General features: G+C 40.8%; 1 protein-coding gene across 1 annotated transcript; it reads left to right on the forward strand.

The window, feature by feature from the left end:
* The first annotated feature begins 36916 nt into the window (after nt 1–36916).
* syf2 (SYF2 pre-mRNA-splicing factor) lies at nt 36917–58726 on the forward strand. Its single transcript, XM_078567108.1, has 7 exons — nt 36917–36982; nt 38378–38476; nt 41395–41520; nt 49858–49975; nt 51664–51754; nt 55075–55173; nt 57924–58726. Exons 1-7 carry the CDS (start codon nt 36965–36967, stop codon nt 58087–58089), a joined length of 717 nt encoding a protein of 238 aa, XP_078423234.1. The 5' UTR covers nt 36917–36964; the 3' UTR covers nt 58090–58726.
* Nucleotides 58727–72089: the final 13363 nt, after the last annotated feature.

Raw genomic sequence — 72089 nt, forward strand, 5'->3', positions numbered from 1 at the left:
ACTCTGGTTCAGTCAGTAGGCCTCTTGCCTTTGTGCCAAAGGTTGTGGGTTCAAGTCCCAATCCAGAGATTTGAGCACAAACAGCTAGGCTGATACTCCAGTGTTGTATTGAGGGAGCGCTGCATGGTTGGAGATGCCATTTTATGAGGGGATTAATTTTAATATAGCCCTCAAGCTAGCAGGGTTGGAAGTGCTGTTGGTTTAAAAAGGAAAAGAAAGACTTGCAATAGCACCTTTCACAGCCCCTTGCTGCACCAAAGTGCTTTACAGCCAACATAATACTTTTGAAGTGTAGTCACTGTTGTAATGTAAGGAATGCAGCAGTCTATTTGCATGCAATAAGCTCCCACGAACAGCAATGTGGCCAGATAATCTGATTTATTTTAGCGATGTTGATTGAGCCATAAATATCGGCCAGGACACCAGTGCGAATTCCCCTCGCCTTCTTTGAAATAATGCTACAGGATCCTTTACATTGACCTGAAAGGGGTCCTTGGTTTAATGTCTCATTGGAAGAGCTAGTGGAGGGTTCAGAATCTGGCGAGAAAAGGTTTGGTTGGAGATCTGCATCCAGAACTCATGGCTTGAGACAGAGTGCACAAATTTAACTTGTCTAGGTTTTTTTAAGACAATTTTCCACTTCTGCCCAACCACTTTTAACAGTCTTTCTCCCAACATCTCTCTCTCAGTTTATGTAGACAGTGACTTAATGTTGAGTAAAGGGAGGAAACATTGTGAAAACAGCCGGAGTGAAAATTTTTACCTCATGGAGGAAGGAATGGGAGCAGGCCCAGAAATCCAACTACAGCGAAAAACATAACTAACTTCAGCTCCCAACACAACCTGTTGGGGAGTAAAATTCTGCCAAATTCCAAAGCTCCCTGAATGTTTATGTGAGAATAAGAAAGGCACCTGAAAACATGCAGCAAACAGTCCAAGGCCAGTGCTAGCAGCAGCAAGGGAGGTGATAAGCCAATGATCTTCACTATTTTTCAAGAAAGGACCACTTTAACAAAAAAACCTGCAATATGAGAGCCACATCAACTACTAAATTATCATTGTTTACTACTCCTTCATGATGTAACGTTACAAAGCGACCCATGTAACTAAAACAAAATCACATATTATACTTAAAAAAAAATACACATGTACAACTAAAAATAATACAGCATTCATAAAACAATACCCAGGAAAATATAAGGAATCAAGAATGCACCTATGCAAGTAAACTTTTTATAAACTGAATAATACAAAACTTTCTTTAAAATCTGGAAGAGCGAAAGTGTGCCTGTTGCCCCTTGACTTTCTTCATGCATTATTTGTAGCCTGTCATTGTGCTCCTAGTAAAGCACCCAAATGTTCATCGGTCAGTTTGTTTCTCTGTATTTCTTTTCCACAATATTTATTGTTGAAGAGGTAGATTTGCAGCTATATGCGCTGACAAAAATGTGAGCACTTCTTGCACACAATCTTTCAGAGATGGGTATTGTGTATCAGGGACCATGTTCCAGAAATGATAAACATCTGTCTTAAGTTCAGGCTTCATGATGTAATCTGTCTGAAGTTCCACAATTTCACTCTCCAATTTAGCACAGTCTGACCAAAAGTCTCTGATAACTAGTGACCAAGATGAAACTGCTACGTGGAAGGGGCCCTCAGCGAAATTTAAAAACTCCTTGTGCTCCAACACAGCTTTAAAACTAGACTCAAATTCCACCCTCAATTCTTCCAAATCATGTACAAATGAGTTGTACTTGAAATGTTTCAAAAGCTCTGGATTTTCTGAGGTGACTGTGTTTTGGAAAGTGAACAAAGTGCGTGTTGGGAATGAATAATGTTGTAATCTTGTTTTGAAAGGTTATTGTGTGCAACATGTTACGGGGAAGTTTCTGTTTCCCTTGCGGCTGGAGGTTTGGCGCATTCGAGTGGCACGTGAGGTCGGTCAAAAATGCCAACTTTATTATCCACCCTGGATTTTCCCAAGTCTTTCTCCTCCTTACCCTTGCTTTCAGGGGATTCACGAATCTGAGGGAGATGACCCAAAAATCTTTCAAGGACCCTGCCTTGAGATAACCATCTCACTTCATCGTGCATTACTGGGTCGCCATACTCTGGCTGGTACTCTTCCAGTAATGCTTGACACTGCCTGTGATTCAGTGCTCATGAACCAATGAAATTGACCACCTTTACAACCAATTGCATGACGTTTTGCATTTCACCATTTTTTTTAGTTTACCCACGAGAGCTTCTTGATGTATAATGCAGTGAAACACTGCGAATTTGGGTATTTCCTCGTGCTTCCTCATCAGGCCGATTAATCCATTCTCCTTGCCTTGCATGTTTGGTGCGCTGTCTGTACGCACACATGTAAGCTTTGTCCAATCCAGGTTATTCTCCGCAAAAAAAAAATCAAAGAGGGCGGTCAAAATGTTTTCCCCTTTTGTCTGACTTTTCAAAGGTATTAAGCACAACAGTTCTTCACAAAATAATTCTTCTTTGGGGAAACGAACCCAGGCGCATAATCGTGAGACGTCACATATATCTGTGCTTTCATCCACCACTATGCTAAAACAAGATGCTGCCAAAAGACCTGTAGTTAAATGTTGTTGGAATTCTTTTCCCATTTCCTTCACCCTTCTCATTATTGTTGTGTCAGATGGTTGCAGTCCTTTTATTTGCTTTAGGATTGCACTTTTGCTGTTAAAATTGACATACAGAATTTCCGCAGAAGCCAGAATGATCCTTAATGATCTCTGCATCAATAAATGTCTTGCTAAAATCCATACGATTTCGACAGATGCCTCTGTCAAGCACTCTGCAACAGAACTCGATCCCTGTATTATTTTTTGCTGGCCTTTGAATGAAGCAGCAAGTTGCTCAATTTCACTTTTTCTTAGGTTACTTCCAGGTGGGTAATTTTCACCAAAGCTTGCCTGCGCTGTTGTGTAAGGGCGTTCTAAATTGCTGCACTTAAAAGCAGAGCACGTCTGCTGACAAATTAAACAAACCGCTTCATACGTGTTTCAGTAAGCACAAAGAAAAATTCATCAGCCCAATTTTCTTGAAACCTTCTGTTTTTATCTTCCAAAGGCACGTACCGTTCTCTCTTTTTGAGCTTGTGGCTCGCTTCTGGCCTTATCATGCCCGCTGCTTCCTCCAGCCTCCTCATTTTCTGTAGCTGTTGTAGATCTGCTTTTGTTCATTTCATTGATATCGACAGTTACGTTCTTATTATCTGCTTTTGCCTCTGTTTCACTTTCCAATTTTTCTTTTCAGCAGAATTAAGAATCGATCCATTCTTTCCAGTAACTCACTTAAAAACTCACAAAAAAATACACAAACACCAACGGTTGAACACTCTGCTAGTTCTATGGTGGTTGCTATGGTAATATAACTGTTACTATACAACGCACATACTTAGATATACTTATTGGCGCACATCGCACCATGTGGTCAACTGATTTTTGATAGGCTCAGTGCATTTTGTTTTAATGTAAATAAAATAAATAGGAATGCAATGCTGGGCTGGGCTCCAGCTCACCATGACCCTCTGAGGATAAAGCAGTTACTGAAAATGGATAGATGGAGTCGGGAAGCCACACTTAGTGTTGATGGGAGCAGCCACTGGCTCACAGGCCTTACAATGAAGAACACTGTGATAAACGGTCACAATCTTATTGTCACGATCTTCAACAGCAGGCCAATGATTGAAAAGCTGATAGCAACAGGATCAAAAAGTGTCAGCAACCCACAACACAAACAGCAAAGTGATTCGATTCAAATCCACAATAAGAATTTCCCAATCTGTTAATGAGATGCCATCTTTGTCCACTTTCCGAAAGGAACGGTTCTCCAGTGCATGTTTTTGGTACCAGAACATGAATATATAGGGTAAGAAAAAAAAAGTGCATGATTAGTTCAGGCCCTCAGCTGGGGCCAGGCCTCTTACTTCCCAATTCCCTGCTCCTTCAAGGATCTCCAAGGTTGACTCCACCAAACAGATAAGAGGATGGGAGGTGGCAAGGGTCTGTCCTCTGTGGCTTCTCTCCATCTTACTGTCCATTGTTTTCCCTGCAAACAGATTAGAAAAGATAAGAACTTAACAGGAAGAAGTAAAGATATAACATGTGTTAGTGCACACTCAATAATGGGCGTGATAATATACATCATTACACAGACATCCAGACACAGTAGGTGAGAAGGTTTGTCATGGGAAAAGCATTAATGATGCAAGAGAAGGGGCAATTATTGCTGCATAATGAACCTTCACAGAATACAAAGTACTGCAAGACTGTGTGTCTGACAGGTAATTCTAGGTACCACACGTGTTTAGTGAATAACATTAATATAAGGTTATGAGTATATCTCCTACATTGATGGATTTGGTGAGCTTATTAAAACATCTTAAGTCTCTAGCCAAGGGTGCTGACAGTGCCATGGACATTCACATTTGTAACAACCTCCAGCCACAAACTGTGAGCAGAGCCGCTAACCAGCCAACCAAAAAAGAACCTCTTCTTTCTCTATATTTTATTGAAATAAGACCTCTACTGTTCTTACAGAAAATCAGGGCTTCTTGTCATTGGAATAACTGGTTGAAGACATCACTGTAAATTCCAATACTTCAGTGATTCTCTATCGCTATCAGAAAATCTTTTGTCTGTAGCATCATGATACTCCTTTGCCCCACCCACTACTAATGGGTCATCTCCCAAAACAAGCATTGCTGATGCAGCAAGTTACTCCTAGAAATAGTAGTAGGTCAATGCACTAGAGGTCAGGGACTTGCTAATGGGACACTGTTAAACCTATGCGTAAGGAAGGCTCCAATCTAAAAATGGGGCTTGTATCTTTCGCTAGCTGTCTAAGTGTAGCATCCTGTTCCCAAAGCAGGTTATTTGAAATAATAGTGTTCCTTTTAGTTTACAGCGAAAATCAAGAGATGGCGTATCAATCCTCTCAAACAAGTTCCACTCAAATCTAATCAGCTGGATTGGGAAACATGTTTCCAAGCAAAAAAGCTACCAAAATTTAAGTTTGAAAGAAACTGTTGCATTTTTTCCAAAAAAAAAATGTTATTTTGCACCAATCCACTAGCTTGATCAAGCTATTTTGTTGTACATTAGGGTAAATTCATCAACCCAGTTTCAAAGAAACATAGGCCACAGAATCAGTACTGACGTAGTCCAGTTTTTATCTGCAGTGCCTTCCAGCACAGTTCCCTGCTTCCAGGATTATATCAGTGGATTTACCTGATAGTTCCTGACACAGTACTGAGTAAATCCCTTGGCGTTGGAACCAGGGGCCATACTATCTGTGAGATCTTTTAAGGCACAGTTGTATTGTAATGTAGTAACAACTGAATATAGGTACATTTAACTTGCTCCATTGCTTCATCACGAGGTTTATGAATAGTATAAAAGAATAGCTTTAATTAGTGTATCCCAATCCATTAAATAATCTATTCCACCTTTGAATATAAATTCAAACAAAAATGGTTTATTATCATAAGCATAACATTTTTACAAATGAATAAACATTTAAAGTAAACATTTAAAAGAAATTTATCATCTGAACTTATTTTATCCTGGGATCAGTATTTTGTATATCGCCTTATATGTGGTGCAGAAATTTCACATACTGAGAGATCTTGAGGGATTTGGTACATTTGAAATACATAAAACCGTGCACGAATGTTTCACTGCAGTGGATTTCTACCTCAAACCTGAGATGGGGATGCCCTCTGCAGGATATAAATGAAACTGACAACCTATTTAAACCAGGTAGCCAAAGCAAAAATCTGTACAGGAAATAATTACAATGCAATCTATTGGAAGCACTTGGCCTCATTTGTCTGAAAAGTGACTTTTACAACTTGTTTTCACTTTCTTATCAAGATGAAGTTAATGTTGGAGAATGGAGCACTTTTTATTCCTGTTATCTGGTGTAAGTGAGTTAGTGATTAAAACTCCCTCTACTTAGTCCACCAATCCCAAAGAGAACCCCAACTGCACCAGGGTGCCTCCTGTTCCATTCCTCACATTAACTATCCTTAGATCTGCCAGTTGATACCAGTGTTATGCTTTAGGTCCATGTCCACAAGGAACTGGATTAAAACTGCCAAAACACTGGACCCTCCCAAAGGGGAAACTCTTTCGAGTTACCAACAGTCACAGATTGCAACTTCTTTCGAGTACAATCACAGTTCTTGTTTTTCCAGGAGTGGGACATGAACCCACAACCCTCTGACTTAACCACATTCAGCTGGTCTGGAATTGAATCCAGGTGCCTAATCCACCCGGTTCTCAGGTCACTTGCTTTTAACTGGTTTGAGATTATCACAGGTAAACAGCAATAATTAAAATATAAGCATAATCAGTATAAAATTGGAGTTTATCGTTGCTAAGTAAAGGACTTAAAAAGTGTTGTTGTATACAGTCTATTTTCTCCCCTGACTTGTTGCACAATGACAACTGATCATTTGCGTTAACTCGTTTGCTTTGTTCCACTCTTCATCCTTTGCAACACGCCACATATCCAACTTCCAGGTTTCTACTAATGGTACTCTGGAGCCAGTGATTAGGCATTCAAGTTGTTAGCTCAGTTAGCTGGATGGCTAGTTTGTGATGTGAAATGATACCAAAAACACAGGTTCAATTCTGGTACTGGCTGAGGTCATCCATGAATGTTCCCCCTTGCCTAAGGTATGATGACCTTCAGGTTATATTCACCACCAGTTGTCTCTCACTATTGAGAAAGCAGCCTATGGTCACCTAGGACTATGGCAATGTTCATTCTAGCCTCAAGCTTATTGATTTTACCTCTCTTTCTGTGGACAAGTGAATGCTCTATGGTAAATGGCCCCACTCTTTTTCGCAACCATGATCAGGAGCTAGCCTATCAATTTTGTTCATTCACATCTGCACTCAGTCATTTAAAACATGTATATTTAATATATTAGAGAGACTGATGAGAGACTTAAGGACACAATGGATATCGATAAGAATATCAGAAATATTTTTCTTCAGTTAGCCAATTTGAAAACTGAGAATTTGTCCCAGACTTTGAAATTATATTTAAGTTATATTTAAATATCTCTTCAAATAAGAACCCAAAGTAACAGGCAATTGCTATTTTTCACTTTAGAAGTATTTTTGATGTAACTGCAGATGACAATTGAATACTATTAATTCAGCTACCTTGCCCTAAAATGCACACTAATCAAAATTTCCACAAATTGATCTTCTGAAAAGAAAGTTAATGGGACAATTTGACAGAAAAGGATATTGAAGCTTATATGGCTTCAGCACTGCAGATCTGTGAAATTCCTCTTTTCAAAGATCAGATGTCACAAATAACCCAAAAGCAAAAAAAATCATTTGGCCCACTCTAACTTATCCACCCAGAAGAGCCATCCATTCTCCCCTTCATAACCTTCATAACAATTTTTTAAGATGATTCCAAGATTTTTGCCCCACTACTTTGCTTGGAAGTCCATTCTATCTATACAGTCACTTGGTATTACAGAACTTGAATATTGCTGAAAAGAGAGACATGTTGCCAAGCTTTTCATCTTGCACTCGTCAGGACAAATGCAAGAATGCCAAATTTCAAACAATCACAACAATTTATACTACAGGAAAAAATGTTGCTGATTGGTAAGGTGACTTTGATTGGCCGAGGTGTTGTCATGGATAAAGCAACATGGAATTATAGGCCCCCAAGCTCTCAGGTAATTTTTAAAAAGCTGCAAGATTTGAACATATTCCTTTTGTTTAAAGGGAATGGGACCCTACAAATGAATGTATGTTGCTTATGAAATTTGATATTTTTGCATTTGTCCTGATGAGTGCAGGACAAAAAGCTTCAGAAACATGTCTCTCTTTTCAGCAATGTCCATTCTATGTGTTGATCATTCTTTATGTAAAGAACTAATTCTCTCTTTTATAATTTGAACTGGTGGTCCCTTGTCCTATTGTCACAGTTTAGTTTGAAGTAGTGTCTCAGATTTGTGTTTTCTATGCTACTCACTATCTTGGTTGCCTCTATAAGGTCATCACTCAGTTATCTTCTTTCAAGTCTAAAAATCCCAAACTGTTCCAGTCTTTCCTCGTCATGATATGGTCTTGTGGTTCCTCTCTGAATCCCATGAGCTTGAAAGTGTTTCAATTATTTCCAAGCAATATTAGAAGTGCAGTGTGATCAAAGTAGTTTGAGCATGTCTTCCCTGAATTTTATTCTCTTTTTTGGTTATATAATTTAGCATTATATTTGAGCTGTTGATGCTGCTCCATAGTAATTGGTCATGTTGAATGTTGAGTCTATTAGGCCCCTAAAATTCTTTCACCTTCACCTTGTACTATTTGTTTACCTCTCTACTGGCAGCACTTTATTCTTGGTCATATTAAGTTGTTGCCTACTCACCTATCTAATAATGGTTGCTCCAATCAGCTTCCTCAAATTTAGATTTAGATTCCTCAGAGGCGGTGGCATAGTGGTTTTGTCACTGGACTAGTATTCCAGCAACCCAGGGTAATGCTTTGGGGACCTGGGTTCAAATCCCACCATGGTGAAATTTGAATTCAATTTTAAAGTCTGGTGATGACTGTGAAACCATTGCTGATTGTTGCAAAAACCCCATCTGGTTCACTAATATCCCTTTGGGGAAGGAAATCTGTTGCCCTTACCTGGTCTGGCCTACATGTGGCTCCAGGCTCACAGCAATGTGGTTGACCCTTAAATGCCCTCTGAACAAGGGCAATTAGGGATGGGCAATATATGCTGACCTAGCCAGTGACGCCCACATCCTATGAACGAATAAAAAAAACAGCCCTCCTAAGTTAGTATTCTGTCCAGTTTATATTCAGCTTTACAATCCAAGTCGTCAATTTAAGTTAGAAATGGTATTTGTCCCAACACCAATCTGAGGGGAACCCCACACCAACAACTTCAACATCTCTTGCTTAACAAGTGCCCGCTGTTTCCTACCCTTCATCTAGCTTCTTACCCATTCACAGGTTTTATCCTTAATTTCTATAGCTTTCACCTTTATTCGAAGACGTTCATGCAGAACATTATCAAATGCTTTTTGGAAGTCAAGGAATGGAAGCCATTTTACAAACCTTAATCCATTTGAGAAGTCAAAAAGATCAAGTAAGTCGGTCAGGCAGGATCTTCTCTTTCTGAATTTGTTGCATTTATGTAATGTCATTCATGTCTTTAGGACACACCATAGCACTTGATAGACAATTGATTTAGTGATGTTGGTTGAGGGATAAATATTTGCCAGGGCACCAGAGGATATTCTCCTGCTCTTCAAATTAGTGCCATGGGAACTTTTATATCCTTTTGAGAGGGCAGATAGGGTCTCAATTTTAATGTCTTATCTGAAAAATGGCACTTCCAATGCTGTAGAATCCTCTCATAACTATACTTAAATATCCACCTAGATTATGTGCTCAAGCCCTGAAGTGGGGCTTGAACCCATGACCTCTGGACTCAGAGGGAAGAATATTACCACTGAGTCAAGGTTGACATGCAATAAGCAATAGAAAGCATGGAACATCATGGGTATTAACTTTGTGGGAGACACTAAAATTATTTGCAAATATGAAATGATATTTACATCTAAATAGTGTATTTTATATTCGGCTGTCTGAACTTCATATTTTTTATTTCTTTGAAGTTCAATTACGGTGTATACAGTTAAGTATACTGCTTTGATAAGAATTTTATAACAAAATTGAAGAGGAAATTTGGCAATTTAGATGCAGACAAGTTTAGAAAATGATGGAAATCTACAGCAGATCCAACTGTATCTGAAAAGAGAAAGGTCATATTATGATTTGGGTCAGTTCAATCATCAGAACTGATGGTGAAGCATTCTCACATTCTCATCCAACAACAATACTCTTCCAGTCAGATACCAACTGACCTATTGTGTATTTACAGCAATTTAATTATTATTTCAGTAACTAAATATAAATGTTAACAAACTAGCGAATGTATGAGCAAGAACTAACTTCTGCATTAGGTGCTAGAAGTTGAATTCTGGAGTTGTAGTACCCAAGTAAAAATAAGCAATGAACTGCTAACGCCCAATATTATGACCATTACAAATCCCTAGTGGCTGATTACCTAGTGGGTGTGATCGAGAAGTGATTTATCACAGTGCAATTCTATCCAATGATGAATTGTGTATTCTAACTGTATTTGTATTATCCATTAAAGCACAAGGAGTAGTATTGTTATGCTAACCACAAGGGCCCTGTCTATCAACCAGGCTAATGACTGAATACCAATATATGCTCAGGTAAATATTTAGTGGGATGGCAAATTTATACAAAGTCTTCACATCAATAATGACTTTTTTAACTTATTGGGAGAGGGAAGTGACATGAATAATAATTCAGCCTTGGTAGCTTTAAATGGATATGTTTTGGGGAGACAAAAGTCATGATCCGTAATTGAACTTCAAAGAAATAAAAAATATGAAGTTCAGACAGCCGAATGTAAAAGACACTATTTAAATGTAAATATCATTTCATATTTGCAAATAATTTTAGTGTCTCCCACAAAGTTAATACCCATGATGTTCCATAATAATACCATTCAGTTGCATTACCCTTTCATGACACAAATGCATGGAGAGAGTTGAGAACAAAGTTACTGTCACTCTTTACTGCAAATAGCTTAGAACTTTTCCATTACCACAGATCTGAATAATGGTCTGCACATTATTTTTGTCCAAAAATATACTTTATTCATAAAATATATAAAAGTACATTACAACATATTTTGACTTGAAAATTACAAGAAGTGCTATAAAAATTCAACTTGTCTCCATACTGTCTCCACTCTGAGATGCCTCAATACAACTGTAATATTCTTGATTTTTACAATATACATTCCATGTCAGGCATACAGCCTGAGTGCAAAACATTTCGAATTGAAGATTACAGAAGGTGCAACAGAAGTCAATTGTCTCCATACAGAATATGTTCCGCCCTGAGGTGCCTCAATACAATTTCAATACTCGATATTAACAATATACATTCCTTGTCAGGCATACAGCAAGTTTCTTGCCCCTCGGTGCACTTAGACACAGTGACCTTTCCCTATTGCACCTCTGTGGCAGCTGCCCAAGCTTTAGTGTATTCCTTGGCACATAGCCCTGGACCTTGGAATGTGCCAGTCAGCAACACTTGGTCAAGGACAACTCTTCTCACTGGAAGACCAGCAGGATAGGCCTGTACATTATACCACAGATGTTGCCCATAACACATGGAATGATTTCCTATAGTTCTGTTATAATATCATCAGGAACTACTTGTATAGCTCCTTTCACATAACACAATGTCCCAAGGATCTTCTGAAGAGGAGCAGTGGATGCTAAGCAGCCAGGAACTAAGACAGAACTTGGATATATATAACACCTCATCACAACCAAGCCTCGTGCTGTCTCACCTGATGCCCACACACCTACAAACCTCCCACAGGGGCTTTTAGATAATGATCAGGGATAGCAGCCGGCCTTTGATTAGCCAACAACTCTCGGAATGCAGAAATTCCATCCTGGGCCCTTAAACCCACAGAAGACCTGCCGCTACCCAGCTAAGTACCTAATTTGGCAGGCCTTCCCGAAGGAGGTGAGGTGGAGCTCTCACCTGCTCTCCAGCTGACAGAGAAGACCCCTGTTGCCTCCATTAAATACTGCCCTTCATTTCTCAAGGTTGTTGACAGTGCTGCAATTGTGGAAATAGTTTTCATGTTGCACCCTCCCTCAACATTCTGAAAAATACCTTCGATATATGTTAACTTACGCCTATATCTAACTGTTACAATATACATAAATTAAGTTAGTTGCATCTAAATTTAATATATATCCATTTTCAAAGCTTAAATTGTCTACTCTGAAACAGAAACCTGCACCAGCCCTTTCAATATTTTATAGATACAAGGTTTTTCTCCCTTTCTTTTTTGTTTAGCTTCTCCAGATCACATATCTTCTGGCATCCAGCTGTTCGCTGCTTCTCCACACAATGTACTGATATTGGTAACTCACAGTGGGGATGGATTGTAGACACAAAACCATATCTTACCATTGTCGGAACTCCAGCACCATACACAACTAAATGGTTACTTATGTCAGCTAATTCTATTTACAATACTGTGAAAAGGGGAAACATTTAATATTGCGTGCAATTCTGGTCGCCACATTACCAGAAGGATATGGAGGCGTTGGAGAGGGTCGGAGGAGGTTTACCAGGATGCTGCCTGGTCTGGAGGTTATTAGCTATGAGGAGAGGTTGGAGAAACTCGGATTGTCCTCACTAGAGCAACGGAGATTGAGGGGCGACTTGATAGAAGTTTACAAAATTATGAGTGGCATGGACAGAGTAGATAGTCAGAAGCTTTTTCCCAGGGTGGAAGAGTCAATTACTAGGGGACATAGATTTAAGGTGAGAGGAGAAGACTATAGAGATGTGCGGGGCAAGTTTTTTACGCAGAGGGTAATGAGTGTCTGAAATTCGCTGCCAGAGGAGGTGGTAGAAGCAGGTACAATAGTGGTGTTTAAGAGGCAGCTTGACAAATACATGAATGGGAATAGAGGGATACGGACTCCGGAAGTGCAAAATGTTTTAGTTGATGGGCATTATGATCGGCGCAGGCTTGGAGGGCCGAAGGACCTGTTCCTGTGCTGTACTTTTCTTTGTTCTTTGTTCTTAAGTGTATTTCTTAGCATTGTGGTCCATGCACCCACCTTTGCAAGTAATTATCTGTTAAACTAATTGGGGGTGAAATTGGAAAGCACCAGTGAACTGGGCACAAAGAACAATCCCTGGGCCAGAACGGGTAATTGTAATCAACCCCTCCGATAATATTAACAATGCATTCTTTGACAATATTGCTGGTTTCACCTGCATTGAAGACAACCTCACCACTGGCCTTGTTCTTCTCCATTCTCCAGATCAGCTCACTTCGCCAATTTAAATTGGGCTTTGAATCTCATTGATTAGACCAACAAGCTGAGGGTGCCTGCTGCACATCCCCAGATGGCTCAGCAATGAAACCAATGTGAATTTCAGGCCATTGCATCACCAGAAGGAGCCTTTAGGTAGGGCTGGATGAGGGGTAGTGAGGCAATCAGAGGGAGAGAGGAAGCAATCAGGTGGGAGGGAGAGATCTGGAACCAGAAGCGGTCTTTATGAGTGCATTGAAGCAGGCAGAACAGACTGGCTTCTCCCAGGTCCTGAGTAAGCATTTTATTTAATACATACTATTTTGGTGGCAGCCTCTAGAGGTCCCTTTAAGGTTCCAATTGAATATGGAAAGGGGAAAACATTTGGTTCAGGCACAGGCCCGTGACACCTTTACTGGGGGGAACATGGCTGGTGAGCAACACACTTCTGGTGCAGAATGTGCACACACCTGCAATATTGGATGCTTAAGCAGCTATTTTATGCCTGCAAAATGGACATGGTTATTGTTATTGTCTTTTGGTTCTCACTGGTTAGAAATAATCACACTTCAGTCTCAAAATGCTGGAGCTTTATCGAGTGTATCTCTTGTAACACTCCATGTGGCTGGTGGACTGAAACATTGGCACACGACTGCAGTGCAGCAGTGGATTTGACTCCCTGGAATATATATTCACATAACAATTAGTACCTAGCTAAAGTCATAAAGAGTCATAAAGTCATTTACGGCACAGAAGGAGGCCATTCAGCCCATCAAGTCCGTGCCGGCTCCCCATGGAGAAATCTAGTAAGTCCCACTGCCCCACTTGATCCCGTAGCCCTGCAAGTTTATTTGCTTCAAGTGCCCATCCAATTTTCTTTTGAAATCATTCATTGTTTCCGCTTCCACCACCCTTGTCGGCAGCAAGTTCCAGTTCATCACCACTCGTTGTGTAAAGAAGTGTTTCCTCACATTTCCCCTGCATCTCTTGCCCAATATCTTAAATCTACGTTTCCTATGATCCTTCTATCATCAGCTAATGGGAACATTTTTTCCTTGTCTACCTTATCTAAGCCTGTCATAATCTTGTACAGCTCTGTCAAATTTCCCCTCAACCACCTTTGCTCCAAGGAGAAAAGTCCTGTTCATTCCAACCTAACCTCGTAACTAATAACCTCTCATCCCTGGAACCATTCTAGTAAATCTCCTCTCAACAAATGTCATTGTCATTGTCTGGGATCATGATCCTTGAACTGGCCTGTGTTGCAATTATAAAAAGATACTCTCTCAAATTAGATCATCTACAGCGTATTCTAAAATACATCTCACAACTGTGTAAATATTAAAGGAATAATAATTTCCAGATGAGGAGCCCATTATACAATCCATTTTGTAAATTCAGTTAAAGTAATATCAAAACTTAATCTTTGAGAAAACAATTTTAAAACTGTACAGCGGAAGTGTATCTAAAAAAAAATGCAGACTCATCGCATTTAGTATGATAATCTGAGGTATTTTGTCAACACAAGGTGCCTATGGAGATTTAACAAAATATGTTTTTCTTAAATTCTACCAGTATAATCCTTTGGGACAGAAAAGATATTCAAGAACATGGTTGAACCCCAATACACTGTTTAACTCAATGAAATAACAAACAAGGTAGAATGTGGTTACTGTGGATTTTCACACACTGCCAGGAATGTTAGCATAAGCCTAACCAGGAATTTAGAAACACTACAATGCGGTCAAAGCCTAAAAGCAAATACCATGTCTTTAACTTCTAAAACACTTGGGTACAAGGTGTAGTCCAGCTGAGACAACACGTAGTACGCTTTGAATCACAGGTACTCCCAACTAGAACGTAAGAAATAAGAGCAGGAATAGGACATTCAGCCCTTCAAACCTGCCCCACCATTCAATAAGATCATGGCTGATCTTCTACCTCAACTCCTCCTTCCTGCACTATCCCTATATCCCTTTATTCCCTTAGTGTGCAAAATTATTTCAATTTCTGTCTTGAATATATTCAACGAGTAATTCCAGAGTTATAAGCAAAGAATTACAAGGCCTGAACAATCAAAACTAGGCAACCCCAACTACAATCATTATCCACTAGCTTCTGTTTTGTAAACTTCATTTTTCTTTGCAGTGATCTATTTAGTTTTGTTTGGTAGTTAGGTAATTTTATAGTTAGTAGAGAAGATACTCACAGAAAGCAGAAAGATAGAATCTGGAATTTTGCTTACCTTTCGTTAGCTGTTAATGAAATAAGAAGGGCATTAGATTAGCACTTTTCAAAAATCAGTATATTTTTAGCATGTCAATTGTTTCTTTTCCCCATCTCTCCTGAAGATCTAATATTTTTATGGACCCTACCCAGGTATGACTATCAATACTGAGTGTTGGTGCGACTTTTCAATATGGGAGTGGAAGGGTACACCACAACCAAGCTTGGTGCTGTCTCACCTAATGCCCACACACCTACAAACCTCCTACAGGGGCTTTTAGATAATGACCAGGAAAATGGGCCAGACTGATTTTCTGCCAGGGCATTTGGCCTTAAAGAACATCCCCAACCAGCATCCTGGCAATGGTCATCTAAATCGGCATAAACCAGGAATCAAACCTGTGACTTTCCTCAGTTATCCCACAACCTTGTTAAGGTAACATGAGAGCATCAATATGCTTCTTTCATCTTTTGGACTCCGACAGGGCAAGCATCCCTCCTTCCTACCTCTTATCAACAAATATTACGAGGTCCTAATTACGGGCAAAGTAATACTGATAGTGGAATAATGCTAGTGGTACTGTGCATGTATTAATAACAAAAGGATGACAACCAATTAAAAATTCCTAGAATTTTAACCATGGCTCTCATGCTGTTTCCTAGCTTGTGCAATACACTTTGATTGTACAGATCTTGGTTAGGGTGTACCAAATAAACATATGCACCAAAGTAGACTCTGGTACCATCACAACTTTTGCTTTAATTTTTTGAACAGTTTCCTCCAAGCATGTAGAAACATCATGGAAATGCATCTAGCTAGTAGTGGTTTGGGTAGTCTCATTCTTAAAGGTTGGAAGAATGAAAATGTGGAAAATAACACTGGTACAAGAATATTGTCCTTCTGTTGTTGAGCATCTGAGTACCAAGAGACGACCAATCTGCACTTGAGTTAGCACCAAAGTTATCAATGCTGTTTGTGCCTTACCACCTCTTTAGCAATGATAGAGGAATAAAACAGAATAGCAAACAGGACATAAGATACTGACACGTTTTCAATTAATCAATTTCTCTTTGTGTGTTTTAATCGCTCAAGGACAAGGAGAAATGAATGGGTATAAAAATTAATTTGGAATGTGCCAAAACATTCCATTGAAAGGCCCACACAGATGGACTTTGCTATTTTAAAAAACAGGTCTGCATGTTTCAAATGACACTTGGAATTTCTGCAGCTCAAAAACAGGTAGAAGAGAGAGGAGAGTTTGTTCCTAAAGACTCTTAGCTTTTAACAAAGTGTGTTTATTTTGGAACCCCATGAATAACTCCGCACTTGGAGTGGAAATTACAGGAATAGTAATTAAGAGCACGGAACGGATTTATAAACCTCACTGTTTAGACGATAGTTCCAGATGTGAAGCAGCTGTACTGCAGCTAATATTATTTTATTCCATATTCAGAAGAATGGCCATGCCATGATCAAATCATTCACTGTTTTTATCCTTTCCTTGAGTCATTTTTTTGCCCCTTCAGTGTTTCAAAATTCAAATGGCCTGTTTCAGCTCAAAAAGCTAGGGAGACAGACACAATCTGTATCACAAAGGTACCTATGTGCTAAGGACAGCAAAGGAAAGTTGAATTTTGATCACTCCCACATCAGTGCCTTCAACTGAACTGTTGAGGAAGTCACATTCATATATCATTTTAGAAGGACATGCAAACCGTGATTTTGGAGCTGCCTGCTTCAACTGGGAGGAAAGGTGCATAAAAGCAAAATACTGCGGATGCTGGAAATCTAGAACAAAAACAAAAATATCTGGAAAAACTCAGCAGGTCTGACAGCATCTGCGGAGAGGGATAAGCTGACGTTTCGACTCGAAACGTCAACTGTATCCCTCTCTGCAGATGCTGTCAGACCTGCTGAGTTTTTCCAGGAAAGGTGCATAGATGTTCTTCAAGATTCCAAGTAAAAAATAGGACAATAAAACTGATCTCTGCGTTGTCGGCTTTATGTGGTAGGGAATATAAGTTAACCATCGTTCTACACAGCTTCTTTCGGTTGGAATGGTGTTGGGGTTGGGTGGGCAGGGGAAAGGTGGAGGACATCATCAGCTTTCTCCACACTGAATCTTTCAGCTGCCAGGGAGAATGGATAAACTATGGTCCCTTCACAATATCCTTCAGTCAGGACAAAAGTTAAGAAACATACTTTCCACAACCTTCTACAGCATGACAAATGTCCTATTGACTAATTATTTTCTTATAAAGGGTACAGAATTCTAAAGAAAAAAGTGCCATTTTTAAAACAGCTGCTAAATGTCAGTGATAGCACTTTCCCCTTAGAGTTAGATGGTTGTTGGTTCAAACCTCAGTTCAGGATTTAAGCATATAATCTAGACTGATATTTCAGTGCAGTATTGAAGGATTGGTACTCCGTTGTCAGAGCTCCTATCATTTGGATGAGGAGTTAAGCTGAGGCCTTTTGTGCCTGCTGAGGATGGTACAAAAGATCCCATGGCACTATTAAAAGAAGAGTAGGAAGTTCTTCTAACATTCACTCATTAATCAACACCACAGTTCAACAGAACATTTATCATTTCCTTGCCATGCACAAATTTACTGTCTAGTTGTCTAAGTAAAAGCAGTGACTGCATAGCAGAAGTAATTCATTGGTTATGATGTGCTTTGAGATGATAATTACTTGACATGGCAGCAATTGCAAATCCACCCAGAGGTTTTTTTTATATGTTGACCTGATTCATGAAAAAGATACAATATGAATGGCCTACATATTGGTCCCATACAAATTTGTTACAATTTACTGTATTTATAGGATGAATAGTCTCCCTTAACTGCAGTTCTTTTGTCTCCTCTGCACTAAATGAAGTCAGAATAGATATTTTCCTGTTTGTAATTATCAACAGTATCAAATTTTTTTAACTCGTTCATGGGATGTGGGTGTCGCTGGCTGGGCCAGCATTTATTGCCTATCCCTAATTGCCCTTGTTCAGAGGACATTTGAGAATCAACCACATTGCTGTGGGTCTGGAGTCACATGTAGGCGGCCAGGCCAGGTAAGGATGGCAGATTTCCTTCCCTAAAGGGCATTAGTTTTTAATGACAACCAGCAATGGTTTCATTGCATTCATGGTCATCATCAGGCTTTTAATTCCAGATTTTTATTGAATTCAAATTCCACCATCTGCCGTGGCGGCATTTGAACCCAGGTCCCCCTGGGTCTCTGGATTACCAGTCCAGTGACAATACCATTATGCCACCACCTCCCCCTAAAGAGGGCGGGTTGTGCGGGGGCACCGAGCGGGTCCGTGCCCACCCCAGCACAACCCCCGACAGCGGGAAAATTCTCCCCTATGTTTCATTTCCATCTGAAAGGGCAGAGGATCCACACCATAGCCTCTGTAAACACCATTCTGTAACTAGTCATAAAGAGTTTTGCAAAAATGGCCCAAAGTGATTAATAGCTTTCCCTTTTGGTGTCCACAAGTGTTATTTCTTGAAATGCTCTCAAGAAACTCATCATGTGGCAAAGAGTTTGTATTTGATGCCCTCATTTAGTATTTTAAAGGAGTTTTAACTGTTAAAAGTAAACAGATTAACAACTGCATTAAAATAAAGAGCAAAATAATTTGATAGGAAGGCATGACATAACATTGCTCAGTACTATCTTCAAACTATATAATTTCAAACAGCTTGAATTGATAATCAGCAAAGAGATAGGGAGTGGTTCAACTTTCTCTGTAACTTGGACAACCTACAAATTTATCAAGAGGATCTAGTTAGATGTAAACAGTAAAACATTTTTAACTGAGTTCCAATTATTTTTTAAACCCATTTTATAGCCCACACAACAAGCTATTCAATATTTGAAACAGGTTCTTATTAAGATTTGCATCGCGGAATCAGGTTTCCCACTAAGTTTTCTGTTTGACAAAAATCAGTGATGTTATAAAAATATTGAAGAGTAGCTGGATTTGTAAACAGAGACCTCAGGAGGTTACCTGAGCTTCCAAAGAGGTCATTAGCCTGAATAATCTTTAAAGTAAATGAGTATTTGCAGGCTGCACTGCTGATCAGATTCTGAAATGGGGGATCTCACTGATGCAAGCTAATGGTTCTCAGTTCCCACTGGCTGATATTACTACCTATAGGAAAATACTGGAAAACACATGTTTTTGTAATTGATATCTTTATCCTTTTGCTTTTCAAGAAATTACTGACAGTGACATTAACTATTTCAATGCTATTATTTTCAAAAATATTTCTCATTCACTCAACACATTTTGTTCAACCCAACCCTTCCGTTCCCATTTACATGAAGTCCTGCTGCTTGCTAAGTTAAAATTATCAATGCAAGAGTATACTTACATGCAGTTAATATTGTGTCAATAAAAGTTTAATCATCAAACTTTACAATATCTTGAAATTATCCAGTCTCTGATACATGAAGCACCAAACCCTGATAAATAAAGCCCACGAGACCACAAATGATCTGATGATATACTAACTTTTGAGTCCATGAAAACATAGTAGTATTCTTTTCAAAACTGTTCCTGACTAGCTTTCAGTAATTGTCAAGAAATGTTCAATCTTGAATATTGGGCAGCTGATAAATTACCCTATTCCATTGCACAATTCATTGATATAGTTCATAAAATATCAAAACTACTCATAAAAGAGCAATGTATTACATATATTATTAACCTGAAGCAAAAACAATTAGGAACACACAAGGGGTCAATTAATATCTGTGATGGTAATAGACTGACTACATTCTGGGTTCATACTGGTGATTATAGTAAAAGTTCGTTAAGGTCCAGATTGTCCCTTGGATGCAAGAGTGAAAATTAGTATGTGCTTAAAGGGCTACTCTGTCTAGAATGAGCTTTGAGGGTCCTGGTAATATTATGTCCCCTTCCATCTCAAATGTAAAGTTCAAAACTTCTTAAGCACAGATAAAATTAACAAACAGGTGTGCAAATAGGTAATAAAAGAAAAAATAAACTGGAATGAAAACACGCTCAAGACGCCATGAAGACAATCCGCCCAGTAAGGATAATCTTAATATTTAGATTCCAAAAATGATCTGAACAAAACATCAGTGCCAATTAATCTACGCAATCATAAACTGACATAAGCCAGGAAAAGAAAACAATGGGTTGAACAATATGCAACGAAAATGAGCCTGTAACACACCCATGCCGACGTATTATTAGGCGCGATGATGTTAGGTCGCGTTCCCGGCATTATCAAGCCAGACCACAATAATACGGTAGGCAGGCAGGCCTAGAAATCAGGAGCCTGCCTGCCTTATTCAAATTGATTTAAAATGTTTTGTCAAGCTTGTTAAAGTGGCAATTGACTGAAATAATAGGTGCTGGAGCAATAAAATGTTCAAGAGTGTGAATCACGCCAGGTGGGGATCTCAATTTTTGCACTGAATGATTGTAAGGGCGGGTTAAGCTCAGCAGTTCAGACTGCTGTTATTTGCTATTTCAAGGCTTCAATGAGGCTGCAGAAATGTGCAATTAGTGCCACATCCACACTGCAGCTTGTTTGGTTGTAGGGACATGGCGAATAATGGTCTCCACGGGATACACATCCTCCAATGAGGTGGGGAGGAGGAGGAGGAGGAGGAAATTGAGGGGGAGAGGGAGAAGGCCAAATGGTCAGGGGCAGGGTGCACTGGAGGTGTATGTGAGTGGCAGACCTCTGCCGGAGCAAATAGCTGCTGAAGGCAGGATGCTGCAACCACAGAGGCGGAGAGCAAGGACTTATGCAGCCAATTGAGTTATAAAGGCAGAGAATGAGTTACCTTCAAATGTCTGAGGCACAGTGCCAGAGGAGACTCAGGCTCTACAGAGCCAGAGTGACCTCTTTCTGTGAGAAGCTGGCAGGGGAGATAGCTTCCAACTGCATGGGTGGTCACCCAATGCCAGTAGCTGTCAAGGTGACTATTGCGCTGAATTTCTTTGCCACTGGATCCTTTCAGACATCAGTGGCAGTATGCGGCCTGCTGCTCACCACTGGATTAAAGTCTTCACAGATGCAATGTTCTAAAGAGCAGATCAGTGCATTGCATTTTCCATGGACCACCACAGTTAACTTGAATGAGCCAGGGGGTTTGCGCAGTCACAGGTTTCCCCAGGGTTCAGAGAGCAATAAGTTGCATTTAGATCACCATAAAGGCTCCAGCAGGTCAGCCCTGTACATTCATTAACAGGAAGAGCTATCAATCTTTAAACGTCCAGTTGGAATGTGACCATAACTGAAGAATTATGTAGGTCTGCGCTAGGTACCCGGACAGCAACCATGACTCCTACATTTTCCAGAACTCCCAGGTGCCAGTCATGTTTAATGAACCTAATGTTCTAAATGGTTGGCTTCTGAGTGACAAGGGCCTTTGAAGAGATGGCTCATTACGCCTGTGAGGGCCCCAGAACAGTCGCAGAGAGGAGCTACGATGGCAGCCAAGACTTCACCCGGGCCATCGCCGAGCAGACAACTGGGCTGCTGGGATGAGGTTCTGATGCCTGGATAGATCTGTACACTCCGTCCAGTGTCACTGATGCCGTTGAGTGCTGCGCTCTGCATAACCTATCGTTTCAGAGAGGGAACATCTTGGGGAAGAGGATAGGGGGTATTCCTCTGATGATGAGGTTGATGAGGAGGTGACGGAACACCCCAACGGAGAAGTGCAAGGGCCTACACAGGAACGCATGGATGGACGTGACACATGGAAGGCCTTAATAAAGCAGAGTTTTCAGTAAGTCAGGCATTCTTGGCCTCTGAGATGCGTGTACTGCCCTTGTCTCAATGTCATTGCATCTACAATGCAAGCTCACTGAGATAGTCAAGTCAGCATACTCACCTGGTTGGAGTCATACCTAGCACAAAGGAAGATGGCTATGGTTGTTGGAGGTCAATCATCTCAGTTCCAGGACATCCAGAGGTTCCTCAGGGTAGTGTCCTAGGCCCAACCATCTTCGGCTGCTTAATTAACGATCTTCCTGCCATCACAAGGTCAGAAGTGGGGATGTTCACTGACGATTGCACAATGCTCAGCACCATTCGTGACTCCTCAGATAGTGAAGCCGTCCATGTCCAAATGCAGCAAGACCTGGACAATATCCAGGTTTGGACTGACAAGTGGCAAGTAACATTCATGCCACACAAGTGCCAGGGAATGACCATCTCCAACATGAGAGAATCTAACCATTGCCCCTTGACAGTCAATGGCATTACCATCACTGAATCCCCCACTATCAACATCCTAGAGGCTTTGATTGACCAGAAACTGAATTAGACAAGCCATATAAATACTGTGGCTCCAGCAAGTCAGAGGCTAGGAATCCTGCAGCTGACTTCCCAAAGCCTGCCCACCACCTACAAGGCACAAGTCAGGAGTATAATGGAATACTCTCCACTTGCTTGAATGAGTGCAGCTCCAACAACACTCAAAAAGCTTGACACCATCCAAGACAAAGCAGCCCACTTGACTGGCACCCGATCAGCAAACATTCACTCCATTCACTACCAAAGCACAGTGGCAGCAGTGTGTACCATCAAAAATATGCACCGCAGAAACTCACCTTGTCTCCTTAGACAGCACCTTATAAACACACGACCACTACCATCTAGAAGGACAAGGGCAGCAGATACATGGGACCACCACCACCTGGAAGTTCCCCTCCAAGCCACTCACCATCCTCACGTGGAAATACATCGCTGTTCCTTCACTGTTCAAAATCCTGGAACTCTCTCCCTAATGGCACTGTGGGTGTACCTACACCACATAGACTGCAGCAGTTCAAGAAGGCAGCTCACCACCACCTTCTCAAGGGCAATAAGGGATGTGCAATAAATGCTGGCCTAGCCAGCGACGCCTACATCTCATAAATGCATTTTAAAAAACCTCCATACCTCAGGCATTGTTGAATCTTGACTAATGTTAAATACTGAACGTGTATGAATCTTTTCTCCAGACATTTCATAAATTGCTTACAGATAAACTCAACCTCTGCATTAGGGATAATACATAAAAGGTTTATTAACAACTGGGCAATGGTCCATCGAATGATAACATTTACAGACCGCATCCATGTTTGTGACTACTGTGGAGTTTTCTGAATTCTTTTCGGTGTGCTGTGTGCATAGTGCTCCGCCCTCATTTGCTGCTACCCTGGAGAGAGGCTGCTGATTTGCTAAGCCTCTTGCCCTGCATGACTTTGGCAGACATCCTCTGTGCGGCTGAGGCCTTGAGGGCCCTGCCACTTTAGAAGACTCCTGCTGAGGGCAGGTTCTGTCGCCACAGCAATCGAGGGTGACTGTGCCAATGGCAGAGGGGCAAAAGAGAGGCTGCCCCATCAGAAGTGCCCTGAGAGGTGCTTCCAGATGACAGCAGCTGCTGCTCATCCTCCGCCACGAGGACCAATTGTTCCTCTCTGCCTTCCTGTGAGATTCCACGAGATGGCTCAATGTCCAGGCTCCCAGTCCCCTTGTCACCCTGGCTTTGGGCCCCTGAAGGTGATAATGTGCAGGTCAGAGCACATATCCATGACTGTTTCTGCAATCCAGTGAGTTTGCCCCTCCAGAACAGTCGCCAGTCTGTCCATGAAGGAAGCTTGGCGCTCTAAGGAGTGGGCACTCGCAGTGCACATGGTCTGGATGGACACCTCCACAGTCTGGGCCAGAGCATGCAACCCCTCTGGTATATCGCCAAATCTCCACACACCTCACACTGGACATCCAGCATCTGCCACCTTACGGACAACTCCAGAGGCTCATCATCTGTCTCAGACTCAGTCTCTGGATCACCATGAACACTCCTCCGACTGCCCGAGGCCTGCTCCAGCACACTCTCGACAACTGCACATGTGATTGTAAAGTGCCCTCACCAGGTTGTGCTTGCCCTCGTCCTGCTGTGCTAACCCCTGCCAAGGCGCCATTATCTGCGCTGGTGCTTGGTGCAGAGAGAGGATGTGATGCTGCACCCTGTAAAGCTTCCTCTTCCTCCTCAGAGGCTAAGATACGTACCTCAGGGCTGGCAAGGTCAGTAGATGATGGTTTACCTGTCCAGGACACACAGAAGTAAGGGCATTAATTGGCCTTTCACAGTCTTTATGGGTGTTCGAGGACCCAAGATTCAACTTCATTAACACCATATGAATTATGAGATATGATACCTTGCAAACATTAAGCCACTTAAAACAAACTCACAAGATTTGGAAGCCTCCTGGCCTAAACCATACGTGTACAATTCATGTCACCATGCCAGGCCTCAGTCACCCCCATCTAGCCCTCTCCCCATCTGTGTCTCAGATCTGGATAAAGTCCCTTGAAATTTCACCATTCCAAGGCTTTCCTCCAATTTGCCTCCAATCGAGTGGCTCAGTTCTATGAAGGACAACAAAGAATCTCCTCCTCCAGGGACGTGAGAATTGCCAGATCGGGCACACCACCTCCAGTCCTGTTTCTTTCCTGGGTATCATGGGCCCACTTTTCCTGAAATGACAGTACTATGATGTTTATTCTCAGGTACCTTAAATTCAACACGCGTCCAAGCTCTGTGAGGAATGCATTGTCTGCACAATTGCGCATAGCCAATACACTATGTATCTTCCTCAAGTCTAAGGCCAACCATCCCATCCCCCACTGTCCTTCCAGAACCACAACGACACCTCCACAGAGGCATCGGGCTATGAGCAGTGTCATTGGTGCATAATGCTGCCTCGGACTTCAGAGGTACTCACAAGGCTTGAGCATTTTCAAGCCTTCCCTGTACCTTCTGTGTGCACTAATACACAGAGTGAGGATTTACTCACCCTTGCGGAATCTCAAAAGATCATTCCTCTTCCTGTATTGCCTCCAGTTTTGAGTCACCACGCCAACACTGCTGACCTCAGTGGCCACCTCCGCCCAGGCAGGTCGAGTGATTGAGGGAGGTCTCCTCTTCCTGTCTGCTGGCATCAGGACCTCACAGCCTGGAGGGGGGCTCAGAAGGAGTCGTCGTCGAAACACGGAGCAACTCAGGAGCTTCTTCCCTCCCTCTCCCCTCCTCTCGGTCATCTATACAGGACAACATATTAGAATGAATCAGCTGCTCAATGTTCAGATCTTAATATTGTGTAGATGATCAGAATACGTGCCATACCTGCCAAAAACATATAATTCTAAGTCTCTGCAACATTTCTAACATTATTCAGATTAATAATACTTACTTCAGACAATTGTTAGAACTATTTTCATATCTAAAAGGATCGAACTCTTCCAGGAAATGTTTTTTGGTCTGAATTCAGAACTAAAATAGTGTCCACAATACAAGATAATGCACCAAATGATGTGTCATAAATCATTTCTTTTTATGGACAGATATGTGGCCCGACCTCACTAAAAACAAAATCCCATGCCTTTAGTATGCATACCCCTTTCAATAATTTTTGAATGCATCACTGCTTCAAAATAAACTTTTTTTTATACTTTAAGTCTCCTATACCTGCAGCTTAGAAATGACAAGTGTTTTAGAGCTGTTTTGAGTTGTCAGCTGTTTTAGGATGTTCCAGCTTTTTGGGTAAACTGTTTGATTTTCTGACATGGCAGGTGGGCTGTTCTACAATGGCTGATGTACTTTATTGAACAATCCTTGAATTAAGTAACAATCTATTACAGTACATTTCTGTTACGCAGAGAAGATATTTAATTCTAGTATTTTATGTGATAAATCAAATCAAATCATGAAGCGTAGTCTCCATCATACTTATAATTTCTAACTGACCAGGCATGATATTTAGGGTAATGACTAGCAAGATCACTGGAGGAAACTGTGGGTAGGCAGTAACAAAATGTAGTATATTCACTTTGAATGCACATTACATGTACAATCATAAAAATAGGCCATCAGATCAGCTGAAATGGATTCCTAAGTTAGAATATGCACAGAACATAAAAGAACTGGATTTCCTGTTTACAATTCATCCTCAATTTCCTTCGGGCACTTCTCACAATACAAGTATGACATCTGCTTTCCTTCAGTTCCACATCTGGAGCTTCATGTAATTAACAGTATACAGCATAGTGCTATGTCAAAAGAAAACATTTACAAAATCAACATTTTTAAGTCACAGAATTAGTCATTTTCTAGTTTATTTTGGTCATTCAACTCCATTATCTATTATTTCTCCTATCCATTCCTCCAGGCCTAATTTCAGATCATAAAGGAATAGTTAAGACCATGACTACAGCGCAACAGCCTCCCATGTTAAAAGAATCCATGTGCAAGCTCTTGCCACAGGCTCTGTGGCAAATGTCCTCCTTGCTTCGAGGGACTGCTAGAGAAAGAGGGAGAGCTAAGACCATAGCAAATTCAGGAAATGCCTTTTGACCCATCTAAATCATCCTTCCATAATCCAGATCTTTGTATGTAAAAGTTCTGACCAGTTACTTTCAATCTCATATTGTGAGACATAAAAACAGAAAATACTGGAAATACTCAGCAGGTCAGGCCACATCTGTGGACAGGGCCAGTGACCTGGAACATTAATTCTCTCTACAGAGTTCTGCCTGACCTGTTGAGTATTTCCAGCATTTTCAATTTTTATTTCAGATTTCCAACATCTTTTGCTTTCGTATTTTGAAACTTTGCATTTTTGCTCCTTCTGCCCTAAAGTTACAGTTCTCTTTGTGTGCTGACAATTAATACTTTTGGTCTTAACAGACATATTTTCTCATGTGTTTAGCCTCTCTAAATCATTCTCAAAACCATCCATCTTCCTAACACATTGCACTACTCACACTATTTCACTTAAAGGCCAATTCCCAACTTCACTAATCACTGCCCCATAAAGTGAGAGATGATATTTTATAATCATCCTTTTCTATCAATTGCCTATCAATATGTGTATCATACTCCATATTTCCCCTTGAATTCCACAAGTTATAACCCATTCCTAAAGCAATTTATGTCAGATCTCCCATAAGCTTTTATGAAAATCCAAATAATCCTATAAATTGTATTGCTCTTATCCACTAATAAACATTGACTGAACTTGTAAGACACAATTCATTGTTAAACAAAGTCTCTACAAACCACTTCAGTTTCTCCTACCCTTCATCTATGCCTATGCTTTATTTTTCTGTGAGTGTGTTGTAACCATTCTATGATTCTATCACTGAAAACTTCATAATTTCACAGGAAGTGGAGGGGACAGAACCAGCTCATATGTTTGATTGTACAGATACACAAGTTATGCCCTTGAACTCTGGAGTTTAAACAAGGAGAGATGGAAGTGTTAAATGTGGAAGTTGTGTCGATACACTGGTATGTCATTCAACGTAATGCCGGGAAATCATTTATCAATATTTGTCAACCTGATCTCTTGAATGGGCTTTAAGTATGTGAGTGATAGCTTTTAAAGCTGTCAGAGAATCCATCAGCAGCTCCTACCCATGGCACTACTTTATCAGGGCCTTACTGTCTGTGAATGCAGCCAAAGCTGCCCGCTGGGGAATTCTGCAGAAGATTGGTTTAATGGGATTAATTTTGTTCCCTCAGTGGAATTTGCTTCCACTTAGACAATGAGAATTAGAGCTAGTTTCTGGGAAACTACATGGTCTTTCAGATTCAAAAACACACATCTGAATATCAGGGAGGTGAATATGAACAGACACTAATGGGTAACAAAGATTTCTTCAATTAGGAGGTTGAGACATGAGAGCAGAGAAAGTTATGGGGCAATAGTAACATGGAATAATACAGCACAGAAGGAGGTCATTTGGACCATCATTCCTGTGTCTGCTGTTGAAAGAACTATCCAATTATTCTCACTCCCCTGTGTTCTTTTCCCTTAGCCACGCATTTCTTTCTCTTCAACTATTTATCCAATCATAATACCCCATTCTTCATATTTTGTAATTCAATAATTTTCATTTTTTTTTGTTGTTTCTTCAAATAAAGAGGAAGGTGGGTGGGAAAGGTCATTCTACCCAATTTCACTCCCCATTATTAAGAATCTCCTGGTAGGGTTATGATCAAAGATAGATCATCATTTCAAGTGGATGATTTTACAAAACTTCAGACACAGTACAAAGCTATGCTAATCACAAAATTTTAAAAATGAATGTGCACTTCAGACAGCCAGTATAATACATAGGGACAGGCAATATATAATTAATGGCACAGTTCTAAAGAGTGTGCAAGAACACGGGACCTCGGGATTCATGTGCATAGAATTTTGATGGTGGCAGGATATATTAAGTCATAAGCAGAGTTTATGGGCTCTTCAGCTTCATAAATAGAGCTATTGAGTATAAAAGCAGCAAAGTTATGTTGAACAAAAACAGAATTACCTGGAAAAACTCAGCAGGTCTGGCAGCATCGGCGGAGAAGAAAAGAGTTGACGTTTCGAGTCCTCATGACCCTTCAGCAGAACTGAGTAAAGTTAGGAGAGGGGTGAAATATAAGCTGGTTTAAGGTGGGGGGTGGGGTGGGGGGAGAGAAGTTTTGTGGGGGGGGGTGGGGGGGTTGCGGTGGTAGTAGGGACAAGCAAGCAGTGATAGGAGCAGGTAATCAAAAGGTGTCACAGACAAAGGAACAAAGACGTGTTAAAGGTGATGATATTATCTATATTATCAAAATAATATCACCACCTTTAACACGTCTTTGTTCCTTTGTCTGTGACATCTTTTGATTATCTGCTCCTATCACTGCTTGCTTGTCCCTACTACCACCTCCCCCCACCCCCAACTTCTCTCCCCCCACCCCACCCCCCCACCTTAAACCAGCTTATATTTCACCCCTCTCCTAACTTTATTCAGTTCTGCTGAAGGGTCATGAGGACTCGAAACGTCAACTCTTTTCTTCTCCGCCGATGCTGCCAGACCTGCTGAGTTTTTCCAGGTAATTCTGTTTTTGTTTTGGATTTCCAGCATCCGCAGTAGTATTTTGTTTTTATCTCTAAAGTTATGTTGAACCATATCAAGCTCTGGCTAGGGCGCAACTAGAGTATTGTGTCTAGTTCTAGTAACGACATTTTAGGAACAATGTGAAGATCCTTGAGAGGGTGCAGAGGGGATTTGCCACAACGGTTCCAGGGATGAGGGAATTTAGCTACTAGGTTAGGTTGGAGAAGGTTCTCCCTGGAGCAAAGGAGGTTGATAGGAGATTTGATAGAGGTGTAGAGGTAAAAGAGGAAGGGGTATCACAATATTGATCAAGGAATCAATTACAGCAGTAAGGAGGGATGACATCTTAGAAGGCTCTTCAAATGAAGCCATATGGGTAGAACTGAAAAACAAAAAAGGAGCAATCACATTGCTGGGAGTGTACTATAGGCTCCCAAACAGTCAGAGAGAAATAGAAGAGTAGATATGTAGGCAAATTTCAGAGAAGTGTCAAAATAATAGGGTAGTAATAGTGGGGAATTTCAACTTCCCCAACATTAACTGGGTTAGTCACAGTGTGATAGGTTTAGAGGGAGCAGAATTCTTAAAATGCATCCAGGAGAGCTTTTTATGCTAGTACGTAGAAGGTTCTACAAGAGAGGGGGGGCGGTCCTGGACTTAATTTTAGGGAATGAAGCCGGGCAAGTGGTAGAGGTATCAGTGGGGGAGCATTTTGTAGATAGTGATCATAACTCCGTTAGATTCAAGGTTGTTATGGGAAAGGGCAAGGATGGGCCAGAAATCAGAGTTCTAAATTGGGAGAAGGACAATTTTAATAAGATCAGATATGATTTGGGCAGGGTGGACTGGGTGCAGATACTTTTAGGTAAATCTGCATCAGAGCAGTGGGGCTCATTCAAGAAGGAAATAAGGAGAGTACAGGGTCAACATATTTCAGTAAAGACAAAGGGTGGGACCAACAAATCCAGAGAACCCTGGATGTCGAGGGATATACAGGATCGGATAAAGAGAAAAAGGGAGGCTTATGGCAGATACCAAGGGCTTAAAACAGCAGAAGCCCGAGAGGAGTATAGAATGTGTAGGGGGGGACTTAAAAACGAAATTAGGAGAGCAAAACGGGGGCATGAAAAGACATTGGCAGGTAAAATAAAGGAAAATCCAAAGTTATTTTACAAGTACATTAAGAGTAAGAGGATAACTAGGGAAAGAGTAGGGCCCATTAAGAACCATGGTAGTAATTTGTGTGTGGAGCCAGAAGACTTAGGTAGGGTTCTAAATGAATACTTTGTGTCGGTGTTCACAAGTGAGGGGGCGACGTGGATATGGAAATCAGGCAGAAGGACTGTGACATAATTAAAGAAATTAGCATAGAAAGGGAGGAGGTTCTAAGTGGTCTGGCAGGCTTGAAAGTAGATAATTCTCCAAACCCGGATGAAATCTATCCCAGGCTGTTGAGTGAGGCAAGGGAGGAGATAGCAGGGGCACTGGCAATAATTTTCAATACCTCTCTGGCCACAGGAGAGGTGCCAGAAGACTGGGGGACAGTCAATGTGGCACCGTTATTCAAGAAGGGAGGAAGAGATAAACCAGGGAACTACAGGCCAGTCAGTCTAACCTCAGTGGTGGGGAAACTATTGGAAGCAATTCTGAGGGACAGAATTAATCTACACTTTGAGAGGCAGGGATTAATCAAGGACAGTCAGCATGGTTTTGTTAAGGGAAGGTCATGCCTGACCAATTTGATTGGATTTTTGGAAGAGGTGGCCAAGTGTGTAGATGAGGGCAATGCATTTGATGTAGTCTACTTGGACATCAGCAAGGCTTTTGATAAGGTCCCACATGGGAGACTGATAACGAAGGTAAGAGCCCTTGGGATCCAAGGCAATTTGGCAAACTGGATCCAGAATTGGCTGATTGGCAGGAAGCAGAGGGTGATGGTCAAGGAGTGTTTTTGTGTCTGGATGCCTTTGTCCAGTGGGGTTCCACAGGAATCGGTGTTGGGTCTCTTGCTGTTTGTGGTATATATAAATTATTTAGACTTGAATGTATGAGGGTTGATCAGTAAGTTTGCAGATGACACGAAAATTGGTGGGGTGGTAATTAGTGAGGAGGGTAGCCTTAGATTACAGGAGGATATAGATAGGCTGGTCAGATGGGCTGATCAGTGGCAAATGGAATTTAAACCAGATAAGTGTGAGGTGATGCACTTGGGCAGGACAAACAAGGCACGGGAATACACGATGAATGGTAGGACCCTGGGAAGTACCGAGGATCAGAGGGACCTTGGTGTGCATGTCCACCGGTCCCTTAAGGTAGCGGGACAGGTAGATAAAATGGTTAAGAAGGCATATGGGATACTTGCCTTTACTAGCTGAGGCATAGAATATAAGAGCAGGGAGGTTATGCTGGAACTGTATAAAATGCCGGTTAGGCCACAGCTAGAGTATTGCGTGCAGTTCTGGAATCTGCATTATGGAAATAAGTAATGTGATTGTACTAGAGAGAGTGCAGAGGAGATTTACTAGGATGTTGCCTGGGCTGGAGAGTTTTAGTTATGTGGAGAGATTGGATAGACTGGGGTTATTTTCCTTGGAGCAGAGGAAATTGAGGGGGGACATGATTGAGGTGTATAAAATTATGAGGGGCATAGATCGGGTAGACAGGAAGGAACTTTTCCCCTTGGTGGAGGGATCAATAACCAGGGGGCACAGATTTAAGACAAGGAGCAGGAGGTTTAGAGGGGATGTGAGGAAGAATTTTTTCACCCAGAGGGTGGTGGGAATCTGGAACTCACTGCCCAAAAGGGTGGTAGAGGCAGAAACCTTAAGACATTTAAGAAGTATTTGGATGTGCACTTGTGATGCCATGGCATACAAGGCTATGGGCCTAGTGCTGGAAAATGGGATTAGAATAGTTAGGTACTTGTTTGACCGGCGCAGACTCGATGGGCCGAAGGGCCTTTTTCTCTGCTGTAGACCTCTATGACTCTAGATTATGACAGGTTTATATAAAGTAGACAAAGAAAAGCTGCTCTCGTTAGCTGATGGTACAAGGTCTAGGGGACACAGATTTAAGGTTTTGGGCAAGAGGTACGGGAGGGATGTGAGAAAGAACTTCTTTATGCAGCAAGTGGTAAAGACCTGGGACTTGCTGCCTACAAGGTGAAAGCAGAGACAACCAATGATTTCAAATGAAATTGGATAGGCACTCGAGGGAAATAAACTTGCAGGGTTACAGGGATAGTGGGGGAAGGAACTGACTAGATTGCTCTATAGAGAGCTGGCATGGACTCAGTGGGCCAATTAGCCTCCTTCTGTACTATAATAACTCTATGAAAATATATACACAAATCCTTAAAGGTGGCAGGGCAAGCTGATAAAGTAGTTAAAAAGCCATGTGTGTTAATTAAGTTTCTAAATAGAGGAATTGAATAAAAAAGCACAGATCATGCTGGAACTTGAGAAATCACTGATTAGACCACAGCTGGAGAAATGTGAATGTAAAGGCATTAGAAAGAGAAGGTGGTTTACCAGGAATAAGGGACTTCAGAAAATTAGGGCTGTTCTTCTTGGAACAGATAAGGTTAAGAGGAAATCTAATGGAGGTTTTCAAGATGATGAAAGGTTTTGATCTCAGAAAGGACAATTTTCTTGGGCCTCAGAGCCCCTGGGTTAGAGAAGAAAATCAGCCAGCGTTATCTGGCAATCCCGGTTGATGTGTACATGTGAACATCAGATGGGGCCAGGCTCAGGCTCCCATTTTCAACATTTAGTGCCAACATTCATATGTGAAATGGTTGAGCAAGGTATTGTAGAGCAACCGACGGATGTGGAACTGTACCCAGCAAAATGTCAGCATCTTCAGGAGAGGGTAGAATGGGATCAAACTGGTAAAAAAATATATAAGAGGCTGTTTCTTTGTCTTCCTCCAACCGGGTATTTTGTATTCAGTACTGACCGTTCAGTCACTTCTACACTGGGGTTACCAAATCCAGTAACAGATACTTGATCAGCAACTTCTCAGTCAGATGAAACAAGCCAATCAATGACTCTCAACCCTTCTCAAAGGTCTCAGAAGCAACTGTCAATCAAACACACCATGTTTTCTTGTTCTGTGTCAAGGTGCATGAGACCACATCTATAACTATATTGGAACAAAAGGCAGTTGAGAATTGCAACTCCCATAATTAAATTAGCTCAAACAGCCATTTATTAATATTGAATTAGTAGGCAATCTTTAACAATGACAAAGACGTTTGTGATAGCATGTAATGGGCTATCCTGTCTGACCTGAGCTGATGGCTTTTCAGTTGCAAAATATTTTGTATGAACTCAGCTGTTAATTTTCTGCAGGCTGTTTCCACCTATACAAAATAGAAGTTATAAACTCAATACACACTAAAGAGTAGTTTTTTTGTCACAGACCCTAAGGCCAGAGATATCAGGGGCCAGAAATATATCTTTGCAGTGGGCAGATGTCCTCCTATCCCAAAGATGAGCTCCAATTCTGTTTCAGTTTAAAAACCTAAGCCACGCTATCCATAAGCTTAAGTTTGTCCTTGTCTTTTGCTATCTTCATTGTAAAGTGAACTCAGGTAATTTCACAGCTCCTTACTTGCCTGAAAATTGTACTTGCAGGAATGAGAGAATTTTTCTTTCCTGTTAATTTTTCATATTGCTGTTTATCTAAGTCACTCCTGACCTGTGATACTTGAACATTTTATTAAACAATATCTTGGGGCCAAAGATACAGCAAACATGCCAGTCATCCATTTTTCACGTGGTCAGAATTTCAGTCCCATTGTCCATCATTTCCAGGTCAAAATCTACGCTGTTATGTACTTCCAGCATTGCTCAGAAGTCACCCCAGAAGCCATGTTCTTATGGATATGAGCTGTGGCCACAATTGACTCCCACATACTTTGGGTCAGATTTTGCTCAGTCTTCCAATTCTAGATGGCTCAGTAGGGCCTTAGCAGTTCCTCTATGTTGCCTCTCTGAAAACTGTGTTCCTAGAAACAGCGGTACATCAGGTGTTTTTTTGCAAAAAGAGTCAGATTCTTTATTTCCATGGAAGTACTGGTAAAGGGAACTGTCAACGTAACTGACAGAAACACTTGAAACACTATCCATTAATATAAAATGGAGGCGTTGGTTTAGGATAACCATTGAAGAGATGTAGCATTCTCAATTTTCAACCAATTATTATCGTTAGCTAAATTAGAGTCATAGTCATAGAGTTTTACAGCACCAAAAGAAGCCCTTCAGCCCATCGTGTCTGCGACCGTCATCAAGCCCCTATCTACTCTAATGCCATTTTCCAGCACTTCGCCTGTAGCCTTGTATGCTATGACGTTTCAAGCGTTCATCTGAATACTTCTTAAATGTTGTGAGGATTCCCGCCACTACCACTCTTTCAGGCAGTGAGTTCCAGACACCCACCCCCACCCTTTGGGTGAAAACATGTTTCCTCAAATCCCCTCTAAACCTCCTGCCCCTTACCTTAAATCTATGCCCCCTGGTTACTGACCCCTCCACTAAAGAGAAAAGTTTCTTCCTATCTACCTTATCGATGTCCCTCATAATTTTGTACACCTCAATCAAGTCCCCTCTCAGCCTTCACTGCTATAAGGAAAAGAACCCCAGCCTGTCTAGTCTCTCTTCATAGCTGAAATGCTCCAGCCCAGGCAACATCCTGGTGAATCTCCTTTGCACCCTTTCTGGTGCAATCACATCCTTCCTATAGTGAGGCGACCAGAACTGCACACAGTACTCCAGATGTGGCCTAACTAATGTTTTATACAGCTCCATCATAACCTCCCAGTTCTTTTATTCAATGCCTTAACTAACAAAGGCAAGTATCCCATATGCCTTCTTAACCACCTTATCTACCTGTCCTGCTGCCTTCAAGGATCTATGGACATGCACATCAAGGTCCCTCTGTACTTCCTAGAGTCCTACTATTCATCGTGTACTCCCTTGCCTTGTTAGTCCTCCCAAAAAGCAATTGTTATGTCATTTAATAGAGTTTCATTGTACCTATGTTCCGCACATTAAATAAAGACAATAGAATATTCCAAGCAATTTCATCTTTGATTGCATTAGTGAGAACATTTAAATTTTGTTAGCAGGACAACCTGTATAGCTACTTTATCTTCATATTTAAGATTTCTAAAGCGCTTCAATAATAATTTTTGATTTGAAAAGCAAAATTACAGTATACTAATCCTCAGAAAGGGGAAAATTCCTTCAAATATTTCTCAAATCATCACTGGTGCAAAACATGTTTTGGAATATAATTTTGTTTACAGCTATAGTTTTAAGTTGTCTTTGCAATGTTACTAAAAGTTCTTTTATTTTATAGGCCTATATTCAGGGCAATTTTTCCATTATTAACCTTTTTTTGTGGGGAGGCATGATTTTGAATCTACTATTGCTGGATTTTAGGGAGCGGAATGGTTCAGAATGAAGTGGTGACCAAGAATCATGGCAGTTCTGAGGCTCATAGGCTTCTATAATATATAAAAACAGAACGGGCTGGAAATAATGTAGCATGTGTAGAGAGAGAGAAACAGAGTTAATGTTGCTGACCTTCCATCAGAACTCCACAGAAGCTACCGGACCAAAGCTTTCACTTTTTTATTTCAGATTTCTGGCATCTGCAGTATTTTGCTTTTCTTTCAAAGAACAGGGTAATTCAGTCAATGAGGATGAAGCTCTGCACTTGGTACTTGCTAAGGTTTCCCTCTATTTTCTTCCGCCAGGGAATTTTTACAGAAGGTGCAATCGATGGTCACATTAATTAAAAGTTTCAACAGATTTTCCTTAAATGAATCCTTTGAGGGCATGAAGATTAAGGTTTGTGGAAGATTGTTCCAATCCTTAATTGTTCTTGGGGAAAAAAGAGTTAGCAAAGGAAGCAAGTTGGGGCGTATACATTTAGAACTATTGATTATGAACTCCTCGAGCTTGGTCACTTAATGTACTGCTTAGAAATATTTAATTGTTCATTCAAAATTTTTCTTTGGTTCTGAAGACTGTGCCAGCCTACCGATGTGACCAACTGGGAAACGCTAGAATCCACGAGTAATTATTTGTAACAAAAGCTGCCCAATGTTGAACTTTCTCAAGTAAGGTAATGCTTTTAGCAGTATTGGTACCAAGCGACTATGCTGTACTGTAAGCCTGGTCTAACCAATATCTGGTACAGCAATCCTTTGACTGTAGTTGAAGAGTGATGGAAGTTCAATCTCACAAAACCAAGCATTTTGGATGCCTTGGAGGCTGCGTATTGATTTTGTACATTCCAACTTTAAATTATTTTGGATGTGGATTCCGAAGTAATGGCATTCTTTAGTCACCTCAAGGGGGGAATTATGCATTGTGTAGTTGGGTACTGATGGACATGGAGCATTGCTGATTCACATGATGTTACATTTCTCTATGCTGAATTTCGTTCCCCATATGTTGGCCCATTTGACGAGATTTGCAGATTGTGAACTGTTAGCCACCTCCTCCTGCCTCCCGACAGGAGCTGTCACATTGGTTTGGAGGGAAACCAAGGGATCAGTCACTTAATCTCTACCCGCCTCTCCCCTAAACTGGGCCGGCGGCGGCGGCACCAACTCCTCTGGGACTCAGAAGGTTCGCCCTGTCCGGGGGTCGATCCCCTCAGTTTAACGCCTGCCCGGTCACTGAGCCCAAAGTAGGATTAAGCAGAGCGGGGCCTACCTAAGGTGGCGGGGAGTCGCTGCCATGGCAACGATCACCTTCACCGACGTGTCGTGCCGATGACGTCAACACCGATGACGCTGCGACGCCGGATTATCGCGTCATTTCCGCACGGCCTTCCCGGGGCGAAGCTAAGATGGCGGCGATGTGTGAGGTGAGCAGTGAAAGGCCTGAGAGTGGATCGAGCGTACAGTTTATCCGGAGTCCTTGGTGGATCAATGCTTAAAAATTAAATCTGAACTGTGTTGAGAGCGAGCGGCGGGAGGGAGAAACATACACATTTCAGTGGCGTGTCCCACAGAGAGTTTGATCTTCAGTCCTAATAAATTGACCAATTTGTACAAAAACATGGTTTATCATGACGAAGAAATACTGAGCAGTAATCAGAATGGGTTAGAACAAGCTTCAGTTGATTGTGGTACCCAATAAAGTAGCTGGGCCGATATTGGATACAGAATAAGATATTTTTGAATGTCCCTGTATATTACAGATTTTCCTCAGTTTACAATTGGAGAGTCATACATAACCTGCTTCCTTCAGGCCTCGAGTGTTTTCGTAATAATAGAATAAGATTCACTGATTCTAATGGTCCCTCTATGACCCATCACCCTTTAGGGTCCCACTCAGCAACAACTTCCATTTGTATAGCAGCTCTAACAAAGCAAAGTTGAGTGCCAGCTGTGCAGTCGCAGAATAAGGAGTCAGCCATCTAGGCTGAGATGAAGAGAAATTTTTTCACTTAGAGGGTTGTGAATCTTTGGAATTCTCTCCCTCAGAGGGCTGTGGATGCTCAGTTGTTAAGTATATTCAAGGCTGAGATTGATAATTTTTGCGCTGCAGGGGAATCGAATATGGAGATCGGATAGGAAAGTGAAGTTGAGGTTGAAGATTAGCCATGATCCTAGTGAGCGACGGAGCAGGGTCGAGAGTCCTTATGACCTACTGCTGCTCTTATTCATGTTCTTTTGTAACCTTCAGTCGCTCAGCTCTGGCATTCTGGATTCACCCCTGAAGGTGTGACAGACCCCATAGCCACATAAGCCTTCCTTTTCTAACGTTTTTCTGTAAACTTCTGCTCTTTACACTGGTCTCTTGTCACATCGTCTGACCTTCCCTCCCTAGCTCAGAACTTGCATTCTATAACTACCTTTCTTCAGTGATCTGATTTTCTAATCCAAGATTTCCTCTGCTTCAAACCACATAAGAAATACAGCACACAAACAGACCAACTGGCTCAACTAGTCCATGCCAGTGCTTATGCTTCACTCGTGCCTCCTCCCATCTTTCCTCATCCAAATCTACTATAATTCTGCGATCGTAACCCTCTGTTTCCTTCTCCCTTACATACTTGTCTAGCTCCCTTAAACGTATCTATGCTATTTACTTCAGCCACTCCCTGAGGGAGTGAGTTCCACATTCTCCCCACTCTCTGGATAAAGAAATTTCTTCTGAATTTCATGGTAACTTTGGCCAACATTTGGAAACTATCTTGATTTAGAAATAAATTTAAATTCCTGCCAGAATTTAGTTTTCTTTTTGATACTTACAGGTACAGGAAGTTCCTTGCACCAGTGGCGAAGCTGGGATGTCAGCTGCACAGAAACGGGAAGAAAGACTGAAGAGATTCCGAGACCTCCATCTTAAGCGAGTAAGAAATGAATAGCTATGTTATTTTGATTGCCTTGTTTATTTCACTCAGCCGAGATGGTGCTTTCTCAGTGGGAGAAGAGACCAGTAGTTGGCAAATGTATCAAACCAATGCAGCTAACAAGCGAAACATCCTCATGAATCATGTCGATTTTATATACACAGTCGCTTGGTAGTATAGAAAGCAACAGGAATTATAGGTTCCCGGGATATTCAAAAAAATGAAAAGCTTGGGCATATTCCTTTTGTTTGCAAAGAACCCATTGTTCTCTGTTGCTTTCACCATGGCAATGCCTTGACCAATCAGAGTCAACTTGCCAACCATCCGCACTCTTTTCCTGTACTATAAATTGTTGTGATCGTTTGACATTCCTGCATTTGTCCTGATGAGCGCCAGATGAAAAACTTCAGCAACGTGCCTCTCTTTTCAGCAATATTCAGTTTTATATAAAATTCATGTTTTATTCTGAACCATATTGGGACCATTTTAATCATTCCTTTTAACCTGTTAAAATATATGGTTCTTCATCTTAGTCAATCATTCTAATACAGCCCATGCGTTGTTGCTGATTTATTCTTAGCACAGATATTGTAGATCACATGGTTGTAGGCAGGAGATATTCCTCAGTAATCTGCACTGCGCGGATTTTTGTTGGACTTGGAAAGGGTGTGGGATTGTGCCGGTAATTTAAATGTGTTGGGTTTCTTTTGGTAATATCACCACACGTCTAAAGCCTTTGGGCAGTCAGCAAAGGGCTTGAATAATATAATTGGTGCCTAGCCATTGGTGGGTACTACAAGCTGTGTAGGCTTAAAGGTTGCATTAAGTTGTTTGGACTCCCCTTGATACTGGTTATTCCTGTGCTTCAGGACAGCACTTTTAAGAATTCAGATGCTACTGGATTAATCAGACTCTAGTCTTTTTAGACAAAGAAACATAGAAAATAGGAGCAGGAGTAGGCCATTCAACCCTTCGAGCCTGCTCCGCCGTTCAGTATGATCATGGCTGATCCTCTGTCTCAGCACCATATTCCCTCTCTCTCCCCATACCCCTTGACGTCTTTAGAGACGAGAAATCTATCCATTTCCTTCTTAAATATATTCAGTGACTTGGCCTCCACAGCCTTTCGTGATAGAGAATTTCATAGGTTCACCGCCCTCTGAAGAGGTTTCTCCTCATCTCAGTCCTAAATGGTCTACCCTATATCCTGAGAATGTGACGCCTTGTTCTAGATTTCCACACACCCCCCCCTCCGCCCGCCCGCCCGCCCGCCGGCCGGCCCCAGGCAGAGGAAATATCATCCCTGCATCCAGTCTGACCAGCCCTGTTTTATATGTTTTAATGAGATCATCTGTCATTCTTCTAAACTCCAGTGAACAGAGGCCTAGTCGGCCCAATCTCTCCTCATACAACAATCCTGCCATCCCAGGAATCAATCGTTGCACTCCCTTTATGGCAAATATATCTTTTCTAAGGTATAGAGACCAAAACTGCACACAGTACTCCAGGTATGGTCTCACCAAGGCCCTGTATAGCTGCAGTAAGACATCCTTGCTCCTGTATTCAAGTCCTCTCACAATGAAGCCCAACATACCATTTGCCTTCTTAACTGCCTGCTGCACCTGCATTCTTGCTTTTAGTGATTGATGTACAAGGACACCCAGGTCCCTTTGTACATCAATATTTCTCAATCTATCACCATTTAAATAATACTCTGCCATTCTGTTTTTCCTACCAAAGTGGATAACTTCACACTTATCCACGTTATACTGCATCTGCCATGTATTTGCCCACTCACTCAACTTGTTTAAATCGTCTTGAAGCCTCCTTATATCCTCCTCACCACTCAATTCCCATCTAATTTTGTGTCGTCAGCAAACTTGGAAATATTTCATTTGGTTCCCTCATCCAAATCATTGATATTATGGTGAATAGCTGGGACCCAAGCACTGATTCCTGCAGTGCCCCACTAGTCACCACCTGCCACTCCGAAAAAGACCCTTTTATTCCTACTACTCTGTTTCCTCTCTGCTAACCAATTCTCAATCCATGCCGATATATTACCCCCAATCCCATGTGCTTTAATTTTACACACTAACCTCTTATCAAAAGCTTTCTGAAATTCAAAATACACCACAACCACTAGTTCCTGTTATGACATCCTTTATAATAGACTCCAGCATTTTCCCTACTACTGAGGTTAGGCTAACCAGCCTTTAATTCACTGTTTTATCCCTTCCTACTTTTTTAAATGCTGGGGTTACGTTTGCCACCCTCCAATCTGCTGGGAGTGTTCCAGAATCTACAGAATTTTGGAAGATGATAACCAGTGCATCCACTATTTCTATGACCACCTCCTTTAGTACCCTGGGATGTAGATTGCCAGGCCCTGGGGATTTATCGGCTTTTAGTTCCATTAATTTCTCCACTATTGTTTTAGTAATACTAATTTTAAATCGGGAGCTCCCATGAGAAAGATCATGGAGATCATACAACAGTGGCTTATTGGCTCCAAAAACACATTCAGTTACCCAACTTTATATCCCACAATGATAATTAGATTCTGAATATCAGGTCGTGGCCCAATTTATTTCTTTAATCTAATTCCCCCCTGTTGTATTTCATTGTGTACAGCAAGAGTCAAGATGACCAACAATTAGTGCTTAACAGTATTATAAAGTTTATTGTTTGATATTGGGCGATACAAACCATAGCAGTCTGTTGCTATGGAATAGCCCATGCTTCGAGTTATCCTGTGTCTCATCGTATTGTGACTGCTACTCCCTTATAAGTGTGAATATGTGAAGTTATCCTGTCATAGATTCTAAAGGTAACAAGTTTCCACCACTATGCAAAGTTCCTCTAGAATTCTTGCATTTGTGACCCAAGCAATAAAAGGCATTGTTCCTTATTCATAGAATGAATCTCGGAAATTGAATCATCAGGCGGTGGCAGAGGAAGACAGGACCCTGAAACTACCAGCTAACTGGGAGTCCAAAAAAGCACGATTGGAATGGGAGCTAAAGGTGGAAGAGAAAAAAAAGGTATTTGCAATATTTTTGCTGAAAATCTGAACTGTTGAATCCTTTGGAGCAATTTGTAATTAGGAGACTAAGGGTTCAGATTTTTAAAAAGCTCCAAACAACAGTCCACTTTGATCTTGTGATCTAAATACCTCACCATCTCCAGCTTCACACAATGCAATTTTTTCAGAATTTCAACATTAACTTATGAAATTTATCTGACCTTCAGTTTTAACAGTCACTAAAACAGCATTTATTTTAACCTTAAACATACCTTGAAAGTTCAGAGCAAATCACTATTGTTAGCAACTTGAATGCTGATAAGTTAGTGACAATACTCAGGAAAAACACAGGGCTGTGTGTCAAGATGGCTTCCAAATTTGCCAATGTAAGGAGCATATCTTTTTATTTCTGTTGGATTGTTGTAAAGAGCATATCTTTATATTTTGTGTTGGACTGTGGTAAAATTACATTGGCTACAGGTTGAAAGATATGTCTACTGGGACAGGATGAGAGATAGATACAGTGTTGCAGCCCTGGAACAGAGTGTGCCATGAAAGACAGGATGGTGCCAGAAAGGACCAAGGAAGCTGCCTGACAACAGCATTTTAATTGGTTCCTGACCAGGTGGCCAGGTTTTGTGTGAGAGCAGTGCAGGTGAATAGCTCCTAGCCTGTAAGGAACAAGACCTAAAACCTCTTTCTCCTGTGTGTAGAAGATTCCAGTAATTCCAAAATAATAGCTAGCTGGCTTTTCTTTCATACCTCTATAACCTGCCCTCTCTCTTAAAACCCAAGTTAAGAGGCAAAGGGGAAAATTGCTGTTAGAGACATTGAAAGGCAAGTGCTCAACCAGTGAACTAAATACTGAAAGTACTGGAAGACCACCTCAAAAAGAACTGAAAGGAATTTGGAAGACATCGATCAAAATCAACCCATCGAATCCTGTACACCGGAATTGGTGTTATTGAACTGTTTCATCCACCCTTAAAATCCATGTTTTTGTGTCTTGTCTTTGTGTGTATCGGAATTTAAGAAGAGGGTAAAGTTTAAGCTATAATGTTAGAAATTAGCAGTTCATATTTCTTTCTTTTGCCACTGGTTAACGACAGTTTGTTCAATAAACAGTTATTTACTTAGTAAGTTTACAAACCTGGTGCTCGTATTCTGTTAACCTAGATTAAACAGTTAGGTAGAATTGGGGAAATCTGGTGGTTTGATCAAACTTTTCACATTTGTCGTGGTTTGGAGAACAGTGGGGCTTGATATTGCAGCACACTATTCTCAGTGAGTCGTGACAAGGTTTGGGGGCCCAACCGAGACATTTTGGAACAAAAGATAACGATGATTTGGGTGTAGATTTAGTAACTTATAAGAGCTAAAAGGAAACACCAGGTTTGTACTGTCAAAAATAAGATGGCACTGGAAACTGCCAAAGCTTTCCTGCAAGTGGAAGAGATTCCCCTGACGATTTTACAAGGGATCCCAAAAGCCAGGTTAATTGAATTGGCAAAGAAATTAAGAGTAGGACAAAAGCAGAATTACCTGGAAAAACTCAGCAGGTCTGGCAGCATCGGCGGAGAAGAAAAGAGTTGACGCTTCGAGTCCTCATGACCCTTCAACAGAACAGGTCATGAGGACTCGAAACGTCAACTCTTTTCTTCTCCGCCGATGCTGTCAGACCTGCTGAGTTTTTCCAGGTAATTCTGTTTTTGTTTTGGATTTCCAGCATCTGCAGTTTTTTGTTTTTATCTCTATTATTATTATTATTAAATTAAGAGTAGGATTGCCTGCCAGAGCTAGGAAGGCAGAGATAATTGAAGAGATGGCACAACGAAGATTGGGAGGGGACCTGATAGAGTTGTGTAAGATTATGAGGGGCATAGATAGAGTGGATAGGAAGGCACTTTATCTTTTAGTAGAGGGGTCAATAGCCAGAAGGCATAGATTTAAGGTAAGAGGTAGAAGGCTAAGTGGGGAGTTGAGGAGAAATGTTTTCACCCAGAGGGTGGTAGAAGTCTGGAACTCACTGCCTGAAAGGGTGGTTGGGTCAGAAACTCTCGTAACATTGAAAAAGTATTTAGATATTCATTTGCATTGCCATTATCTCCAGGGCTATGGGTCAAGCGCTGGAAAATGGGATTAATATAGTCAGATCTTTGTTGACTGGTGTGGACACTATGGGCCAAATGGCCTCCTTCTGTGCTGTAAATGTCTATGAGTCTATGAGCATTTGCAATTGGAAGGAATACCGGAGAGACCGAGTTCTCCAAGGGGTGGTTCATTGGAATGGACTCAAATTCAGTTGCAAATAAAAAAATTGGAACTAGAGGCAGCAGAAAAAGAAAGGGCATTCCAAAGGGAACAGGCAGAAAGGCAGGAGAGAGAAAGAAAACAAGGAAGGGAATTAGAAAAGGAGGAAAGAGAAAAAGAGAGAGAATTCCCGCTTACAATGCTGACAGTTAAAAAAGAAAAGAGACCAGTAGGTGAGTTAGTACTTATTTCCAGATCAAAATCCAGTAGGGAGATGTTTAAATTTGTGCAAGCTCTTCCAAAATTTGGGGAAAGGGATTTTGAAGTATTCTTTATTTCAATTCAGAAGATAGCTAAGCAGATAAACTGGCCAAAGGAAAACTGGACATTGCCCATGCAGAGCAAATTGACTGGTAGAGTACAGGAAATTTATGCTTCACTGTCAGAGGAGATTTCTAGGGATTATGGTGTGGTGAAAAGGGCCATTTTGAGTGCATATGAGTTAGTCCCTGAAGCATACAGACAAAAGTTTCAAAATTTAAGGAAACAGCCTGGACAAATTTATATTGAATTTGGAAGGATTAAGCAAAGTAATTTTGACAGGTGGATACAAGTATTAGGAATTGAAACTACCTATGAAGTTCTCAGAGAGACAATTCTCTTGGAAGAATTTAAAAACTCCCTACTTTCTGTAATAAGAACCCATGTTGAAGAACAAAGGATTGCAACTGTTAGACAGGTCGCAGTAATGGGCGATGATTATGAGCTGATCCATAAAACTAAACTTTTTTTCCATCACCCCCATAAATTTGTAAAGAATAGAAAGTGGGAGAGTGAAAGGAATGCAAGTAGCCAGGGTAAAGAATGGAAAGCTGGAAATACCTTGAGATCCCCTCCCCAGATCAGGAAGGAAGGTACTGAGGGTGGAGATGAAACTCGAAGACCTAAGTGTTTCCATTGTAATAAAGTGGGATACGTTCGTTCAGAATGTGAGGGAAGCCCATGGGACTTGTTGGAGCTCATAAGAGTGAGTCCGAAACGGGAATTTGAAAAGAAAATGCCACGGATCAAATTGTAGTTTTAACTACAAATAAGGGTGTGGAGGTAACCACTGCTGTGAATGCAGGCGAAGTGAATAAGATAGATGAGAGAAATAAAGGGTTTTTGTCTAAAAAAAAGATAACCCCTTTTTCATCAAATGATGCAGCTAAACCCATAACTATATTAAGGGACACAGGAGCTACTCAAACTCTTTTGCTGGAGAAGGACCTAGTTTTCCCTTCAGAGAGTTCAATGAAAGCTAAAGTATTGGTAAACGGGATAAGTGGAGAGTATATCCCAGTTCCATTATACAAAATGCAATTGGAATGTGATTTGTTGTCTGGATCGCTGATTGTAGGAGTGGTTAAGAAATTAACCGTGGATGGAGTTGATTTACTCCTGGGGAATGATCTGGCAGGAGTGAAGGTTATAGCTTCGCCCATAATTAAGGAAAGTCCCAGAGAGGCTAAAGAGACAGAGCAGTTACAAGAATCTTTCCATCATGTGTGGTGACCAGACCAATGGCTAAACAAAGTCCATCACCAAAGGTCAAAATAATACCACAAGAAGGTTTTAGAGTAGCTGAAACTTTATTTAAGGGTGAAGATAATTCAAAAGAAATGTTCGGCATGTCTTCATTAATTGAGGCTCAGAAAGCAGATCCAGGGTTAAACAAGTTAACACAGTCAGCTCACACCGAAGCTGAGGCTAAAGGAATTCTGGAGTGCTATTACCTTAAAAGCAGAGTTCTGATGAGGAAGTGGAGACACCCTCAGAGACCTGCGGATGAGGAATGGACAGTTGTTCATCAGATAGTCATACCACCCAAATATTGCAAGTAGCACGTGAAACCGCTATGGCAGGACATGTAGGAATACAGAAAATCCAAGCATCGATACACAGGCATTTTACCTGGCCAAGACTTCACAAGGACGTAGTGCTATTTTGTAGAATATATCATACGTGTCAGGTAGTAGGTAAACCTCAACATGTAATCAAACCAGCGCCTTTAAAACCCAAACTAGTTTTGAAGAATCATTCAGCTGGGTATTAGTAGATTGTGTAGGACCATTACCCAAAACGAAAGCAGGATATCAGTATATCCTTACAATTTGATTTCCAGAAATTATTCCTTTAAGGACAATTACAGCTAAGGTGGTATTTGAAAAGTTAATTCAGTTTTTCACTCATTATGGCCTATCAATTGAAATACAATCTGACCAAGGTTCTAACTTCATGTGTAAAATTTTCCAGGACATAATCAGCAATTTGAGTATCAAACAACTAAAGTTTACCACCTATTACTCACAGACACAGAGAGCTTTAGAGAGATACCATCGGACTCTCAAAACCATGATTAAGACCTATTGCCATGAATACCCCAACGATTGAGACAAAGGATTAGATTTCTTACTATTTGCTCCCAGAAATTCTCTAAATGAATCTACTGGATTTAGTCCATTCGAATTGATCTATGGTCATGAAATAAGAGGTTCATTTAAAGTGATTAAGGAAAAGTCCCTAAAGGAGAAAGACGAATCCTCCATGTTGGATTACGTGTCCACGTTTCTTAAAAAAACGCATAGGAGCATGCAAAGTAGCATGAGAGCACTTAAAAATTTCCCAAGCCAAAATGAAAGAATGGGCAGACATACACGCTACAACTAGAATGTTCCAAGCAGGAGACGAAGTATTGGTATTGTTGCCTTTGCAGGGTAAACCCCTGAAAGCGAAATTCAGTGGCCCCTATAAGATAGTTAGGAGAGTTAGTAAAGTGACTTATCTGATAGATACTCCTGAGCGTAGGAAGAAGAAACGGTTATGTCACATTAACATGTTGAAGCAATATCATTGCAGAAAAAACGATAAGACAGAGCGAGTGTACCAGGTGGTAGGAGTAGTGGAGGATGACAGACAGTAAGGGTAAGGTGGAAGGAGAAATAGACAGTGCCCACAGTGAACCTCCTACAATTCAACTAGCCAATATGACAATACTGGGACAGTTAGATACTGTTCTCATATTTAGAGGAAGGACCAAGGGAAGATCTAATAAGGTTACTTAGGAAGTATAAGGGAATTTGTAAGGATACAACTGGATGTACTATGTTAGCTAAACATGACGTGGACGTAGGAGACTCAGTGCCGATAAAACATCATCATTATCGGTTGAGCCCAGAAAAACAAGCTCAGTTAGAAACAGAGAGTCAATATATGCTGAACAATCAATTGATTGAGCCTAGCCAAAGTGGCTGGAGTTCACTGGTAGGACTGGTTCCTAAGCCGGATGGATCCGCTAGATTTTGTATAGAGCACAGGAAAGTGAATGTAGTAACAAGAGGACAGATACGCACCCAATTCCTCGGTTAGAAGATTGCATCGATAGGGTTGGCAGTGCCTCATTTCTTCCTAAAATTGATCTGTTGAAGGGGTACTGGCAAGTGCTATTAACATCAAGGGCTAAAGATCCACCTTTGTTTCCCCAGTGGGTTGTATCAATGTATAGTCATGCAGTTTGAGTTTAAAAACACCCCAGCTACATTTCAGGGAATTATGAATCAAGTCGTAGCTGAAGTACCTAACTGTGGTTTATTTAGATGATGTCGTAATATATAGTAACACGTGGGAAGAACATGTAAAGCAATTAAATGAGCTGTTTAAGCAATTGCAGTTGGCTGGCTTAGTCATAAATCTGGCTAAGATCGAATTTGCAAAAGCAAGGGGTAACTTACCTAGGTCACATTGTCAGACAAGGGCAAGTGTTGCCAAGAACAGCAAAAGTGAACGCTCTAATAGAATTTCCCATTCCTAAAACTAAAAAGAGAAATCCTGAGATTTTGAGAATGTGTGGGTTTTATAGAAAGTTTGTGCCTAACATCAGCACAATAGCTGTACCTCTCACCAACTTGTTAAGAAAACAGGCAAAAGTGGTATAGTCGGCAGAATGCCAAGCAGCCTTTGAAAAGCTAAAGGCAATCTTAATAAATGAACCAGTGTTGGCCGCCCGACTTTACCAAACCTTTTAAAATGGCAATTAGTGTTAGCAACTTGGGGGTAGGTATAGTCCTATTACAAGATGATAAATTAGGGATAGAGATGCCGGTGGGGTACTTTTCCAAGAAACTAAATCAATATCAGAGAAAGTACTCTACAGTAGAAAAAGAAACTCTAGCATTGTTGTCTCTTCAACACTTTAAAGTTTATGTCCGACACGATAACAAAGAAACACTAATCTACACTGACCATAATCCGCTGGCGTTCATCGAAAAGTTTAAAACTCAAAATGTGAAACTTTTTAGATGGAGTCTATTGTTTCAACCATTCAATGCAAGGTTGTTCACATTGCTGGTAAAGGTAATGTGATCGCGGCTGCATTGTCCTGGGTGTAAAATACTAAAATAAGTTAATGGGGTACAAAATGCTGAAGATTGTATAATGTGCGGAAGGATGAATGAAATTAAGTCTCGTGTTTTGTTGTCTATGTGTCACACACCTTGTGATGAAACGCATTTTTAAAATGGCATTTCATCTCTTTTAAGGGCAGAGGCATGTAAGGAACAAGTCTTTTTATTTCTGTTGGACTGTTGTAAAGAACATATCTCTTTATTTTCTGTCGGACTGTGGATTAGAATTACAAAGACTGCAGTTTAAAAAATATGTCCACTGGAACAAGATGAGAGATATATACAATATTGCAGTCCTGGAACAGAGTGTACCTTGAAAGAAAGGATGGTGCTAGAAAGGAGTCCTGGACCGAGGGTGCTGCCTGACAACAGTATTTTAATTAGCAGGTGACCAGGGTTTTGTGCGATAGCAATGCAGCAGAAAGTTCCTGGCCTGCAAAGAGAAAACATCTAAAATCTCTTTTCCTCATATCTCTATAACCTGCTCTCTCTCTCTGCGGAAACCCCTGTAAAAAGGAAAAGAGGAAAACCACTGTTAGAGACATTGAAAAGCGAGTTCTTAACCAGTGAACTAAATACTGAAAGTGCTGGAAGACCACCTCGTGTTATCAACAAGAAGTGAAAGGAATTTGGAAGACATCAATCAAAATCAACCCATCGAATCCTGTACTCTGGATTGGTGTAATTGAACTGTTTTATCCCACCCTTAAAATCAATGTTTTGTGTGTCTTATGTGTGTTTGTGTATAGGGGTTTAAGGAGGGGTAGACTTTAAGTTATTGAGTTAGAAGTTCATATTTCTTTCTTTTGCCACTAGTTGAAGACAATTTGTTCAATGAACAGTTATTTACTTAAGTTTACAAACCTGGTGCTCGTATTCTGTTAATTTAAACAGTTAGGTAGAATTGGGGCAATCTGGTGGGTTGGTCAAACATTTCACATTTGTCACGGCTTGGGGAACAGTGGGGCTTGATATTACAGCGCACTATCCCTAGTGAGTCGTGATAGTATGCAAAACTGTTAGTGTCATTTCTGAGAGACGTAACATGGAACTCTGTAAGTTCAAGTCTTTACCTTTGTTTCCGAGGTGGCTTAGGAGGACTCTTCAGTCATGAACATTACAAATTGTTTGTTTGTGGGACAGGATGGGTACTGTCCTGTTTACTTACCAGCTCACCAAATATTCTGCCTTTTGACTATCCCATCATGAATTACGAAGTACAATTGGGTCTTTTAATCTAGTCAAGGTCTCTTATTATGGTATAAGACACCAGGATGTTTGTAATAGAAATGAGAACAGAGATTGTATGTAACTACTGAAATACAACAGTTGAGCTTGTTATAAGAATGCAGCCTTATTCCTGGCTTGATATCATCTCATTCAACAAATAGGATTGTATTAAAAATAGAGTATAAAATTAGAATCGTAGAATCAGTTAGCACTGAAGGAGGCCATTTGGCCCATTGTCCCTTATTTTCATACCAAAGAATGGTCAATCCATTATTTAACTCTTATATAAAACTCATTCTTTTTTGTCATTGTGGGTTTGTTGGAACATATTTGTTTCGTTCATGATATACTGAAAAGTGCCTGAGCTTGAAGCTATTATGTATTATAGTTCTGGAGCAATAATCCCCATCTGTATTTCCTGTTTAATCTTGTAGGAGTGTCTGGAGAAGGGCGAGGATTATGAACGAGTTAAACTATTAGAGATCAGTGCTGATGATGCAGAACGGTGGGAACGAAAGAAAAAAAAGAAAAATTCAGATCCAGGATTCTCAGGTACTTGGTCACTTTAATGGCCATTCATTGCTTGAAGTAAAGGAAATTTATAGTGTGAAGCCACCTGCCTGCTATTAATATCACCTTAAAAATACTTTGATTTTATCCAAACTTGTCCAATGACTCTTATGGAGTTGCCTAATGAACGGTTGGAATTGGGGCTGCATGTTCTTGCCCACCTTTTCTAGGCAGCATATTCCAAAGAATCAGTTTGGAAACTGTTGTTGCAGCCCAGAAGCAGCAGCATGACTCCTGCAGTTGAATGTTTTACTGTTTAAATTTAATTAAATACACTTAGAAGACAGGAGATTTTTTAAAAATCATCTGGCTCTATTGTCATCTCCTGAAAGCTTTGACAATTCGCTGTCATACAGCTTTCATGGCAGCCCTCTGGTACCTCAACCATGTGGCCATTATTCAAATGTAAACCTTAACAGTGAGTATTTTCAGAACCTGATCCTATCCATCCCCCAAAACAACCACATGTCTGCATCGAATAGGGGGCATTGGATAACAATTAGAAATAGAAACTCTGCCTACACTCCTTCTGAGATGCTGAGGCCAATTGTAATCACCCCAACTGGTATATTGATTGAGACCAGCTAACTCAGCACAGACTAAGGATACAACCTGAGACATTTCTGGTGTGTTTGGCTCAATCCCTCTCTGGAGAAAGTAATTGAACACCCTAATTATTAAAATTAAATTTTCTGCTGGAATTCTGTGTAAGAATGGGAAGATATGTTTTTATCAAAGGCCTGATTTGCTACCAATATTAGATTTATTATGCCACTCAAAATTCTCCAAGCATCATTCACTAGCTAAAAATGCAGGCAGCAAACCTGTACCTAGTCCTCTGCCTTTGCTACCTCACAAACAACTGCCATGTTTTGTGTGAGGATCTCCGGGGTAACTTCAGCAACAACAACTTGTATTTATAAAGCGCATTTAGTATAATAAAATGTCCCAAGGTACTTCACAGAGGCATTGTAAAACAAAGTATGACACCGAGCTACACAAGGAAATATCAGGGAAGAAGACCAAAAGTTTGACCAAAGAGTTGTTTTTTGAGGAGTGTCTTAAAGGAGAAAAGTGAGGTGGAGAGGTTTAAGAAGGGAATTACAGAGCATAGGGCCGAGGCAGCTGAAGGTACGGCCGCCAGTGGTAGAAGTCTCTTCCACCCAGATTTTTCCATCAAAGAGTATCCCTAGCCTCAACTAAGCACCTTTCTCTGAAAGCAAGAATTTACTTTGTTTAAAATTGCAGGCATATCCTACTCCTCATGACACACTGTATTGATATATCAACGTTGTGTGCACCTAAAATGGTCTAGGAGGCAGCTGGTTAAAGTTATGTTCAAGGCTATGTCAGCAGATCTGACATGTAACTGCATGGGGACATGTGATTCAATGTTATGTTTTCAAACTGACAAAAGATGATGTATCAAATCCATCTGAATTGTTTACTCTTTATTGTAAAACATAGAATTTTAAGATCACAATTTTATTTTGGTTTTACATTTATTGAATATTTTGAGGCTTCTTACCAGGACAGAACATTTTCATATGAAAACAAAGAAACATATGAAATTCTGTAATTTTTTGTTTAATTGTATCGTAGACTTGGTTTGGTTCTGAACTAGGTTTGTAATTCTAATGTTAAGATGCTTGTTTAATTTTTTGCTTCAGACTTTGCCGCTGCACAGTTCCGCCAATATCAGAGATTAGTGAAGCAGATTAAACCTGACATGGAGGAATATGAGAAGCAGAAGGATGATGCGTGAGTTACTTTTTAAAACTATACCTTCTGTTATTCATCCTGTTCACTGACCAGCGGAGAAAATTGCAGGTGAAGGTGATGTACAATCAATAACCGTAAAGAAAATACTTATCAGTATAAGACCACAGAAGTATTCCATGGGGAGTTTAAGCTGATGACATTCAGGTCTATCCATTTCACTTTTTAGGACAACAACTTTCCTTTAAATAGCATCTTTAACATCCCAGAGTGCTTCAGAGGGGTGTTATCAGAATAAACTAGTCAGTAAGCCACATAAAGATAAAATGGCCTGGATTTTGCGGTGGTAATGACGGCAAAACTTTTACAATTCGCTGTCATTACTCCACCAAAACTGACAGCAAACTCGGGAGCCCACACATGCACAGCATAGCGTTGAAGACCAGAAATTTCTGTAAGCGACCCTGTGCTTCTTCAGAGGATGCACGGTTGCGGCACCTCAGACTGCCATCAGTGGGAAATCTGTGACGTGAGCTATGTACACTATTATTCTTGCTGTGAAGAAAACACTTGAAAGAGATACAGCTTTTTGAATGAGTTGTATCTGAGTTTTAACCATGTACTAACTTCATATTACTGCTAAACATTGTCACTGACTCTGAAGAGCTAATTTGATATTTGTAGAATGACAAGTTTCTCAATTATGTGAAAAAAAAATGCAAAATAAACTTACGGTTTGTTTATATTGATATTTTGGCTAAATCCAATCCTTTTTTTATTCTGCTATCTAAAATTTAAGTTGAAAGTGAAGGATAGTAAGTGCTTTTAACCTGGCTGTCTGTGGGAATAATTCAGTGTGATTGGCAGCTTAGCTTGTTGGATGACATCACTGCTGCTGCACGCCTAGAAATCTCCTTGACTTGGCACCAGATTTGTACTGCCATCAGGAAAGGGGAAGTCCACGCCACAGAGATCACACATTTTTTGTGGCAGCTTTCTTCAATGCCAGCGGCAAGCAACCTTGTTTCAGCACTGAGTGCAACATCCAAACCACACTGTTAGGACAGATGCTTGGTTACAGAGGTAGGTTTTATGGAATGTATTAAAAGAGCTTTAGGGAAGGAATTCTAGAACTTAGACCCTAGGCAGCTGAAGACACAGCTGCCAGTGGCAGAGTGATTAAAATCAGGGATGTGCAGGGAGCAGAACTGGAGAAATGCAGGACTTTAGGTGATTACAGAGGTGAGGGGCAAGTCCATGGAGGGAATTGAACACAAGGATGAGAATATAAAATTTGAGGCATTGCCAAGCCATGAGGCAGCATAGATCAGCAAGCACAAGGTTGTTGGATGAATAGAACTTGGTGTGAGTTATGATGCAGGCAACAAAGCTTTGAATGAGCTGAAGTTTAGGAAGGTTGGAGTTAAGTGAAGAGAGCATTGAAATAGTGGAACTTGGAGGTGACAGAAGCATCAGTGAGGGTTTCAGCAGCAGATGGGCTGAGGAAGGTGTAGAGACATGACATTACAGTGGCAGAAGTAGGCAGTCTTAGTGATGAAACAAATAGATTCCTTCTTAGAGCCTTTCAATAGCATGAATAATTTTAAAAACGCTAACTTATCCAGACAACAAATAAATGCAATGTTTCCCGAACCAAGACAGGAACATTTACTTTTCCTCAAAATACATTTCAAGTAATTCTCATTAAGTCAATAATATTTGTTGTTGTCTAAACACTATACACAAAGCAGACAAATTTGCAGCCAGTCTGGACTTTAAAGATCCTTCAAAGTAGCCCACTATAGTTAATGGAATTCTTCCCAGATGACCTTCAAAATTGTCGGTCTTAGCCCTGGCTCTCCAGTTGTTTAGATTAATGTTAAAGCTATAACTCATTCCATTCAGATTGCAAATAGTCTGGAAGGTACTGTCTCTTGTTTGGAGTACCATCCATAGGTACCAGCAGCCCTCTGTATTTTTCCCAATGGGCCTTCTTAATGTGCACCTTGAAAGTGAATTTGATATCCTATTCGATTGTAATGCATCACAACAAAGCCTGATTCTTGGTGCCACTACGAGTAGCAGAAAACCTCATCTATAATAATACTCAGTTTATGTCTGTCTGAACTATTTTGATTGGCCAGTTTAAGGGGTGCATCTGTTAATCCTTCTGGCACATGTTGGGGCACGCAGAGAACTGGAACGCATGGCGCATATGCAGCTACCAACAGTTGGTGGCAGCGGTTGTGGAGTCGGGTGCTGGTCAAGGAAAAACAAGAGAAGGTAAAGGGAGCCCAACAACAAAATTGCCCTAACTGAAGAGATTGTTTCCTTGAGCAATGGATTGATGGATGGAATGGAGATGGCAAGAAAGGAATGGAATGGGATGGAGATGGCATGGGAGGGGTGAAATGACATGGGAGGAAATGCCATGAGAGGGATGGAAGGAATGGGATAGGGATGACATGGGAGGGGTGAAGTTAGCTGGGATTAATTAAGTGTGGCAAAATGGTAGGGTCAATTCTTTGATACAACATATTATTCAAAAGCTATTCTTTGTGCTAAAAATAAGATTCACTAGAATTGAATCAAATGATTTTAGAGAAACTCAGGTGAATTAAAACAATACGTAAGTGTTGATTCTATAGATGAAGAAGATGATACCTTCCAGTGTTTCTATACAGTCTAAGTTCAATTGGCATGCCACCGCATATACGTAGATTCAAGGGAGGAACAATTATAATGTTTCTATGAAACTTGAATACTAAACCAGGACATTGGTAATTCGGAAACTGCTTTCTTCAATGATAGATGCTGAAATTATAAGAAACAGTTTTCAAGGAAGTACAGTTTTTAATCCTCAAAAGATATTGAGCCCATCAGATGTAAACCTGCCTTTTCAATTCATATTCTATGACTGTAGACAGATCATAAGGCCAGACTTTTGACAAAATTTGTATTAATATTCCTAGGTCTGTTCTTAAATATGGACAGCTTTATGTAGTTTTACACAGAATGAGACATTTTGATTCTGTTGAAGCCTTTGATGAAAGAATAACTAGAAATCCTGTATTTAAGGAAGTACTGTTGCAATAAAGGTACTAATTTGACTGCAGATGTTTTGTGTCTCTCTGCCAGTACTGAATAAATCTGAAGGTAGCTAAGATTTTCTGTTTAGAATGCACTTTCCTTTCTCATGTACAGTTCTTCACTTTGCATTTGGATCATTTGGCTTCCCAAAAAAACTGCATTGATATCACAGTGGAATTACTAGGAGCATTTTTTTCTATGATTATTATTGGGGTTAAAAACATCTTTCTACCTGTGCTAAGGGGGCTTATTTTTGTATTTCATACCAACAGTGGAGAGGAGTTCTACGCAACTGCAAACAGTCTGATGCATGGCACCCATGTTCCATCCAAAGCAGGCGTGGACAGGCTGGTGGCAGATGTTGAAAAGCAGTGAGTGTATTTTTAACGCTATATTGCCCATTATGTGTATGCAAATATGCATAACACAACAGAAGTTCACTTTGCAGAGCTGAAGGACAGAAAATCGGCATACACAACCAATATAAACTAATATAAACAAAAAACTACTGCGGATGCTGGAAATCCAAAACAAAAACAGAATTACCTGGAAAAACTCAGCAGGTCTGGCAGCATCGGCGGAGAAGAAAAGTGTTGACGTTTCGAGTCCTCATGACCCTTCAACAGAACTAAGTAAAAATAGGAGAGGGGTGAAATATAAGCTGGTTTAAGGTGGGGTGGGGGGGTGGTTGTAGGGACAAGCAAGCAGTGATAGGAGCAGATAATCAAAAGATGTCACAGATAAAGGAACAAAGAGGTGTTGAAGGTGGTGATATTATGTAAGAGAATGTGCTAATTAAGAATGGTTGGCAGGACACTCAAGGTACAGCTCTAGTGGGGGTGAGGTGGAAAGACTGACAGGGCATTACAGGTATAGATTTAAAAATAATGGAAATAGGTGGGAAAAGAAAAATCTATATAAATTATTGGAAAAAACAAAAGGGAGGAGGAAGAAACGGAAAGGGGGTGGGGATGGACGAGGGAGTTCAAGATCTAAAGTTGTTGAATTCAATATTCAGTCCGGAAGGCTGTAAAGTGCCTAGTCGGAAGATGAGGTGCTGTTCCTCCGGTTTGCATTGGGCTTCACTGGAACAATGCAGCAAGCCAAGGACAGACATGTGGGCAAGAGAGCAGGGTGGAGTGTTAAAATGGCAAGTGACAGGGAGGTTTGGGTCTTTCTTGCGGACAGACCGCAGGTGTTCTGCAAAGCGGTCCCCAGTTTATGTTTGGTCTCTCCAATGTAGAGGAGACTGCATTGGGAGCAACAAATGCAGTAGACTAAGTTAGGGGAAATGCAAGTGAAATGCTGCTTCACTTGAAAGGAGTGTTTGGGCCCTTGGACGGTGAAGAGAGAGGAAGTGAAGGGGCAGGTGTTGCATCTTCTGCGTGGGCATGGGGAGGTGCCATAGGTGGGGGTTGAGGAGTAGGGGGTGATGGAGGAGTGGACCAGGGTGTCCCGGAGGGAACGATCCCTACGGAATGCCGCCAGGGGGTGTGAAGGGAAGATGTGTTTGGTGGTGGCATCATGCCGGAGTTGGCGGAAATGGCGGAGGATGATCCTTTGAATGCGGAGGCTGGTGGGGTGATAAGTGAGGACAAGGGGGACCCTATCATGTTTCTGGGAGGGAAGACAAGGCGTGAGGGCGGATGCGCGGGAGATGGGCCGGACACGGTTGAGGGCCTTGTCAACCACCGTGGGTGGAAAACCTCGGTTAAGGAAGACGGAGGACATGTCAGAGGAACTGTTTTTGAAGGTAGCATCATCAGAACAGATGCGACGGAGGCGAAGGAACTGAGAGAATGGGATGGAGTCCTTACAGGAAGCGGGGTGTGAGGAGCTGTAGTCGAGGTAGCTGTGGGAGTCGGTAGGCTTGTAATGGATATTGGTGGACAGTCTATCATCAGAAATTGAGACAGAGAAGTCAAGGAAGGGAAGTGTCAGAGATGGACCATGTGAAAATGATGGAGGGGTGGAGATTGGAAGCAAAATTAATAAATTTTTCCAGGTCCCGACGAGAGCATGAAGCAGCACCGAAGTAATTGTCGATGTACCGGAGAAAGAGTTGTGGGAGGGTTACTATGTGTAGTTGTAATAGTGCTGAGCTGGGAACTGATGGTGAGCTCTGCTTAAAGTGTTTAGTTACCATCTCACGCTTTAATCAGCTTGTGGTATCTTATTGCAGCATTAAACAGGTGTGACTGTACACTAGAGTAATTACTAGATAATTCCAGGTGTGTTCTGTAATAGTTTGCACTTTTAAAATGTTTCCTGAGATGCTGCCAGGGATTAGTGTCGGTTGTATTTATAATTAGTTAGCATACCTGATGTGTCTCTGTTTTGCTGGAAGACTCCCAATTTCCAAGTTGTTCTGATCTGTGGATTGGTGAGGAATGTGCATCAAATTTCTGGACAGGCCCTATGGGGATGTTGGCTGGTTCTGAATGTTAGAGTTGTTTCCCAGTGCCAGGATTGGCATCCAGAGCTCTGGAAGGAGCTAATTCCCCATCTCGTTTCAATGACAGCTGTCAGGAAACAAATCCGTTGAATAAATTATGCAAGCAAGTCTTTTCCGGCCAGGAAACCCAACACAGTGGGTCTCCATGAGGGTGTTGCTGAACTGGAACAAATAAGGTTGTTCTTTTACAGTCTTTTTGAGAGGAGTACTTTTCTGAAAGTACTCCTCACCCCCATCCCCCACCCTAATGAATTTTCCCCTGTAAAGTTCTAATTACAGTCATTGAATGAAAACGCTTCAGGGGCTAACCAGGCTGCCAGAATACAAAGCAGTCAGACATGTTGCACAATTCCAGTATTTGTGAGTATAGGGACCTCACTTATAATATCTCCTTTGGGAGCCATTGGGGAAACTGCATTCCAGTGAGGTGCTAAGAGCTCCAGTTCCTATTAATGTCAAATGTATTTAGTGAAATTAGTAATTAGTGAAGTAGTATTGTCTGTAATACACATCTTTCAACCAAGACACAGTCTTAGCCATGTTAACATCAATTATAGTTTTCAAATTCGCATAGATAACAGAAATTTCCCCTGGACAATTTTTGATATATCATTTTGCTTTGTTTTGTTATTCGCAGTAGCACAAAGTTTAATTTCTTTTTTTCAGAATTGAGAAGCGTGCCAAATACAGCAGACGTCGCCGTTACAATGATGATGCTGACATTGATTACATTAACGAGAGAAATGCCAATTTCAACAAGAAGGCAGAACGATTCTATGGAAAATATACTGCAGAAATCAAACAGAATTTGGAAAGAGGAACTGCTGTCTAACTTCTAAAACATTCAAATGGCTTATCCTCCTATGCTATGTAGAGGTTGTGATAAGCTTTGTATCTTGCACTGCTGTATAAATTCAGCCTTTTAACCAACTACATCACATCATTTACTAGAATATGCTTTTCAGATGACTACTAAGGTTTATAAAGTGTCTTGCCTGCATCGTCATATCTCCTTGCTTTTTGAGTTTCTTTTTGACTTTTGGTTAGGAGTACTGAGCAATTAATATTGTTTGGCTTTTGTACTTGTTATCTATTCATTATTCAAAAGGAAGTTTTGTATGACTTCTGAGATTTTTTGGTTAATGTCTTCTGGTTATGTTTTGTGTTTCTCATTAAGATTTTAAAATAACTGTGGAACAAAGTTTGCTTCTATCAGTCAAACGATTTTTAATTCCAAACTTCTACAAAACATACATGAATACAAATACAAGATACTGATTTTTTTCGTTGATGTTACAAGTTGGTTACCTGATGTATAGTTTCTGTGAATATCTCCATCAGAAAGCAAACAATCATTTTTGGACAGTCTGATGCTGTTGGAGAGTTATTTTTCTGTAAGATTTATTCTCTGTAAATATCTTATACAAGTGTACGACAAGTTGTATAGATAAAATAAACTTCACATTAAATTGTTTTCTGTTGCTAAGCTATTTTCACATTTTGAAAAGTATTGAAATGAATTTGCCATCTATGGTTCCTTGGAAGAGACATTTTTTATTCGTTCATGGGATTTCACTGACAATGACAGCCCATCCCTAATTGTCCTTGAAAAGGTGATGGCGAGCCGCCACTTGAACCACTGCAGTCCATGTGGTGTGTGTACGCCCACAGTGCAACTTGGGAGAGTATTCCAGGATCTTGAACCAGAGACAGTGAATGAGCAGCAATACAATTCCAAGTCAGTGTGATATGTAACCTACGGGGAACTTGCAGGTAATAGTAAGATAAAAGCAAAAAAACTGCGGATGCTGGAAATCCAAAATAAAAATACATGGAAAAACTCAGTAGGTATGATCATGAACTCTCTCCTCCATCCCCACCCCCTTTCAGATCCCCCTTTTTTCCAATAATTTATGTATATTTTTCTTTTCACGCCTATTTGCATTATTTTTTAATGTATTTCCATGCATTGTTTTATCTCTGCCTTTTAGCCTATTTATATCCCTTCCCCCCACTAGGGCTATCTGTACCTTGCTCGTCCTGCTTTCTACCCTTAATGTCACCTATTAGCACATTTCTTAGCTAATATCACCACTGTCAACACCTCTTTGTCCTTTTGTCTATGACATCTTTTGGCTATCTCCACCTATCACTGGCCCTCTATCCAACTCTACCTGTCCCATCCCCCCTTAAACCAGCTTATATTTCACCTCTCTTCTGTTTTTTCTTAGTTCTATTGAAGAGTCATATGGACTCGAAACGTTAACTGTGTTCCTCTCCACAGATGCTGTCAGACCTGCTGAGTTTTTCCAGGTATTTTTATTTTTGTTTCAGTTTTGCAGGTAATAGTGTCCTAATGCATGCGTCCCTTGTCGTTTCTAAGTTTGGTGTGGGGAGGGGGGTGGGGCGGCAAGCTTTTTCCCCACGGAGCCTTTTAAAAGAAATTTGCTCAAAATACAAGCTATTCAGGACAACAAAAAAAATCAGCTTTAGCAAAACATTAATCTTCTACTCTAAATAAAACATCAAAAAGAAACTTATTTATAAAAATGGTGGTGCTTTTTGCTTTCATGTTTTTGTAATGTTTGTAATAAATGAGATTGTTTAAATTTAAATTTTGTCAGTAAAATTATCTTTAAAACAATTTTTGTTTAAAATGTTCAGAAGAAAATTATCCAGCCCATAGATCCTTATTATACAAAAATAGCTTATAATAACATTCAGAATGATTTGTTTTCAGCTACATTGGAAACATTAATATTGCAACCATAAAACTTGATCCTTGAGCCCAAGGGTTTATCTGAAACTATTGTGTAGTCATACAACCCAAACAGGTTTATTTCAAGCAGGGTGATATTTTTGCTAAGAAACCATGAAATTTATCAAAATTATTCAACACAATTTTCCTTGTGGGAATCAAAGGTTATCTTCTAGTTCTTTTGAGCTGGTATTCTCTATAACTTACATGAAATTTTCATGAAATGAGAACTGGCCAAAAAAGGTTGAGAGCTATAACTGAGGTGTTAAAGAGACACATGCAACTCATGAACCACAGGTTGCCAACCTTTGTTCTAGGCGGTAGAGGTCAAAGTATTTGCAAGGTGCTGTCAAAGGAGTCTTGGCAAGTTGCTGCAGTGCATTTTGTAGATGGTACACAATGCTACCTCTGTGCTTCAGTGGTGGCAGGAGTGAAAGTTAAAGGTGCTGCATGAGGTGCCAGTTAAGCAGGCTGCTTTGTTCTGGATGGTGTCAAGCTTCTTGAGTGTTGTTGGAGCTACACTCATCCAGGCAAGTGGAAAATATTCCATCATGCTCCTGACTTGTGCTTTGTAGAAGACAGATAGACTTCGGGGAGTCACAAGGTAAGTTACTTGCCATAGAATTCCCAATCTCTGACCTGTTCTTGTACCTACAGTATTTATATGGCTGGCACAGTTAAGTTTCTGGTTAATGGTAACCCTGGGATGTTGATGGGGTATTCTGTAATGACAATGCAGTTGAATGTCATGGGGAGATGGTTAGATTCTCTCTTTGTAGAGATGGTCATGGCCCAGCATTGTTTGGCGCGAATGTTACTTGCTTCTCAGCAAGTAAGCCTGAATATTGTCCTGATCCTGATGCATGCTGATATGAACTGTTTCTGAATAGAATTATACAAATTTATGAAAGTATTTACAAATAGTATTGAACATTGTGTAATCATTGACAAACATCCCTGAACATATGTTGGAGGGAAGATCATTGATGAAGTAGCTCAAGATGATCGGGAGTAGGAAACTGACCTGAAGGGCTCATGCAGCAATGTCCTAGGGCTGAGATGGTTGGCCTCCATCTCCACGTGCCCATATTAAAAATAAGTCCCAGTGATCTGAAATTCCTAAGTAGTAAGGTATGGTCCCAGATTTTGTGGTCAGTAGCAAAGTGGTGGTACTCACCATTGACCACTGAGAAAGATGCCTACAAAGATTTAACAATCTCTGATGTGGATTTGATCTTTCTCAATGTTAATTTCATCCGGTCCTGGCATCAGCTATAGGGGATCTCTCATGTCCAGCAACAGTAATCTTGGGAAGCAGGCTAAGCAGTCAATCACATTGAAGGATTCCCACAAGTCATAACACGAAAAGCACTAATTATCCTTCACTTTTTAACCATTAAGGTAAAAGCTGAAATAACATAAACTTTTTAAAAAAATATTTTTTTAAAATGAAATTTTTTATCATAATATTCCACAAGTATAGAAATTGTTAAATCGGAGTGCTTTTCCAGCATTTATGAATTAGTACACTGTTAAAACGTCTCTGAGGATTTTCACAGGGAGACTGGGGGCCACAGAAGGTGCATTCATGCTGCAGTTCCTGTCAGGCTTTGTTTAGCCTGCAAATCCTTCTACAACACTACACCCGACTCTCCCACGAGCCAGAACCTGCATAGGTCAGTGGCGACAGAAGGTGAAGCGACGTGACAAGAAGACGACAGGGAGACTAATAGTGTAAAAAGTGCAAGGTTACATCAAATCCAGTGATTTCAAGATTCCCAGTAGAGACTTCAACAGCGCACTCTGTGGAGGAGCAGGGAATCACATTCAGCAATTCATGAATTTCTGTGCTTAACTGCGCATGTGCAAACGCTAAAACTTGCTGTCAATTCCACAGTTGTAATGACGGCATATACTAACAGTTTTGCTGTCATTGCAGCTGCAAAATCCAGGTCATATTCTGCTAATGTCAGTTTGGAAGATCCTCATGAACTGAGAAAGAACAAACCTGGATGAATACAGCACGTTTCAGATCCCAAGTACTTTTTTGAAGTGTTATAATGCAGAAAACATAGGCAATTTGCACACAACAGTGTCGCAGAAACAGAAAAGGCATAAATCACAAGATAGTTTATTATAGTGATATTAACCAGGACACTAGGAGAATCACCTGCCCTTTTCAAATAGCGCCATTGGACCTCATGTTCACTTGAGAGGGCAAAAAGCACTTTGATTTTCACATCTCATCTGAAAGACAGCACCTCCAACAGTGCAGCATTCCTTCAGTATTGCTGAAATCACTGTACAATATTCTTAGAATGCTACAAGGCAAATGCAGAAAATTCGACATAGCAAGCTCCTAGAAACAGCAATGAGGTGAATGGTCAGTTAATTTGTTTGAGTACTGTTATGAAAAGGGATGGGAGAGAGCTGAAACCTTCATCCCCTTTCCCTTACTGTCCGTAATCATTGTGTTTTTGGAAAGGAAGGTTGATATGTTTTTCAACCCCTGACTGTGTGGTCAATTTTTAAATAACCAGCAGCAAACTTGTGGGTTTAAATTACGAGTATTTATTCACAAATTCACCTCCAATGTCGAAATGTTACGCCACTCACTCACAAACACACATGCACTTGAGAAAGTTATAGTTCAAGAATAGTGCACTTCTACAAGTTGCAAACAAAAGAATAGTTCATAGTTCATAGGTTTGGCTCACCATTTGAAAAACAGTCATTACCGGCCCATTGAAGAAGCCAGTTCACTCTGAAAAGTTAGTCTAGATGGTTTCAATAGCTAAGATCATACGTATATCAGTGTTGCTGCAGGATTCCCTCAGAGAGTTGGCTCTTTCAGCAGATCACTAAATTGGTTACTTGTTGTTTTCTTAACAGGAGATCAAGTTTGTGGACCCTGAAAAGGAATAGCTGGGAGACTTTAAGATGTAGAAGTCATCAGTTTGTTATAAGGTGTGTATGTTAGTGCCTTCTTCCACAGCTGCTGTTCCTTGCTGCATTCTTTTCAGACTGACCAATTTCCCTCTGATACTTAAGATAAAAGAATTTGGGAGATGAAGTCAGTTTCAGTCACATGATTGACTGCTAATGTAAACCCAGAATGGTTTGGGAGTCAAAGCCATTGCTACGCAATGGGAAATAGATGATGGCTATGCACACCTACTTATGATTACTGGTTTCTGCAGCTCTAAGACCATAAGATGTAAGAGCAGAGTAGGCTATTCAGCCCATCGAGTCTGCTCCGCCGTTCAATGAGATCATGGCTGATCTGATAATCGTCAACTCCACTTTCCTGCCTTTTCCCCATAATTCTTGATTCCCTTACTGATTTAAAATCTATCTCTGCCTTGAATATACTTAATGACCCAACTTCTACGGCTCCCTGCAGTAGAGAATTCCACAGATTCACAATCCTCTGAGAGAAGAAATTCCTCCTTATCCCTGTTTTAAATGGGTGACCCCTTACTTTGAGATTATGCCCTCTGGTCCTAGACTTTCCCACAAGGGGAAACAACCTCTCAGCATCTACCCTGTCAAGCCCTCTAAGAATCTTATATGTTTCACTAAGCTCGCCTCTCACTCTTCTAAACTCCAATGAGTACAGGCCCAACCTACTCGACCTCCCCTCATAAGAAATCCCTCCATACCCAGGATCAACCTAGTGAACCTTCTCCGGACTGCCTCCAATGCCAGTATATATTTCCTTAGTTAAGGGGACCAAAACTGTTCACAGTATTCCAGGTGTGGTCTAACTAGTACCTCATATAGTTTTAGCAAGACTTCCCTACTTTTATACTCCATTTCCTTTAAAATAAAGGCCAACATTCCTTTTGCCTTCCCTATTACCCGCTGAACTTGTATGCTAGCTTTTTGTGATTCATGCACAAGGACCCCCAAATCCCTCTGTGCTGCAGCTTTCTTAACCTATCTATATCACTCAATAGACTCTTTGTATCATCCTCACCACTTGCCTTCCCACCTATTTTTGTGTCATCAGCAAACTTGGCGATAGTATATTCACTTCCCTCATCCAAGCCATTAATCTATATTGTAAATAATTGTGGCCACAGCACTGATCCCTGCAGCATTCCACTAGTTACAGGTTGCCATCCTGAAAATGCCCCTCTTATCACAACTTTCTGTCGTTTATTAGTTAGCCAATCCTCTATCCATGCTAATATACCATCCCCAACACCATGGGCTCTTATCTTATTAAGTAGCCTTATGGGCAGTGCCTTTATCTATCCTGCTTGTTACCTCCTCAAAGAATTCTAATAAATTTGTCAGGCATGTTTTTCTCCTTCATGAAGCCATGCTGACTCTGCTTGATTAGATTATGTATTTCTAAATGCTCTGCTATTACATCCTTTATAGTAGACTCTAACATTTTCCCAATGACAGATGTTAAGCTAACTGGCCTTTAGTTACCAGTTTTTTGTCTCCCTCCCTTTTTGAATAAGGGTGTTACATTGGCCGTTCTCCAATCCTCTGGGACTTTTTCAGAATCTAAGGATTCTTGGAACATTACTACCAGTGCATCCACTATCTCTGCAGCTATTTCCTTTAATATCCTAGGATGCAACCCATCAGGTCCAGGGGACTTATTGGCCTTTAGTCCCATTAGTTTCCCTAGTACTTTTTCTCTAGTGATAGTTATCGTATTTATTTCCTCCCCCACCTTTTGCCCCTTGATTATTTAGTATTTTTGGAATGCTAGTAGTACCTTCTATCATGAAGACTGAAGCAAAGTATTTATTCAACTTCTTTGCCATTTCCTGGTTCCCTATTACTATCTCCCCAGCCTCATTCTTTAAGGGGCCTATGTTCACTTTGGCTTCTCTTTTCGTTTTTATATATTTAAAGAAGCTCTTACTGTCCATTTTTATATTACTTGCTAGTTTACCCTCAAAGTTTATTTTCTCCCTCTTTATCTTTTTTTTTTGTCATCTATTGTTGATTTTTAAAACTTTCCCAATCCTCTGGCTTACCATTAATCTTTGCCACATTGTATATTTTTTCTTTCAATTTGATACTATCCTTAACTTCCTTGGTTATCCATGATTGGTTTATCCCCTTCCTAGAATCCTTCTTCCTCACTGAGATATATCTTTGTTGTGAGTCATGAACTATCTTCTTAAATGTTTGCCATTTCATCAACCATCTTTTCTGCTAAACTCCTTTCCCAGTCCAGTCCAGTCAACTCTGCCCTCATTTCTTTGTAATTGCCCTGATTTAAATTTAGCACAGACAACAACAACTGGATCCCTCCCCACCCACTCCAAGTTCCTCTCCAACCCTGAGGAGGTGTCCTTAAATCTGGCATCGGGCAGGCAACACGGTCTTCAGGCTTCACGCTCAAGGCTACAGAGAACAATATCTATCCCCATAATTATACTGTCCCCTGCCTACATTCCTATTTCCTCCCCCCACTTGAATGGCTCCCTGTACTACAGTGCCATGGTCAGATCACTCATGCTCCATGCAGTCCCCACACTTGTCCATACAGCCTGCAAGAACCTTGTAGCTGTTGGACAATTGCAGGGGCCAAGGCACCTCGAACGCTACCCCCTGGGTCACCATACCTGCTTCACCTGAAGTCATTCCCCCCTGTTCCTGATCACAGACCAAATTTGAATTACCTAATCTGAGGGGTGTGACCACTTCCTGGAGCAAAGTGTCCAGGTAACTTTCCCCCTCCCTGATGTGGTGCAATGTCTGCAGCTCAGACTCCAGCTCCTCAACTCAGATCCGAAGTTCCTAGAGCTACAAACATTTACTACAGATGTGTTCCCTCTGTATCACCTTGGTGTCCCAAATGCTGCAGCAGCAACACATCACCCGTTCTGCCATCACTATTGTATTTTATTTAATTTATTAATTAATTACTCTAGTATCCCTGCTCTTTGCACTTAATTTCAATTAATTTTTTTACACCAGTGTCGATCTTATACTTAACAAGCTTTTTTTAAGAAAAAGAGAGGAAAAAAAGACTAGAGACCTACACACAAACTGATGACCTTACTTTTACTTTAAAGACTAGGGACAGAATTTTCCCCCGTTGGGGGGGAGGTTTAAGAGTGGGCGCGCGGAGGTGCGCCTCCAATCGGCACCTCCAATTGGGGGTGCGCCGCCATTTTACGTGGGGGGGCCAATTAAGGCCCACCCAGTGTGACGTCCGCCAAGAAGCGCTATGCACTCCCTGTGCAGGCGGTGGGGGGAATTCCCTGAGCCGAGAGTGCACTCTTCCACTGGTCTGACTGCAGTCTCACATGAAGTCTCCCTGCTCTTTTTTAAAATGAAGTCTCCCTGCTCTCCCTGCTCTTTTTTAAATGAAGTCTCCCCATTCCCCACACACTTTTTTAAAATGAAGTCTCCTCGCTCTTCTTTAAATTAAGTCTCCCCATTCTCCGCGCTCTTTTTAAAAACCTCTGTTAAATGTTGAGCTCAGAGATGGTGGATATCGGAGTCTCTAGAGTTTTGAGTTTCGGGTAGACCACAAACAAGCGTAGGTGTAAATCCCACAAATGAGTTTTGTCCATTCAAGAGGGAGGCTCCCACATGTGGTTATTCAGCCAGAAGCTTTCGGAGGCTTGAGGCAGAAATAGAAATATCACCTGACCTTTGGTAGCCATGGTAGCCACTGTTAGTGCCCATTTTTAAATAAAACATGGTTCCAGGAAATTATATATTGAATGCAGTCCATGTCTAAAGTTATGAATAGTACATGCCTTCACTGGGCATGATATACCACTCTCTATAATTCGGCACTATTGGTCACAGTTAAATATTGTTCTTTCTGTTACACAACCTTTAGTTGTTAATTATCTACCTGGGAGTACTCATTGGGTACTAACTTGAAAATTGTGACGCTCCTGTTACTTAACACTGCCCACTATGATTCTTTGGTGAAAGGTCAAGATGCCCAAAGTCCATAAATGAAACTTTTAAGACGACCATTCTTGACCAATTGTTTTTCTTTCTATTTACAAATACATTTGGGACAAATTAAGACCTTATCTTAATAACCCATGCCACTACCCCAATTCTATACAAAGTCCAATAAGTTATGATCTGCAACATTAGTTGCTTTTAATTGCTTCAGGAAAATGATTAACTTAAAGTATCTTTTAATTTGTTTAAGGGAGGTAAGTGTTTGATTCAAGGTCTTGTGATTCCAGGATACCCAGACAACTGGTGCATAAAGCAAGTTTCCTCATTTTTTATCTTTAAAAGCAAAGGGGTGATATCCACTTCCGTATGTGTAACAAAATCGTCAACCTGTTTACCAAGAATGCAGCTCACAGAAGAAACTGCCCAGAAAAATAGCTTCCTTGCACCCTAAGTTCCTCCCTGCATTTTCTGAAGGTAATGAATTGCATAGGAGCATGCCTGCTTGGTTACTGGAATCCCTTCAATGTCTTATCCAAGAAGCTGTTCTTGCATGAGCCCACACAGTGAGTGCTAGTAGGTTCTTTGATGATCCTGAAGAATATCTTAACTGTGCCTGTTTTCACCAGACATACATTATGGAATCACTAAGCAAACCCTACTGATTTCCCGACTCCTTGGGCATGGAAGCTTACTGTTGCTTAGTGCTTAGTTTAGGGACCAAAGTAATTGTAGTTCTAGACAATAATTTCTCCTTGCAAAGACTTACAATGTGATAGCTGATTAGAAATGTCACGGCGCTACGCATCGGAACACCACTTCCTGGAATTTCCCCTCCAAGCCACTCACCATCCTGACTCGGGAATATATCGCCATTCCTTCATTGTCGCTGGGTCAAAACCCTGGAACTCCAGCCCTAACAGCACAGTGGGTGTACCTACACCACATGGACTGCAGCGGTCCAAGAGGCAGCTCACCCCCACCTTTCAAGGGCAATTAGGGATGGGCAATAAATGCTGGCCCAGCCAGCGATGCCCACATCCCGTGAATGAATTTTTTAAAAAGTTGCATTAAAATAAAAGAAAGACGTACATTTATATGGGACTTTTCATGACTACCAGGTGTCCCAAGGTTCTTTACAGTCATTGAAGCCAATGAAGTGTAGTCACTGTAGTAACATGGGAAATGTGGCAGCCAATTTATGCACAGCAAACCCCCACAATCAGCGATATGATAATGACCAGAGCTTCAACAGCCCTCAACTGGGGTGGTGAAGAATAAACTAAGCACTATTCATGATCATTGTTCTGTAACTTGCTAGGAAATATACATCTGTGAATGTTAGGTGACCTCAGGATAGGGTTCTGCTAGGAACTTTGTGCTGTTATTTAACTTGTCGACATTCACTACCTAGGATTATAAAGAAAATGCAGCAGAGAAACAGGCCATTTGGCCCAACCAGTCCATGCCTGTGTTTATGTTCTACTCAAGCCCCATCCCATTTTTCCTCAACTAAATCTATCATCTTACCCTCTATTCCTTTCTTTCCTGTATGCTTGTCTAGCTTCCCCTTAAACGCGTCTATACTATTTGCTTCCACCACTTCCGGTGGTAGTGAGTTTCACATTCACACAACTCCTCGGATAAGGAGGTTTCTTCTGAATCAACTATGGGATTTCTTGGCGACCATCTTATATTGACAGCCTCTTTTTAAGCTCTGCCCCACCAGAGGAAACATTGGCTCTCCATCCACTTTATCAAAACCTTTCATAATTTTAAAGATCTCTAATAGGTCACCGCTCTGCCTTCTCTTTTCAAGAGAAAAGAGACCCAGCCTGTCAATCCTTTCCTTATATGTATACACGTTTCTGGTATCATCCTTGTAAATCTTCTCTGCACCCTCTCCAGTATCTCTATATCCTTTTTATAATATGGCAACCAGAACTGCAAACAATATTCTAAGTGTTATCTAACCAAGCTTTGATACAGATTTAGCATAACTTCCCTACTTTTTCAATTCTATCCTTCTGAAAACAAAACCTAGTTCTTGGTTTGCTTTTTTACGACCTTGCTAACCAAACACTTTTAGTGATTGGTGTAATTTTACTCAGATCCCTTTGTTCTACCTCACTTATAGACACCTCACTCTCTTTATTTTCTGTAGTTATGTCACTGTATCAAACAAAGTTTTTCAGCTTCTAAATCAACACTACTACTCAAAAGATGTAATTACAACAATATGTATTTAGATACAAACCCAACTTTAAGACAACACCTAGAAGTGCACATGTAGAGGCACAAAAAACTATTGAACTTGGCTGTCATGGCTTCCTCGTCCATGTATAAGAGCAGATTTCCTGTGTCATTTCTCATGCTGAGACAGATGATACACTGATAAAATACATCTAATGGTTGTCAGGGTGCAAGTGTGACACAGGAATTGTGTGATTAACAGTACAGCGAAATGAAAATTGTGGCTACAAGAGCACGGCAGAGCCTGCATTATCTGCACTGGGTGATTCTCCTCCTAACATCACAAGCCTCTCCTTCATCATCAACAATGATCAAGCCAGATGGAATGCTCCTCATTTGCCTTGACGGATGCAGCTGCAACAACACTGAAGGAGCTAGATGCTATTTTGGTGAGAACTGAAATGTGTTATGTGATTTTATGCTGGTGCTGCCAATTTGGATCTCAATGCTAATGCCATCTCCTAAATGCACATTGCTGCATACGTGTTCAGCAGCAAGATGGACAGCTCCCTCCCACCCCCCTTCCATGCACCTTCCCTACCAGCACTATTTAAAGGGACCATTGTACCCTAGTACTTTCAGGTTAGTTGCTGATCAACCTCTACTAATTATTGCTACAATTGTTTGGTGGTTTGGTGTTTGGTGGCTTGTTGAGTTCTGAAGTCTGCAGGGAGTGGTTTGGCAGGTACTGAAGGACTTTGTCTTGACTTCAATGATTTAGCGCATACTATACTTTGCTGCCAGACTTGGATGCAGGTGGACTGCAGTGTAGCAGGGAGAATAACCAGAGGTTCACACTGGCAGGCATGAAAGTGGAGTTATGGGCCACAATCAGATCAGCTATAGTTTTACTGAATGGCAGAGCAGACTCGATGGGCTGAATGGCCTACTCCTGCTCCTATTTCTTGTGTTCTTATGTTCTTACCATCCAGGAAACCGTACTTCACGTGATTGGCAGCCCTGTTACTCTGGGCTGAATACAAAGGACGAAAATCAACAGCACTGCTCATAGTTATAATTACAACAATATGTGTTCAGATGCAAACCCACTGTAAATAACTCACAAAAAAAGTGACAGCAATAAAGGAAAAATAAATACAAAATAATTGCTTTATTAATCATACAATACCTTTCGCACATACAACCAAATCACACTTCTGAATTGAAACTCTCAAAACTCGTGTCAAATAAGAGAGCAACAAGTGGTCATAAAAAATACAATTGCATGTAAAAATTACACCAGAAACTCAAAAGAAAACAATTTCCTAAAAAGGAAGACAGCTGTTTGAATAAGGTTCCCACGTCTAAGCCCGTAAACTCTTAAAGATAGTGAAAACTGCACCTGACAACAAAGTCGATCATAACTCTGAAAGCAACAAAGCAAATATTTGTTGCAGCATGGAATGTTGCGCTGCAGGAACCAACAAACACACTAGCACTGGGGAGCAGGTAAAGGAGTGGGTAGAATATTTAAAGCAGAAAACAGGACATTGCTAAGTCGAGACATAAAGCCAACATTCTGAATCAGTCCACTCAACCGCCAACAGAACCAGGGACAGAATACCCAGCATCATGTCCTGCTCAGAAAACCTAATTTAACGCATATATCCATAACTCACCATAAAAATATCAGCAGCAGAAAACTGTAGAGAGGAAAGGGCAATTCTGGGAGTAAATTAGGACAAGATAAAGTTTTAGAAACAGCAGAGGAGTGCACCATAGTATTTTGATTTGAAATAAAAGGAAGATACAAGTACCCCACAAGCGAAGCACTAGTACAGGACAACAACAAAATTTGGATGAAGTTCTTTCTATTTATCTACAAAATCTGAATAAATAAATACTTACAACTGAAAATCAGATTTTATAAATGTAAAGCAAACTTACAAGCCAAACAACAACTGGAAATCCTCACCAGGGCACAACTTCACAGAACTTAATTGAACTGCAGTCAGAGACCTTTACAATATCCAAAACATGCCACAAGTACAAGCAGCACTGCCGACAGGCTTCACAAGGGAGAGGGTAACATTCAGATGATACAGGGTAGGTGTGGACACATTTAACATGGCAAAAAGCCACAACGTCTGTGTTTTCAATAGAATTTTGTAACGGATATTGTAATGGATATATTGCATTTAGTGGCATGTTTATAAAATAGTCTGCCTCGTCTCACACGTGTAGAATAGCCACTCAGCAAGGAAACAGAGGAGAAAAGCAAGGAGATAAAGGGAAAACAGGTGAAACACCACTTGCAAGGTGAGCATGTTTGCCGATTAGGAAATGGAGGAGAAAAATATCACCCATCGTATTATTATTCGAAACTGGATGATTAAAGTGCCAGCAGCACTTTGCTTTCCTTGCAAGTGTAATTATGAGACTGCAATCAATAAATCAAGATCCATGTAGGACTTTTGAAAGGGAGCATGACCCAATAAAATACAAGATATTTGCCAACAGCACTTTGAATTTCTTGTGCTTATGCTTTTAAAATGTAAATCATGCAGCGGTGGGGCAGTGCTGCTGAGCGTTAGTGGACTGGAACAGGCTCAGTCTTTGATCTCAGCTATATTAACTGAGGACACACTAAGCAAAAGCTGTGGTGTATGACTGCCAGGGCAGGAGAGCGGGAGGGAAAATAGGAGGGGAGGGTCATACTCAGGCAATCCCACCTGGCAGATGGATGAAGGATGATCTGACAATGGACTGGGAGCATGTTAACCCCTCACACTTTCAGCCGTGGATGGATCAGTTTACGTGGGCAAGGAAGAGATAACGTTTATCTGAAATAACGGAAACACACAGAAACTAAAAAAAAAACCATTCATATACAATGTCATGGCTAACCTTTTTTCAAAAGTTGTACTTTGATGCCAACCACTTTGTCAAGTTTCATATAATGGTTATTGTCATAGCAT

This window comes from Cetorhinus maximus, chromosome 21 (assembly GCF_964194155.1).
Source record: "Cetorhinus maximus chromosome 21, sCetMax3.hap1.1, whole genome shotgun sequence".
Taxonomy (NCBI): Eukaryota; Metazoa; Chordata; class Chondrichthyes; order Lamniformes; family Cetorhinidae; genus Cetorhinus; species Cetorhinus maximus.

What these genes read in the sequence shown, in the direction of transcription:
- syf2 (XM_078567108.1), top strand. An exon ending in AGGTGGAAGAGAAAAAAAAG is followed by an intron (nt 41,521 to 49,857) that starts GTATTTGCAATA and finishes TTAATCTTGTAG; the next exon opens with GAGTGTCTGGAGAAGGGCGA. An exon ending in GTGGCAGATGTTGAAAAGCA is followed by an intron (nt 55,174 to 57,923) that starts GTGAGTGTATTT and finishes TCTTTTTTTCAG; the next exon opens with AATTGAGAAGCGTGCCAAAT.